This window comes from Lactuca virosa, chromosome 5, assembly GCF_052849685.1.
Source record: "Lactuca virosa cultivar CGN04683 chromosome 5, Lactuca_virosa_CGN04683_v6, whole genome shotgun sequence".
Taxonomy (NCBI): domain Eukaryota; kingdom Viridiplantae; phylum Streptophyta; class Magnoliopsida; order Asterales; family Asteraceae; genus Lactuca; species Lactuca virosa.
Genome location: NC_136430.1, coordinates 220,050,597 through 220,122,685, shown reverse-complemented (window position 1 = coordinate 220,122,685; position 72,089 = coordinate 220,050,597). Strand labels below are relative to the sequence as shown.

At 37.8% G+C, this 72,089-nt stretch overlaps 2 long non-coding RNA genes and 1 pseudogene across 4 annotated transcripts in view; 2 read left to right on the top strand and 1 right to left on the bottom strand.

Annotated features, from left to right (window-relative positions):
• Positions 1-190, bottom strand: part of LOC145116443 (uncharacterized) — a 2,448-nt gene extending 2,258 nt beyond the window's left edge. For both annotated transcript variants that reach the window (XR_013712087.1, XR_013712088.1), the window contains exon 1: positions 1-190. This exon is cut by the window's left edge and continues 399 nt beyond it. This is a non-coding gene — a long non-coding RNA (uncharacterized LOC145116443).
• Positions 191-584: 394 nt separating this feature from the next.
• Positions 585-2,167, top strand: LOC145117624 (uncharacterized). The gene is made up of 2 exons (XR_013712723.1): positions 585-958; positions 1,659-2,167. It is a non-coding gene; the product is annotated as an uncharacterized LOC145117624 (long non-coding RNA).
• An 11,768-nt stretch (positions 2,168-13,935) lies between these two features.
• On the top strand, positions 13,936-16,737 carry LOC145112380 (SUN domain-containing protein 4-like; annotated as a pseudogene). The gene is made up of 4 exons (XR_013710520.1): positions 13,936-14,092; positions 14,598-15,638; positions 15,895-15,980; positions 16,560-16,737. The product of XR_013710520.1 is annotated as an SUN domain-containing protein 4-like (transcript).
• Positions 16,738-72,089: the final 55,352 nt, after the last annotated feature.

Genomic DNA, 72,089 nt, shown 5'->3' with positions numbered 1-72,089 from the left:
GCCGATTAAGAGGCAGGTTGTGTGAAAGTGATGTAGGAGGCATTATAAAATGGAGAACGGGAATAGGTGCATACATTGAGAGCAGATTTCCGGAAAGTAAAATGGATACGACACAACAGAATGAAACGATGGCAATGTCCATCGCGTTGTTTAAGAGAAAGGCGACATGGCATCAAGAGAACCTGCTGAAATTGATGTAGAAGGCAAAAGAAAAAGAGGGATTTTATATATAGTAATGATATATATATATATATATATATATATATATATATATATATATATATATATATATATATATATATATATATATATATATATAGGAGTAAGATCAAATGAGAACACCTAAAAGGTTGAGAACGCGAGAACAGATCTGAACCATTTAAATACTTAGATCTAATGTTATTATTAAATGGACTATTTATGAAAAATTCTAAAACTAATGGTATTAAAGTGTAACTTTGAAATGATCAGAAGGGCATAATAGGAATTGCAATTTTATCTATTTCCTATAATTTCTCACCCTCTCACCTATTTCCTCTCATCTTTCTCATATTCCCCCGTCTCTCTCGTCTCTCTCTCTCTAGGGTTTTATAACAAATCCGCCTCCATCATATACATACTACCATGAAGATTTGTTCAGCATCTTCACCTCACGCCGCAGCCACCATCGTCATACGCATCACCTGTCACCAGAAGTGGCGCCGATGAGAAATAAAATATCCAAAGGTATCAATCGCGAAAATATCTAGAGAAGGCTATAAATACCCCAAAAGTTATTCAGATCATTTTTCTGAAACTTCTGCAAGAAAAGGAAACTTGTTCGCGAATTACATTTAAGTACAGATATCTTCAACTTCTGTTTCTCTTGCTCTTATTTTCTACAAGAACAGATTTCAAAGGCTTCAAGACTGAATCAATCTCTAATTATTTTGTGCAGTATAACTCGATACACAGAGAGGTATGTTTGCGTCTGTTCTTTTTGTTTTTTTGTGTGAAAATCGTTGGATCTGGATTTAACATTTGAAGTTTAGTACACTTATTGTTTTCGGAGACTTGGGACTAGGGTTTTATCTTGGATTTGTGCAATTTGTGCTCTTTGTTATGAATCATAAGTACGCTACCTCTTAATTTTTTGATGGCGTTTTTGGAAGCATTAATCGTACCATGTTTGATTCTCTGGTTTGTTAATAGTCGATATTGGCGGAATTGATTCTATCGATTTGATATTTGAAGCCTGAAAAACTTTAGATATTTGGGCATATTCGACTTGAAATGAATTGTTATCCTATGAGTTTCTATATGGCATCTGTTTTTATAGAACTGTTATTGGTTAGAATGTTGTTTGTATGCGATATCTGTTCGCAGATTAATGAACTGTGATTGTGTAATGTGTAGTTAAGGACTGAATTGAATTGAGTTTCTGGTGTTGTTTCAACTGACATAATTTATCAAGTTAATCTGGATCTTTAATCTCTTTCCTCGGAACCCTAGTTATTTACAATCTGCATGATGTAGATGAGTAACCCTTGAAGATCCAGTATTCTAGTTCTTTCTTCTATGAAACACTTATTCTTTCATCTAAACCTCAACAGGCAACGATTATATCTGGTTGGCTCTTTTCATCTTTTGCTCATTGCTTGATTCTTCTTCATTTACAGAAACACTGAGATGGATATTCTTAGTCAAACTTCCAATACATCTTCTTTTCGAATGGATCATTCAAGAAAGAAGAAAACAAGAAGCAGACGTGATGCACCAAAGAAAGTGGCTGCAACAATTGCCAAGTGGAGGAAGGCAGAAAGAAAACGACAACAGGGGGTGTTTGGGTTTCTTCGTGTGTCGTAAAAGAGTGGGAGAAAACAGAGGGGGCTGCTGCCCTTGGCTCGCCGGAAACCACCAACAAACACCTCTGGTGGGGGTGTTTTTGTTGCACCTCGAAGACAGGAGAAAAAGAAGGGAGTGTGAGAGGAAATGGAAGAATGAAAAATTGTATTTATCTATGAATAGCAGTGTATTCATTTGTGAATAGCAGTGCATTCATGTGTGAATAACAGTGAATGAATAGCAGTGCATTTATGTGTGAATAGTAGTGTATTCATTTGTGAATAACAGTGAATGAATGTATTTATTTATGATTAGAGGTATTCATTTATTCAATTCTGAATAACAGGATACTTATTTCTTAATAGCTATGTATTCATTTGTGAATAACAGTGTAAACATGTGTTAATGAGTATATTTATTTATGATTAGAGGTATTCTTTTTATGAAGAAATGATAATTTTTACACTATTTTTATTTTCAATTGATTAAAAAAAGAAATTGGATTACTTGTAAATTGATGTGTATTTATTTGTGATTGGAGTAGTATCATGTTTTTTCAAAAAAAAAAAAAATCATTTATGAATACAAATGTACTAATTTGGTGTTCGATTTCTATTCATTTTTTTGAACAAAAAAAAAAAAAACCGTGAAATAGGAGAAAAAAAATTGATTTTTGTAAGAATTTTTTTTCAGTTTTAAAATAAGTTTTGGTAAAAATGTTTTTTATATTCCATTAATAAGAAAAATAAAAAATTGAATATTTATTTCTTTTTTGGTAACTGATCCTAAATTTAAGGGAATTTGATTGAATTTTAGTTTATTTTAATTTAATTAAAATATACAATTACTAGTATGCCCTTATATATTGATTGGTCCAGAATTGTTCTCGCGTTCTCAACCTTTTAGGTGTTCTCATTTGATCCTCTCCCTATATATATATATATATATATATATATATATATATATATATATATATATATATATATATATATATATATATATATATATATAAGTTAAAATAAATGTCTACAACGCTATTAGTAATTGTGCCACGAAATGACTATTGGTCGACATATGTAGGACGTGTTCGGCACGGAGCGTTTAGGAGCTTTTTGAGAGCTTCTAGCTTCTAGTGTTTGACAAAACGTTCCGTTTTGAACAGAAAACCTTGTTTGGCACTACAAGCTTATAACGTTTAGTTTAAACAAAACGCTCCAAATCCAAAAGGTACTTCATGTAGCGTTTAACAAAACGCTAAGCTACAAGCTACCCGCTAGAAGCTAATCGCTACCGGCTAGTTTTGCCGAACACGCCCGTAATAAAATATCATGAAGAATAAATTTCATTTTTATGATTTACTTTAAAAATAATACAATTGTTTATCTACAAAAAAAAGTGTTTTTGATATCTACATAACTTTACATGGCACAGAATATTGCAAATAAATTGTGATTCTTATTTTGTTTGAATTTTGTTTCTGTCAGTAATATCTTAGATATTATATGTTTATGACATTAACCAAAGTTTCTATTAAATTAATGTTACATTTTTTAGATAAAAAATATAGATAACGCTAATTTGATATATAGTTCAATCAAAATATTTGGACTAATCATTAAATATCTATACAAACCCTTAAAAGATGTTAAAGTAAATTAAAATATGAATTAAATTACTTTTAACATATAACAATTTGGTTATTAACAACCACAACATAAAAAAAAAAATAATGATTTAAAAAGGTAATTTATTTTTAAATTTGTATTAAATTTTTTTCGTCTGCATTTTCCCTTTTAAATTGTTTAACTGTACACATTCAATCGTTATTATCGGGTATTCAGGTAAACCGAAAAAAACGTCGTATTAAGGTAATATATTTCCTACTTTGTACACATTTAGTCTTTAAAATTTTTCTTGCACATTTAGTCCTTACTAATTTTTTTGTTGCAAAATAATTTTTTGTTGTTTTTTGTACACATTCAGTACTTATGAACGGTTTCTTTAGATTTTTTCAAGGTATTTTACATAGGACAATTATTAATGAGGTGTTCGGGGTTGTTCATGGTTTTGGCCACTGCGGCCTCGATTGCTTAGTGCTTAGGTCTTATGTTCTTAACGTTATAACTTCTTTATATGATCTCAGATTTTAATGGTCTTTATATCTACGCATTCGTAATTAGATTCGTATTGGAGTCTACTAAATGTGTACAAAGTGATATATATATATATATATATATATATATATATATATATATATATATATATATATATATATATATATATATATATATATATATAGGAGTAAGATCAAATGAGAACACCTAAAAGGTTGAGAACGCGAGAACAAATCTGAACCATTTAAAAAACTAAATCTAAGGTTACTATCGAATGAGCCATTTATATAAATTCTTAAAATTAAAGGAATTAAAGTGTAATTTTAAAATTGTCATAAGGGTACAACAGTAATTAAAACTTTAGCTAACTCCTAAAATTTCTCAATTCTCGTCTATTTCCTTTCATATTCCCGTCTTTTTCTTTCTCCCTTGGATACCTAGGGCTTCATGGTTAGTTCCGCCTCCTCATCGGCTCATCCATGCTTCATCTGCTTCGAATCAATCCAACCGACTCACAATCGCTTCTTCCCCATATCTCTACATATCCCGATCAAAGAAAAGTACGTTCGATTTGCTGCTGTTATTCGATTCAATTGCGTGTTTATATTTTGAAATTTGGTTTTTGATCCTGATAATCGACTTTCTATCTCCTGAATTTGCGGTTTGTTAGTCTCGATTGTGGAAATCTCTCTTAGGTTTTTGTCTATAGATTTAAAATCTACATGTGATCAATCACATTGATAAACTGTTCTTTCTGATGCTTTACAAATTGTTGAAGTTTGATTCGAAGAGCGAGATCTCTGTAGATTTTGAACATTCTGTTCGGTCGTTTTTCAGGAATTTTTAAGTATGATTATGTTAAATAGCCTCTTTTACAAGTAGATCATGTTCTTTCCTCTACTGAAGTTGTTAATCGAACATCGTAGCTGTTGTATTTCGTGGTATAACGCTTAAACCACACCAAAACCACAGATGATTTACTGAATTCTGTGATAAGGAAACTGCCCGATTAGTTTCTCACTTCAATAATGATCCCAATGTGATAAATTCGTTCAAAAATCATATGAGAAAATTGCCTAGATTTCATTCGTTGCTAATTGAAATCTTATTATCACAGAGATGGAAACCTTCCTATTCACATCAGAATCCGTGAACGAAGGCCACCCAGACAAGCTCTGCGATCAAGTCTCAGACGCCATTCTAGACGCATGTCTAGAACAAGACCCGGAAAGCAAAGTCGCCTGTGAAACCTGCACCAAAACCAACATGGTCATGGTCTTCGGTGAAATCACCACCAAAGCTAACGTTGATTACGAGAAAATCGTCCATACAACTTGCAGAGAAATCGGATTCACATCTCCCGAAGTCGGACTCGATTTAACTGTTTTATGCATTGCTTCTGCAGGTGAGTTATTTTTTGTTTTCCCTTCACTTCTTCTCAGTTGTTTCTCGAATGAGATAAAAGATTTAGGGGAATCAAACAATTTTAGAACCAAAGGTAATTTATACTATAATATTAATTTATGATTAGAAGTGTATTCATTTTTTGTTAATGATATATATATTCATGTATGAATATAATTACAAGTATGTATTTTATTTTTTGTTCATGTCTCATATTAATTTATGATTAGAAGTGTATTCATATGTGATATATTCATGTATGAATATAATTACAATTATAGGAATTTATATGTATTTTTTATTTTGTTCATGTCTCTTCATTTATAATTTGATGTCATGTGTGTTTTTCTAAATCCTTTTCATTTAATTGATTGTTAATTTTATTTATTTCTTTATTTGACAGTGTGTAGAGGAAATCGAGATACATCTACAAACGGGATGTTGGAGTGCTAATATACAACCAAACAATACAAAGTGGAAAATATATCGCCTTATTCATTTATGATTATATAATAACAGTTAATTATTTTTATTCGAATTTTTGTTTATGTTGTATTCATATGTGATTATAGAAAAATAGATATGTATTACATTGTAACTTTTTGTGTTACTATTATTTATCAATAGATGTATAATCTAGATATATATCCAATATGTTTTTATTTATTTATGATTATAGTTGTATTGTAATTTTTCTCTATAAATTGCGTTATATTCGTTTATTATTACAACTTAATTCATCTATTCATTCATGATTACAGCGGATTCATATATGATTACAAATATGTTTTATTTTTGTATGATTACATATATTTGGTTGAAATGATAAATTCATCAATTTTTTTGATATACCGGTAAAAAAAAAACAAAAAAAAAACGTTTTTTAATCATGGTAAAAAAGTTTTTTTTTTAAATAATCTATTTGATTAAAAATATATTAAATTCATTTATAATATTTAGGTAAAAAATCAATTAATTAGACAACATCCATGATTGTAGGAAATCATTAATTGTCCATATTTAATTACATTGTAAAATTCCTTTTACGCCCTTATGGAATGATTGGTCTACAATTGTTCTCGCGTTCTCAACCTTTTAGGTGTTCTCATTTGATCCTCTCCCTATATATATATATATATATATATATATATATATATATATAAGGCTAGGTTATAATGTGGATTGACAACTATTGTGCGGACGTGTGGACAATGCTATTCTATGAGAATTACTAACAAAAAAAGTTGTTTAGTAATGTGAATACGATCAACCTCACACAAATATCGTCATTTTCATGCATTACCACTAATTCTTATTCATTTTTGTTCTCACGCATCGTTTTTCACTCATTTTTATTCTTACAGAATACGACTCAATCAACATTCTGACAGAATGAGAATAATAATAATAAGTCTATAATAACCTTATAGACGATTTAATTAGTGAGAATGTGTGATAATGACAATAGTTATGTAAGATTGAACGTATTCATATCATCAAACAACATATTTTCTTTGTCATTCTCACATAATAGTATTGTCCACACGTCCGCACAATAGATGTCAATCCACATTTGAACCTATATATATATATATATATATATATATATATATATATATATATTACTCTATTAAGTTTTTTTTTTGGTTTATCTGGAGTAGCCGGTCATAAGGACCGGACGTGTACAGTTAAAAAAATTGAAGGGGCAAATGCGGACGAAAAAAATCTCAGTGATCAAATATGTAAAAATCGAAAAGTATATTATCATTTTAGGTCATTATCCCTTAACAAATACACAATTATGCAAGTGTGTTTTATACACATAAAAAACTTAAAACTAATGGTGACTATTTGACCTGGTTTGGCTTTCTAACATATCAATATACCAAATAAAAACAAGATTTAAAATTATCCTATTTTAATTAACCAAACTATTATTTAAATTCATTGTGCGATTTTAAATTAGATTTTTTAAATTTATTATTTTTTTAATTTAATTTAATTTAATTCTTTTTACAGATATTAGACTTTTACAAGTGAGAACACTCGTAATGACCATTATATGGGGGGTGTTTGAGATTTCTTTTAAAATGACTTTTGAACTTTTAACTTTTCCAAAAAATAAAAAAAAAATCAAAAGATATTTGGCAAATGAAAAAGTTCTTTTAAAACAACTTTTTGTCGCAAACAAAAAAAGTTTTTTTAAAAGTTATGAAATCTCATCTTTTTGTGACTTTTGACTTTTAACTCTTAAAAATTTTAAAAGTCAAGCCAAAAACATTTTAAATATATCATTTTAGAAAAAGTTAGTTTTAAAAAAAGTCGTTTGAGGTCCACAAATAAATAATTTCCATTTTAATCCAATTCTAAATTCTAGATTTCAAATCCCTTTTCTTATCATTTGATTAATTTAGACTGTTGAAGATCGTACTTTTCAACACTCGTTCACCACTATTTAGATCGACGATCTCAACAATTTCATCATCTTGTTGCTCCTTTGCAACAAACCCCCAAATCTCAAGAAACAAAAAGCTAAAACTCAGGTAGCATCGAAACCCACTCAATTACAATTTTAAGCTTTTTATAATCACTGTCTTGATCAATGTGGCTACCCTGTTTAATTCAAACTTTCAACTGTTTTCCTTATGCAATCACCCCAGTTTGAAACACCAATTTCTATTCAATTCAGATGGGTATTCATTTGATCATGAATGAGCTTGTTACTTTCTTCAACTTGTAATTAGGTTTCGATTGCTTCTCTGTGGATTTTGCTGTATTCTGTATTAAATTTATGATGGATATTTGATCTTACATGAACTAGTGAATTGCTTCTACTTGTAATTAGCGTTTAAATAGTTCTTTTTGGAAATTTGTTGAGTATTATATTCAGATTAAGAGGGGTATGTGATGTTTTTTGATATTACATATAGTATATTGTAAACAAAGTGTTCTGTTTTCTACTTTACTTAATTGGAAAGGCTTAGTAGAGGTGTTGGAAAATTTATGAATCCGAGAATCCAATATGAAATTATTCTCTTCATATGAACATAACTTAATCTTGCAAAATTTACAATGGAGAATAAGAATCTTCTTGGATTGACATAAATACCATGTCTTTGTTTTTTGATATTAAAACTATATGTGTCTGGTTTTTGATCGTAATAGTCTTTGGTCATGGACTTTTCTGACTATGCAATGAGATGACTTGTGTAAGTCGATATTTTTTATGGTATAAAGACCATGTTTCACTCAAGCTTGTTATCGTATGTATAGATGATTATATTTAGGCCCTCTTTTGGCCCACTTTGCATAGCCTACAATCCCTTGTAATCTTGTATTGACACATAATAGAAGAAATTAGGCCTGACAATCGTGTCGTTTCGGGTTGGCGTGTCGCGGGTTGGCGAGTTGACGGGTCAAAATATGTCAACCCAAACATGACCCATTTAAATATACTTAAATATACAGGTCACGGGTTGGCGGGTTTGGAACATAAACCCATATATGACCTGTCAACCCATTTATTTATACGGGTTCACAGGTTGACGGGTTTGTGGGTCATATTTGGGTTCGTGGGTTAGATTCCATAAATAAAATTGCGAATTAAACATGAATAAATTCTTGATGGTTGATGCAAACATATCCGAATTTTAGACACTTAAGTCTTAAACATCCAAACAAAAATTAAAAACATTCATAGAAACATGTTCAAACTAAATATTAATACAAACATAGATAATTCACGTGCTAAAGTAATAGCCACAATTCCCATTTTTTTCTCCCAAAAAACAAAGTCAATTCTCCAACACCATTTCGATACCTGATTTCGATCACAGAGTAACAAAGGGGAGAGTGAGACTCTGGGAGACTGGAAGTCTGGAAGAAGGAGATACGCTCATACGAGATTTGATTTTGAGATTATTATTTAGGGCAAATGGGCAAAATGGTTATAGACTTAGCCTTATAGGTTACGACTTACGACCTTAGGCCATCCACCACGAGTCAAAATGTCAAAACAGTCAAATGGTCTATGAATCAATGGTATATATTATATAATACTCATTAAATATTAATACCTGATACATAAATACATTTAAAAAATAAAATAATTTTTTTATTAAAAATATAAACGGGTTGGCGGTTCAACCCGTTTATTTTTTGAGAAATCCATATATGACCCGTTTAATAAACGGGTTGGCGGGTTGAAAAACTTAACCCAAACCCATTTATTTCGTGTCGTGTCGCAGGTCATATCGCAGGTCGTATTGAGAATTGCCAGCCCTAGAAGAAATCAATTCATAGAGAAATTTCAATCTTACATGGTACCCACTACCCAATCTTCTTTCCTAACCCTAATTCCCACTTCTCCTAGAAACATGTGTCCTCAACCATTGTGGTCGAACTCCTCGTGCATGATGATGCCTCCTCATCCTCATTATCTTCTTATACTCTTTCTCTCCAAAAACCTTAGGCAATCACCAATATCTTTATTTCCTTAACCCTTATCAATCTTCGGTGAATTAATTATGATGACCGGAGAGAACACTTAAACACACTGCACTAGGTTTGGTGTTCATGATTACATCGATGGCTCCCACGATGATGAAATAGCCAAATTTGACGAACCAAAAATTTGACGAACCAAACTGCTCAATATCAACTTTACAGTAAAACTATGGATCTACGACACAATATCTTAATCTTCTTCAGATGATCATTAATAGAAACTCCACGACTCGTCAAATATAGATCACTTTCAAGACCTTGTTTCGTGATAATAAAGATGAAAAATCCATTCAACTTGACAACGCATTGAGAAACATCGCGATAATCACGACCTAGCTATCGTACCCGAATCTAAACTATCTCGGACCTTCTTGATACTATTGATTCGCATGTTCTGGGGAAGAATCTTGTTACATATATGATAAATAGATTATCCCCCAAATCAGACTACATCGTGAGTTCCATCCTTCATCAATCGCATCTCTAGACATTCTTGGACTCTTGATCAATGCTATTCCTCAAAAAACAAAGAATGGCCCAAGTTCGCCCTCAACAATCTTCCATTCGGATAACTTGTGATCAGCCACCACAGTTCTTAATTCGTAATAAAGCTACCAAATATGGAGACAAAGTCAAGACAATGGAAGAGGCCACTGTCCGGGCTTCGATCATTAGCCACACTACAACCAACAACCTCCATAGTGGAATCCTTATAGACCTTTCCGCCAATCAGATTGCCATGGGCTATGCCCTGGTCTAGAGAAGTCCCCCAAATAGGTTGCCTACTCATCGCCACCACATTGAGCTCCATCCAGCTACACGGCCTATGCCACATCGGGCTCCATCTAGTAGGATTGGTCTAATTTAGCCGCTCCCCAATAGGCGTCATACACCTTTGGACCAACATGCTCATGTCACACCATTGCCACCTTGAACTTGGTTCTTGAATGACACATCTAATCAAGTCACAACATTACCTAAACTCTTAACACAATGACTCTTAATGACTAAGGTGACAATAGATGGTATATAGATACCGGGACCACATCTAATCTTATCCTTTCTACCACATGTGATAAGCATAATTTTCATTGTGTCCCTGTTGTTAACGAGTATTCTATTCCTATTATACGAACGGGCCATGCCCCATATCAACTTTACTTACATAACATCCTTGTCACCCCCTAATATCATCAAAAACCTAATGTATGTTCATTAGTTTACTTGTACTAATAAATATTATGTCAAATTGAAGAGTTTGGTTTTTCTTTAAATGACTATCAGACCCTTCAAACTCTGCTTTGATGTGACAGTGCTAGAGACCTTAGCTTCTGACATATCCTTCTCCAAAATCTTTTGTCTTCTTGTTCCTCTCTTTGCCATCAATAACTCGATCATCCTTTCCATCAAGTTCTTTAGTCTCTTGTGTCTTGCAGGTTTATTTCGTGTAATAAAGTAAAGACTCATATATGGTTTGTCAATCTTGTCAACTTGACAAACATATTATATTTCTAATGTTTTTCGTTCATTTTCCATTTTATATTGTTCATTAATGTATAGACATCTCTTATTTCTAATTTCTAGTTAGTGGCATAAAATAGTGTTATTTTTATTTGCACTTTGTATGGTATATCCACTTAAACACAAATATGATGTCTTCATTAAATTTCTACATTTTCATGTTTATGTTAAAACTCAGTTTGAATGTAAAATTAAGTCTTTTAAATGTGACAATTGTGGCGAGTACGATAATCAATCCTTTCGCTTTTTTTTTTTTTTTTTTTTTTCATAAAAGTGGTACCCACATTTTGTTTTCTTGTCCTCATACATCTCAAAAAAGTGGTAAACCGGATCACATGTTTCACACCATCAATAATGTCATAAGTACTCTCCTTTTACACCCATCTACCACCCACTTATTGGGTTGAGGAACTCGACATGGCTAACCACCTGTTAAACATTTACCCTCCACCTCCATAATTAACGAAACCTCATTTATCGCCTTTTTTTTTTTTGCAAACACCCATCATACTCTCACCTACGCATCTTTGGATGCTTATGTTATCCTCATTTTATTACAACTCGTACTTCTCTGTGGATTTTTCTCGGATATCCATCCTAACACAGTGGTTTCCGATGCCTTGATATTTCCACCGAAAAGATCATCATCTTGTGTCATGTTGTCTTTGGTGAGTCTATCCTTCCCTTCGGTTCCATGACTCCGTCTCAACCCCCTCATATAACTTTCTTGATGATTACTCCACCCCGTCTTCAATATCTCATTATTTTCTGGAGTATAACCCACATGCTCCAAGCCCAATCTCATTTGTCCCAAAACAAAACCCACCACCCTAAGGCCGATACAACCACACAAGTTGCCCTCTTTTAGCCCAACTAAACTCGTCGACCACCTGTCCTTCGACACAACCTCTCATGTTGATCGAAAAAAAGGCCCGCCCAACTCCGGCCCAACTAACCTCATCGTCATACCACATAGCCGACTCACCATATCGTATACTATTACCACCATCACCGAACCTCCTATGACCACTCACCCGTTCAAAATACGACATCGTCAAACCCATACGACGATTTAACCTACATACGACCGCCTTTTCCCTAACCCTCATTATTACAAGCATTAAAGGACCATAACCTACAGAAGGCTATGAATGAAGAGTTTCACGCTCTTATCTCTAATGGCAAAAGTCAGCGACCCAATGAGACTTTCGTCCCAGTTGTTTAAACAACCACCATTTACAATGTTCATAGTCTCGAAGTTTTCGAAATTGGTCGAGTTACCAAATATCGGAGTTGCCAATGTGGTGATGTGGTTGCTGAAACTTGTTGGCTTTGCAATCTCCTTTGTGAGTTATACTTCATACCACCCAAAACAACAATTGTATATTGTGACAATTCTAGTGCGTTTACGTATCTTCTAATTTGGTTTAACATCAATGTACGAAACATGCTGAGGTTGGCATCCACTTTGTTCGCGACATGGTTCCCGTGCGACAATATGCCGATAGCTTCTAAAAGAGATTGCTCTCTATTTTACGAGTTTAGGTCCAATTTAAACGTTTGGACAACTCCACACAATATAACTATAGGAGGATGTTAGCGTATGTATAGATAGGCCCTTTTGGGTCCACTTTTGATAGCCCACAAATCCCTTGTAATTTGACGTTTAGTGCAATACTTTAAAAACCGGTTTGAACCGGCCGGTCGAACCGGGAATCGGGGAAGGGAGCGGTTCAACTATGACCGGTTTTATGTCTATTTCTAAACCGGATCGAACCGGCCGGTTTTTACAAAAATCTGGTTGAACCGGTTCAATTAAACCGGTTGAACCGGTTAAATTGAATAAAAACACATGAAATTAAAACCTTTTGCATAATAAACTTTGGTAGTTTTTTCACATTTATTAAAAATTTTCTGAATAAAAACACATGATAAATGTTATGAAGTTTTTTGATGTGTTTATATTCATCTAGGACTTTATTTTCTTTTTAATGCATGTGGATTGATGTAAAACTTATGGTTATAAGTTATTTTAATGTATTTAGATTGATCTACAACTTGTTTTCATGTGTATTTTAATGTTTGAACTTGTGGACATCAAATTCGTGATTTGTATATGTATATATGTGTAGGAAAATATGAAAAAAAATATGAAAATTATAGAAACCGGTTTACTCGGCGGTCGAACCTGTTGAACCGGAAACCGGTCACCATATCGGTTCAACTAAAAAACCGGTTTTTAAAACATTGGTTTAGTGGAAGATATCAATTCAAGGAGAAATTAGTCAAATTACAATCTTACAAAACTATCTTCTATTTTTGGTCAAAATACAGAATACAACGTAGTTTCTCCATTTTATCAATTTAATATTATTTTCAATTATAATAGTTTAGTGTCTAAATAGAGAAAATGGTGAAAGTATGTTGTACATTCTGGTATTTGTTCGCGGTATTATAATTGGGTAACTGGGAAAATGGTTTTTTAATGGTCACAGTCTATTTTGTCAACGGCCGATTGAAAATTATATTATGTGGTTGCAGAAAGGCTTTCGCTTCTTAATATACAATGCAAAGATCACGTAAATCTCTTCTTACTATAAGAGAATTGTGGAAGACTAATAGGAAGAACTTATTTTATAAGGTGTTCTTGCCACTTGTCGTCTTTATGTGGGGACTTCTCTTCCTTCTATATATACGGATTGGCCATGATGATGGCTACAGAGGTGAGTTACATGTTGTTTCTTTTACTTAGTATATTTATAGGGGTATATGAATTAATTGGTGAAGTTGTATACGAGTGTTTTTTTTACTGAATGTAGAACAAAACTACTTAACAGATAAATTCAAGGAAACAAAGCTTTCCCCGTCCTAACCTTTTTCAAATTTACCCTTATTTGTTCTTATCCTTTTTGTTTTCCAATATGCGGTGATTTTCTCAAAATATTAAAGGAAACAAAGCTTTCCCCATTAAGTCCTACCGTTGCTTCACCTTTTTGGTGAGATAAAATATTGCAATTTTTGTTCCATAGTCACAATCATCATAGCATATTGTCTATTTGTCGTGACTTTTCCTGCTTCATAAATGGGGAAAGTCTATCACTTATATATGTTCACTATTTGTCGTGACTTTTCCTGCTTCATAAATGGGGAAAGTCTATCACTTATATATGTTCGCAGTTTATTTGTGCATATCTTTTCTTACAAACTCATTTTTGTTTATTCATATAGATGGTCAGATAGATTTTCCAAAAGATTCCTACACTTATCAAACCGAAATCGAATCCAAGACTATCCAAAACCATTCTGATCTCATTAACAAAACACAACAAATTCATTTCTCATTCCCAAACGAGCAACCAAAAGAGACAAAAACCGAAAGATTTTCAGTACAAGATCTTGATGAATTCAAGAACAAGGCTTTTGGTGGTGCAAAAATCCATCCATCAAACCCTAATCCAGAAAACATAATTCACCGGCTTGAACCTAGCGGTGTGAAATACAACTATGCCTCATCATCAAAGGGTGCAAAGGTTTTGGCTCATAACAAGGAAGCCAAGGGTGCACCCAACATCTTAAACACAGACCAAAATCAGTACCTTCGAAACCCATGTTCATCCGAGGACAAGTTTGTCATTTTAGAACTATAAGAAGTAACCCTAATTGATACTATCGAAATCGCTAATTTTGAACACCATTCATCAAATCTAAAGGGGTTCGAGGTGTTTGGGAGTTCAGTATATCCTACCGAATCTTGGGTAAAACTCGGAGTTTATACAGTAGTAAATGTGAAAAACTCACAAAGATTCGTTCTCTGTGATCCGAAATGGATGCGATATGTAAAGTTGAATCTACAGTCATTATGGAACAGCGTTTTATTGTACGTTGAGTGATGTTCGGGATTATGGTGTGGATGCGGTTGAAATGATGCTTGAGGATTTTGTTTTTGCTCGAAATAATGAGTTTTTGTCTAACGAACATGAAGGTGATGGAAAACCAGAGCCGGAAGGTGAACCGTGGTTAGAGGAAAGAGCTAATGTGCCTGATCCACATGTGGGAAGGTTGCCTGGGGACAGTGTTCTTAGGTTATTGATGCAAAAAGTTCGATTGTTGGATATAAATTTAACGGTTTTGGAGAGGTTTTTAGATGAATTGAACTCGAGATATGGTTATATTTTTAGAGAAATAGATGCGGAAATTGGAGAAAGAGATGTTGTGGTGGAAAAAGTACGCATGGATTTGAGAGATTTGCATGAGAGCAAGGATGTTGTGGTATGTTTTGGTGTTTGTTTATGATCATTAGGCGACGTTTTTTATGGAATACAAGAGATGACATAAATTATACTGTGTTTTGCGTGCATTACACTGGGATTGATATTGACATGACAAAAATGCAATTTTTTTCCAACCCAAAAAGATGGAACAAAGGTGATTGCTCATCTGTCCAAAAGACGTGAATGCGTTTTTTTGGTCGGCCTTTGTTGTTGATTTGAACCTTGGTGAGTTATGTTTTTTGTTATTTTTGCAGAAAGAACATGTCGATGAGCTGGAATCATGGAAATCTCTTGTGTCCATTCAACTGGATATCATGACGATGGACAATGCATTCCTCCAGTTAGATTTTTACATTCAGAATGAGTCCAAGTTCGACTTTTGCATGGCTAATGATTTATCTCTTAATTCCATAATCGATAATGATTATAATCTATGTATAGAAAAACTTTATAGCTACGAAAACAATATAAATGTATTATATAATAGAGATATTCCAGATGTATAACGAAAAAAGAAAACCATGTCAAATTTGAAGCTGAAATGTACTTGAGTTGACTCTTAAAAGTAAAAAAAACGAGACTCTATGTAACCCAATTGGCCTCAAATCCATAGTGACTCGTTACTAATATAGTAAATAATCAGTGTCTATATTATTCTAAGATTTTGTTTCTTTTTTTGACTTAATGAACTTAACAGTTATGACTTAATCAGGTAAGCTATATAAGAGTGTTTACTTTTAAGTAAATGCCCACAATTAATAGAGAAAGTCAGGAAAAAGACTTGCCCATTGACTCCTAACCTTTTACAAATTTCTCCTCACTCATTGTTTCCTTCCATATCTCCATTATGTCATTAATTTCTCAAATATTTATTAAAACATTTATCCTAACAACACCTAATGTATGAATGTGAATGCAGATCAGAGGTTGTAAAGTTGAGAGTCAATCAAGAACGTATGGAGGATACAGGAGTTGTTATATTTTTGGTATCTTTGACATTTGGATTGTTAGCTATAGCTAATATATTTCTCAATAAACTTTTGTTTATTTATTATAGAGATGACAGAACTCAAAAAAGTATAGTTGATTTCGGCTGAGGGACTATTCTTCGGGTTTTGTCTTATTGAGTTTTACTATTATATATCTTCATAATCACCTCGTTTTGAGGATCACATATATATATATATATATATATATATATATATATATATATATATATATATATATATATATATATATATATATATATATATATATATATATATATATATATAGGGAGATGTTCAAATGAGAACCAAAAAATGTTAAGAACTTTAAGAACAATTTTTAAATTTTTTTTCATTATGGTCATTTTAGACAAATGAAACATTAATATTATATTAAGCATATTTTTTTCATTTCCTAGTTTCCAAGTAGTTGTTACTTGTCGTTTGAACGCAAGTCAGACCACCCGTCGGACTGTCGCTGGACTAACACCAAAGTCACTGGCATTCGTTTTCACAGCTTAATAGAAAAAAAAAATTTAGTCCTAATTTCTTTGGTAATACTTTTAAACACGTATCATTACATTTATTAGCCAAATATACAAAATTTAATAAAAATAAATAAATATTTATGCATTGACAAATTCAATTTTTTCTTTTCTAAATTGTAGATTTATTTAAAACATACATTGTGTAGAAGACTGTCACACCCCAGAACCGGGATGGCGGAAACGTCCTGGGGTGGAGGACGTCATGCGTAGTATCACAACAATTGTATAGCAAACATAGTAAACACAACCAAACATTGAATACAATCATGAAAATTGTTTACATCAGTTTGAAACTTGTCTTAAATACATCAAAAGTGTAATATATAGAAAACATAACTCTTATTACTCCGGCTACTCTAAATCCCCGATGTATCTGACTACTGATTCCCTGAGAATACAAGCAGTTTGAAAGAATATCAGCATAAAGCTGGTGAGTTCATAAGCATTTAGTTTTGGTGGAAAAGTGTTCTTTGAATCCTTTTTGAAAAGTGTTCCTCAAGAAAATCCTATATTTTCTTATGAAAAGCGTGTTTGAAAAATCCATTCCTTCCATGACTTTCAGATGCATACAAGATATGTACAATCCAAGGTGTCGTGGAAGGAATATGAATATCCATTGATTACATGTTAAACCATCTGTTTTTGAATAACCGGGTTATCTCGGGAAAATCCTATATTTTCCCTAAAAGTTGATTATTGATTATCCGTTCTGAACCGAGGTGGACAAGTGTCTACCATACTCGTATTGATAAAAGCAGTTTCCTTTTAAAAACCCTGGTTACACCCAGAGAGGTATATTAGCCTTATTACATAAATAAAACTAAATAAAAGAAAACCGTGATGAACTATGTCCTGAAGGTATTATTAATACCCTCCAGTAATCTATCGGATATTACTTTGAGATTAGTTCATTTGATTCATTATTACAAAAGTAAATTCCTGCTATCTTCGTTGCGAGGGTCATGACCATACATTAACTTGATATGGCACATGCTGGAGCCAATATCCTTTATGACTTTGTCACCCGTAGACCTGCCGGTCCCACTGTAGCTAGCAGCGAGGTGCGGGATAGTCAGTCCTGTATAGATCTATACACAACAATCACGCTCTCCCTACAAGAGATTCTGGTCACAAGTACTAGTCCTACACTCTGATTCTGTGGGAGTGTTACCAAGGACGTGCCTCCAACTTAGACTAACAAACTTACAAGTAATAATACTGGAGATCCTTTTTGTGGTTTGCATGAATCTTTTATAAAATGCTACATTTTACTATATGATTCAAAAGTTCGTTACCCTAGTTTGGAAAACTGATTCTACGTGTTAATTTCTTAATCGGTTGGTAAATCTGTTTTCCTTGTTAAAAAGCATGCTGAAAATATAATTATCTTAAACAAAATAAAATATTTTGAGCACAAGTTTCCTTATGCTTTTGCTTGTATTCTCCACCCTGAAAATGTTAAAAACACGGAAAAATGTAGGGGTATGTGCAGTGAGTAGTTTGGATGAAAGAGTGGTATAGGACGCTAGATGCCAAGTGGAGACTTGAGCACACACACGGATCCTAATAAGCATACCAGGACACATATGTGAATGTAATTAGTGTTTGCACAAGTAATCAAGTGAGTGAAACACATTAGGGACTAGGAAACACTTACACAGAAGTGTTATAACCACAAGGGATTGCATTTAAGGAGTTTAAGGCCACACCATTGTGTTTATGGCCAGGTGTTCACGGCCACCAGGTGTTCACAGCCACTAGGGTTTACGACCAGGTGTTCACGGCCACCAGGGTTTACGGCCAGGTGTTCACAGCCACCAGGTGTTCACGGCCACCAGGGTTTACGGCCAGGTGTTCACGGCCACCGGGTGTTCACGACCACCAGGTGTTCACGGCCACAAGGGTTTACGGCCGTAAACTCATGATGATTTGTGCTCAAAAGGGTGTTTTAAGGTCTTACAGTCCACAAGGAAGTGTTCTAGCCTTAAGTCAAAGCCTTAGGAAGAGTTATGACCCCATTTGCACCTCTAATAAGGGTTTACGGCCAAGGGAGATGCTCTTGGTCGTAAACTCACTTTGATCAAGGATTTTGGATGAAATCAGGGTGCAAATCATGAGTTCTTACTAGATATCAAGTATAAGGAAGTCATACTTACGATTTGAAGGCAAAGAAGGGTGTTTGCGGCCCAAAACACCTAAGTGTTCTTGATGTTCTTGAGAATCTTTGAAGATCTAGACTCAAAGATGAAATCCATGGATGAAATCAATGATGATTCATGGATAAGAGAAGTATTAACACTTAGATGGAAGGATTTACTTACATTATGAGAGTTTTTGAAGCAAAATCCTTTGATTCTTGAGTGAGTTTTCGAGTTCCAAGCCTTAGGAGAGGAAAGAGTGAAGAAAATGGATCAAGCATCCTACTTATAGGCTGGAGTTTACGGCCATTATGTGTTTACGACCATCATGAGTTTACGGCCGTAAACTCATGGGTCCTGGCCGTAAACTCCTCACTTGAGGGTTTATGGCCCGATTGATGGTTTGGAACTTTAGTTGACCCATTCTAACTCTTGGTCCCTTGATGTACTAAGCTTAGAACGCTCAAACAGACTCTAAACAGTGTAAGAAATCTATAAAACAAGCTTAGCATTGATAGAGTTGACTAAGTGTACAAGGTATAAGTTTTGGGTTGTCACATCATCCCCCCGTTAGAGGGAATTTCGTCCCGAAATTCAAGGATAGAGTACAATCATGAACTTGGAAAGAGGTGAGGGTACTTTTGTTTCATTGAATCCTCGTGCTCCCAAGTGAATTCAGGACCTCGCTTGGCATTCCAGCGAACCTTCACTATCGGGATGCGACTCTGCTTCGTACGCTTGACTTCCCGGTCCATGATTTCAACAGGTTCCTCCACAAAGTGTAGACTCTCGTCCAATTCGATCTCGTCGAGAGGAATCACAAGTGTCTCATCGGACAAACATTTCTTTAGGTTCGACATGTGAAAGACAGGATGGATGTTGCTGAGCTCTCGTGGTAACTGGAGTTTGTATGCCACGGGACCGATCCTAGCAAGGATCTCGAACGGTCCAATGTACCTTGGGTTTAGTTTTCCACGTTTTCCGAAACGTATCATGCCTTTCCAGGGTGAAACCTTCAGAAGGACGCGGTCACCAACCTGGAATTCCAAGGGTTTTCGCCTCTTATCGGCGTAGCTCTTTTGTCTATCTCGTGAGGCTTTCAGTCGTTCCCGTATTTGTACGATCTTTTCAGTTGTCTCTCGAATGATCTCAGGACCAGTGAGAGTACTGTTGGGGACTGGACCCCTGGCTAGCTGCGTGTCACCCACCTCAGCCCAACACAGAGGGGATATGCACTTACGGCCATAGAGGGCTTCAAACGGTGCAGCCTTAATGTTGGTATGGTAGCTGTTGTTGTAGGAAAACTCGACAAGAGGAAGATGAGCGTCCCATTATGTGCCGAAGTCAATAACACAGGCTCTCAACATATCTTCCAATGTCTGGATTGATCTCTCACTCTGTCCATCTGTCTGTGGATGATAAGCCGTGCTCATATCCAACTTAGTTCCAAGAGCCTTCTGTAGCGATTTCCAAAATCTTGAGGTGAACCTGCTATCTCGGTCGGAGATAATGGATACGGGTACCCCATGAAGGCGAACTATTTCTCGGATGTAGATCTGCGTGAGTCTCTCCATTTTGAAGTTTTCCTTGATTGGCAGGAAGTGGGCGGATTTTGTCAACCGATCGACAATTACCCAAATGGCGTCGTGCCCACTTGGAGATCTGGGTAACTTAGTGATAAAATCCAGGGTTATCCTTTCCCACTTCCACTCAGGTATTTCCGGCTGCTGAAGTAAACCTGAGGGCTTTTGATACTCTACCTTCACCTTGGCGCAAGTCAAACACTTACCCACGAAGGTAGCGATTTCTGCTTTCATGTTTTGCCACCAATAGAGTTGTTTGAGATCCAGATACATCTTATCTGAACCTGGGTGAACGGAGTATTTAGTCTTATGAGCTTAATGCATGACAACCTCTCTGTACCCGCTGAACTTTGGGGTCCAGATCCGGTTCATAAAATAGTACACTCTGTCTCTCTTGATCTCCAAGTTCTTGTCCATTCCCCGCAAGGCTTCATCCACCACTTTCTCTGGTTTCAAGGCTTCCAGCTGAGCCTCTCTGATTTGCGCGGATAAATGGGAATGAATAGTCATCGTTAATGCTTTCACCCTTCGCCCTGAATGCTCCTTTCGACTGAGGGCATCTGCTACTACGTTGGCCTTGTCGGGATGGTAGCGAATTTCACACTCGTAGTCACTGAGTAACTCTATCCATTGTCGTTGCCTCATGTTTAGCTCCTTCTAATCGAAGATGTGCTGCAAGCTCTTATGGTCGGTGAAAATAGTGCACTTGGTTCCATAGAGATAGTGTCTCCAGATCTTCAATGCAAAGACCACTGCTCCCAACTCTAGATCGTGAGTTGTGTAATTGACCTCGTGCGTTTTCAACTTCCTAGAGGCATAGGCGATAACCTTTCCTCGTTGCATGAGCACACATCCTAGGCCCTGATTGGATGCATCACAGTAGACAACGAAATCCCCCGTCCCTTCGGGCAGGGACAAGATAGGTGCGCTGCACATGGCCTGCTTCAATGTTTGAAATGCAGTGTCAGGGTAGTTAAGGGCTTAGCGATTCTGGAGAAGTTCTGGATGAACCTGCGATAATAGCCCGCGAGACCCAAGAATTACCGAATTTCTGTGGGTGTCTTCGGTGCAGGCCAATTCTCAATCGCTTTGATCTTGGAAGGGTCCACATGTATTCCTTCCTTGCTAATCACGTGACCAAGGAAATTTACCTTCCTGATCCAGAACTCACACTTCGAAAATTTCGCGTATAGCTTTTCTGCCCTTAATGTTTCCAACACCTGCCTCAAGTGCTGTTTATGATCATCCTCACTCCGCGAATAGACAAGTATATTGTCGATGAACACGATCACAAACTTGTCTAGGAAAGGGCGACATACCAGATTCATCAGGTCCATGAATACTGCCGGTGCGTTGGTAAGACCAAAGGGCATTACTACAAACTCATAGTGTCCATAGCGAGTTCGGAATGCTGTTTTGGGCACATCATCCTCGTGAACCCGCAACTGATGGTACCCTGATCTTAGATCTATCTTCAAAAAATAGCTGGCTCCCTGAAGTTGGTCAAAGAGATCGTCGATTCTGGGCAAAGGGTAACGGTTCTTGATGGTTAGCTTATTCAGCTCTCGGTAGTCAATGCACATCCGAAAGGATCCATCTTTCTTTTTACGAATAAGATCGGAGCTCCCCAGGGTGAAGAAATCGGCCTTATAAATCCTTTGCTGATCAGCTCATTGAGCTGACTAGATAACTCTTGCATTTCTGCCGGCGCTAGACAATAAGGGGATCTAGCTATAGGAGTAGCTCCGGGGATCAAGTCGATACGAAACTCGAATTGGCGCTCGGGAGGAATTCCTGGAAGATCTTCGGGAAAGACATCAGGAAAGTTTTAGACTTCGGGGAGACTCTCTAGGTGTTTAACTTTTTGCGTCTTATCAACGACGCGAGCTAGGAATGCATGGCATTCCTTCCGCAGATACTTTTGGGCCTTGATGCATGAAATAATACGAAGGTTCGAGCTAGGCTTATCTCCGTAAATCATGAGGGCTTCACCAAAGGGAAGATTGAGACGAATAGCTTTCTCGAAGCAAAAAATATCAGCACGATTGGAGCTCAACCAGTCCATGCCGATAATGACATCAAATCTCTTGATAGATATAGGCATAAGATCGATGGGAAAGGAATGATTGCCTAGGGTAAGAGTACAGCCTATGAATATGTCGTTCGTGCTCTCTTTCTTTCCGTTAGCCATCTCGACGATGAATGTTTCGGTTAAAGGTTGGGATTTACATTTGATTAGGTGTTTGAATGCATGACTAACAAAGCTCTTTTCCACGCCAGAATCGAAAAGAATACATGCATAAGAGTTGTAAAGGAGGAACGTACCCGTAACAACGGTAGGATCAGCGACTGCTTCCTCCTATCCCATCGCCAGTACCCTCCCTTCTTTGCCACCTGTTGCTGCTTTGGGGCAGTTTCTTTTGAAGTGCCCGACCTCTCCACATCCATAACAGGCCTGACCAACACCCGCTCCGGGGGCCTGATTGGTAGGTTGGACCGTCCCTCTGCAGAACCGAGCTGTGTGTCCCTTCTTGCCACAGCTGGTGCACGACATCTCCCGGCACTGCCCCTGATGATGATAGTTGCACTTGTTGCACAGAGGTAGCTTCCCAGCGTAACCACCGGTAGGAGCTTGGGTGGTTGGAACGGCAGCTGGAGTAGCAGCAGGAGTAGTAGCAGCATGAACCTCCACTGTTTGTTGTTTCTTGGAGGGCTCCTGCGAATACTGCCCCTTCCGTTTGTTCCAGAATTTCTTCTTCCCACCACTTTCCTTTTGTGACTCAGGGACAGCTGCTACCTCATCCAGATCGACTCCATGATCGATCAGAGTCTGCGCCAGGCACTTGGCGCTATCAAATGTAGTCAGTCTAGCAGCCAAGACATTCCCTTTGGTTGGGGCCGTCAGCCCCTAGATGTACCTCTCAATCTTTTTGCTTTCCGGGGTGACCATTCCCGGACAGAGAAGCGCCAGATCACAGAATATAGCAGTGTAGGTAGCGATGTCAGATCCCTTCATCTTCAGATTCCAAAGTTCGTGCTCCAACTTTTGCACCTCGCCCCTCGGGCAGTATTCAGCAAGCATGAGTTCCTTCAGCCTTTCCCAACCCATGACATTAGCCACTGGCAGGGTTAGGGATTTGACTTGACCATTCCACCAGGTCAAGGCTCGGTCGGTGAAGGTGCAGGCGGCGAACTTCACCTTGTTGGTCTCTGAACAGGCGCAAATTTCGAAGATGGATTCGATCTTCACGAACCATCGAGTCAGAGCGATGACTCCTCCATTCCCGTCGAAGGACTTGGGCTTTGCAGTCATGAAGTCCTTATAGGAACACTCCTTTTGTTGTCCCTGACTTTCGTCTTTCCTTTGAGGGTCGGTTCCACCTCCAGCCACACCAGAGTTCACTTGTGCCATTGCTGCAGTCATGGCGGCTGTAACTGCTGCCTGGAACATGACGGGGTCAAACTGAGGTGGTGGTGGTGGTGCGTCGTCGTTTCTCCTGTCGGATCTTCGGCGGGGAGGCATCTTGTTCTAGAAACAACCAGGAAGAAGAAGATGGTAAGTCCTCAAGATATATGAAACAAAATATATCTCATCCTGATAATAAAGTGTTCTACCAAGCGATAAGCAAAGAAAGGTTACTAATGCAAGTAAGTTATCGCTATGAAACAAATAGGTAGCAACACCAGGAATGAATCTCCTCACTGAATTTTGCTCTAGCAAAATACCCCTATAGTATTTTTTGATGAATGTCTTTGGTAAGTTTTAGGCCTCCTGGCCGTAAACTCCTCACTTGAGGGTTTATGGCCCGATTGATGGTTTGGAACTTTAGTTGACCCATTCTAACTCTTGGTCCCTTGATGTACTAAGCTTAGAACGCTAAAACAGACTCTAAATAGTGCAAGAAATCAATAAAACAAGCTTAGCATTGATAGAGTTGACTAAGTGTACAAGGTAGAAGTTTCGGGTTGTCACAAAGACATATTCACACTTTAAAATATCATATTCACAATTTAATAAACATATTAATCTACTAATACTCAGTTTAATATTTTTATACATAACTTCATTCATATTTTAACACAACATTTATATAAAATATACAATTTGAAACAATCCATTTTATTTTATTACATAAAATTTACAAAATCATATAATCCATTATAAACTAATTCACATATTTAAAGAAGTCGAACATAAACTCTACCACCACCCACACCACCCCCAACAACTACAACACACCACCACCAACCACTTGTGTCACCGTCGCAATCATCATTCCTTCTAAATTAGACGTGTATGTGAAAATCATTAATGAACAACTTAAATATTATATTCACAATTTAATAAACCAATTGATTCACTTATTCAGAGTTTAATGTAAAATATTTATAAAAACTAATACAATTTTACATATTTATACAACATAAAAAATAAATATATTCACAACAGATTAATTCCAAAAAATCATACATAAATCATTCATATTTTAACACAAAATTCATAAAACAAAATCACAACTTAATGCAATCAATTCACAATTTAATACAATCTGTTCACAGTTCAATACACAAAATTCATAGCGTAATATAATAAATTCATAATTCAATACACAAAATTTATACATTCAGATCCATATTCTCAACTTAAAACCTATAATTATACGTTCATAAATTGAAATATCCCAAAAATACGGTCCAAAATTTTCATTTTTAAATCATTAATAAAACCATAATTATCCAAACATCATATAAAAACCATAGATCATGTATCTCAAATATCATAAAAATCTGTCTAACATATCAAAGAAAAAACATCCCAGGCTAAACAAATGGTGGATGCACCGCGATCATCCCGAACTCTTCCCCTTGCTACTGGAAGTACCTGAAACCAAAACTGAAAACTGTAAGCACGAAGCTTAGTGAGTCTCCCCAAACTACCACATACCATACACATATAACATGCAAGTAGGAGATACGGGCCCCGCCCACACTCAATGAGATACGGGCCCCACCCACACTCAGCTACTGTGAGATACGGGCCCCGCCCACACTCAACTACAATGAGATATGGGCACTTCCCACACTCAACTACTAGGAGATACGGGCCCCACCCACACTTAGCTACTAGGAGATACGAGACCCCCCACACTCCGCTACTAGGAGATACGGGCCCCGCCCACACTCAGCTAGTCATGCAAATAACATACAAGTATCACATAGACAACACGTATAACTAAGCATATAAATGTTGGATTAGGTGTCTAATCTCATAACTATTTTGGTATGTACTTGACCCGATTATGAGCATGGTCCTTTTGGGTTGCCTTCACCGTAGCAATTGATAGGATGAATTATAGAGAAAGAGGATTAATTATGATTTATTAATCTATTATAAGAATAATATATTAATTGAGAAATCGTATTATTTAATTCGTATTGATCAGAACTTAATTTGGAATTAATTTAGTGATCAAAAGAGACTGATTAAATAAATGGGGATTGATTATGTAAATCAGTAATAGTTGTAGTTTGGGCTCATGGACCCCATTGGTATAGGGTAGACGAAATCTCTATGAGAGTCCATAAAGATTTCGTCCAAGGCTTGTTCAATGGAAGCCCATATGTTGCTTAGGGCCTAAGCAAAGGGAATTACGGTTTCCATGTTCAAAACCATAGAAGCCTCAATTATAAAAGGACCCCATTAGCTCCCAAAAACGTGACCAAGAGTTCTAAGAGAACCCTAGATGTTTTTGAAGCCTCCTCCTCTCTCTCTTGTTCTTCCTTGTTGCTAGTGGTGTTTGTGACTCCATTAGAGGTGCAACACTTGGGGCACTAAGCTTTCAAGAGTCAAGTACTTTGTGGATTGTTCTTGTTATTGCTACATAACAAGTAAGGTAAGATTCCAAACCCTTATTTACATATGAATTTCGTTCTTAGACATGTTAGATTAGGGTTTATGCTTTGCAAGATTGTTTGCATGTATAACTTGAGAAAAACCTAGATCCAAAGCATTAGGGTTGCATGTACACAGTAGGAATGATGTTATGCTCAAAACCCATCAGCGGTATCAGAGCCTGGGGTATTTTTTTCTGTTATATGATACAAAAGTTAAGTTTTCAAAGCTGAAAAATTGCAAATTTCGAATTTGGACCAGACTCATGAGGTGAACATAGTGTGTTAACGAGGTGAACATAGTCTGACAGCAGAATTTCGAAATTTTGCCCTAATTTTATTTGGATAATTACCATAAATTGTTTTTTCAAATTGAAAATCAGATTTTCTGTTATGGTAATTGATATCCTAATCAAATTAATGGATAATTGTCAGTTTAAGATAATTACTTGTTTTATAAGATAAAGATTAATTATTTGTATTTTGATTTGAATTATCTTGTAAGTAAAATAGATTAGGTCAAATTATGTGATAATTATTAATTATATGATATTTAATTATTTTTCAAATTTGATCTAAAAGATATTTTGAAAAGTTTCAAAATTTGCCCTCAAGTTTTGGAATTTAAAATTTGATTAAAAAGTTTTAATTTTGAAATATTAAATTCTAAAACCCTCGTATTTTGAATAGTTCAAATCACCCTCTTATGGGTTTATTAAATTAATTAAGTGTTTAATTAAAAGACAAAATTAATGAATCCATAATAATATGGTTTAAGATTAATCAAATTAAAATTCTAATTTATTAATAGATTAAACCACCTAGTATGTTAAAAGTATAAAATACACCCTTATACTATATAGAATTAAAAGTTTAATATTATATATGTATAAGTAAATGTCAGTCTTACCGTTAGTAGGCCTCATTCACGAAGCTGGTCTATAAGAGGTGTTTAAGGAAGCGGCCTGTAAAAAGACCGCCATTGGGTATATACTCTTACCCGCCGCACCCTTGACTAGTGGAGGGTCGTTAGCCGAACGGGTAGGATAGGACACAACCTTCCATTACAAGTATAATGAAATACGAAGTAACTAAACACTTTTATAAATTCCCAATTCTTAGTTACTTTAGTAAAAATGTGGAGTTGGTGCTAATCCATGAAATTGCACATTGCACATTGTTGGTCGTTAGTGGAGCGTGTGTGGTTAACTGACACACTAATATGGGACCGATGAAGGATGGAAATGGGTAGCTCGTAGATTATCATAGATCAATGGAGCGTGTGTGGTTAACCGGCACATTGATTGGGTGATATACATCTTCGAGAGTACCAAGCTAATTTGCATGGTTATCCACACCTTGTTTGTGATCCTCGGTATCCCAGTCACAAACTTGAAGGGCATAATCGAGATTAAGCATGCCATTGAAAATTTCAATGAATCTCAAAAGATCTAGGAGTTTCAATTTATTTAAAACCTAATTTTCTTTTTCGTTTTTCATGGTGGAAATTGGTAAATCGTCATTTACCTACCTTCAAATATTCTACAACTGGATTACGGCATCCCTCTTCCAAGTTGTAGAACATTGTGTTGGATCCTAGCCTTGATATTTGATTTGGGTGTCATATTAAGGACTATTATCAACAAACTTGATTTTTCTCCCGTTTTGTAGATGTCAAGTAACTATGGTCTTCTCGAATCCTTTGGAAAAAGCTTTCCACATGAAGATGATGGTCCACGATTGGATCGTGGAAATGGAAATCATACTTCACTTCCTCCACCTCCTCCAATAATTCTCCCTGACCCACGTGTTCGAAGACTTGAAAAGTTCAAGGTCACTCAAGCCCTTTTGGCAAGCAAACACGAAGATGGAAAGTCTATATTTGCTCACGTCCTAGGGATGAAGTTGCACATTGACAAGTAGGGGATGTTGGGTGTCGATGTTTCAAGGAAGTTGGCTATTGACTTGGTTCTTCAATCACTTCCTGACTCATATAGTGAGTTCGTTAAAGATTACTATATGATGGACCATGACGTGACCCTTATCGATCTCACCTATTTGCTAATTGCTGCTGAATCAGAAATGATTTGGCGCACTGGTAAAGCGAATTTGACAGGTAGGTCAACCTCCCAAACTTCCATGGACATTGACAATGGCAACGTTGGAAGTCCAGAAAAGTCTTCTCTTCCCAATGGAAAGGGATTGGCTAAGGTCAAACCGTTTGACCGGATGGTAAAGAGAAAGCCTGAATCTGAGATTGTCCCATGTGCTGTTCCAAAAAAGTCTAATTGTTACTACTGCCAAGAGAAGGGGCATTGGTTACGAAGCTGCCCTATTTATGTGAGAGATCGCAAAGATGGGAGAGTCAAGATGTATGGCTCTGGTTCAGGTAAAGTCCACTATCTAACTCTATTAAGTTCCTATTTGTAGATTCTTAATACATGATGTGATAAGATCGCATTTTGATGTTTTGTAGGACCGAAGAAAAGAAAGGAAGCTTAAAGGAAGAAGCATGTTGAGTCTGATCGCGAAGAAATGGATTTCGATCGCATGGCTCGATGATCGGATTTTTGAGCAGCTACTTAGGAGTTATGATAGTTTGCTTAGGAATATTTAGTAACATAGTTTTCATTTGTAATTGCATTGTAAGGACAAGTTTTTCCGTGTTTTCATGAATACAATTAATTTTGATTTTTATCTTATTTATATTTCCTTGCAATGGCACTTGTGAAAATTGATGTTTGTATGTTTCTATTATTTGCAATATTGAAATTGATGTGATTATTTATTATGTTATTTGTGATAGTGTCGGAAATTTACTAAATAAGGAAAGATTCTCATCGCCCAAGTTTCAATTGGACAGAAACTTGGAATCATACAACTTGTTAAGTGTAATTCTGAATCATTGGAAAAGTTTCAATGTATAGCAGAACGAATAAGAAGAATCAATTAGGAAGAAAGATAAAAGTTTCTCCAATCTGAAAAGAAGAGAGAGTACTTAAGTATCGTGTTTTATGATTAACTTAGTGATTATGAAACTGTGTCACAATTGATCCTCTAAAGACACCTTAGTGCACTTGTATGGCTAAGTAGAGGAATCAGGAATTGTTGAAATGGTTAAGTCAAGAAGACGAATCATACTTCATTCCAAAAGGTCAAGTCTTAGAGTCATACTCCAAGATTGTGTATTGAGTGACATGTCTTAAGTAAGTAACACATTTTGAAATTGGTAAGTTGTGATGTCTTGGATAAGACAAAGACCAACTAAAGACCAATTGTGTGTTGTGTTTTGTCTTGATAAGAATCCGCACTAACTCTTGAATATTTGTTTATCGAGAAGTGTCTCTTGACAAGAGAATGTTATATGTCAAGAGGTCAGTGGGAGGCTTAATGATTTTGAAAGGTTTCAAGAACTAATCAAGAATAAACCTATTGCTAATCACTAGCACACGACTTGAGGTTTATAACCTATCGTATTGGCATATTCTTGTTTCTGTGCCTATTCCAGACCATGCATGTGAGTTCTATGAGTTCTCATTTGATTGCATAAGGCAAAGCACCTTGATTGATGAAAGTTCATTAATCTGTATGGGTGCGCTGCTTGACTACTTGGAAGACATGGTAGGCCCTTGTGCTGCCAGGTGGCAAGAAATTAAGATTAGACAAGTTTTGTCCGTATGGTTTTGGATTTGTCACAAACACTGTCTTATGATTATGGTTATGACAAATTCACATGGATATGAATGCATACACCATAAAATCTAAGTGATAAGGTTTCTCTCCGCTTCATGAAAATGATTGTGAGGAAACGCTTTCACTAAGAAGATTTTAAGGAGATAGCAATTGTGTAAATTGCATTGTCAAATTCGTTTATGATTACGGCATCCCTCTTTATAGTTCGAATTGTGAGTTTTGGCAATTAGTTTGAACATTTGGGACTTGTTGATATAAGTTCTGAAATAATTTAGACACACATATGAGCTTTCTAAAAAGGTGTATGATCTTAGATAAAAGCTTATCGAAACGTATCGTATCAAAAATATGAACTTTGGTTAAGAAAGTCAATAAGTATTGATTTCTAGAAGTCCAACTGTGTTCTGAGTACATGTCAAAGCTAGCGGGAGCAGAAGTGTTATGCTGGTAAAGATATAATCATCATGTTAGTGGGAGCATAATTATTATGTTGCGAGTTAGCAATATTAATTATAGAAAACAAAAGTTTCATTTTGTAAAGTTGCAGAGGTTGAAAAGTTGTTTTCTATAATTAAGGGAGAGGAACTTATACTTCATTTCAAAATCTAAATGCTTAGATCGAGAAATTTTAATCATATTTAGTCAAAGGACATATATGAATGTTATGTTGAAAAGGTTCAACATAAGGAAATTCTATATATGGCAACATTATAGCAGGAGACTGGTAAAGTATCATGTTTGTATGTAGGACATTATGTATCGTATTCCATACGCTTCGGGTATAGGATCGATTGCATATGCTGTAATATTTAACCATTCTCTCTATTCAAAATGCCTAGGGTGTTAAGAGGGAAAAGGACAAGAATCAGATTTGACTAAAGTAAATTAAACAACTGTCAAGTACAATCTAAGGTTCACCAAGGATTGGTCACTTGTGGGCAGTTGGAAGTATAGTATTGGATGGAACATATCGACATTATTATGAATAGATAGGATTCTATTTAGAATGAATTGTCATATGGCAAATATTGAAATGTTTCCATAATGGGAGTTGGATATTAAGAATCTATGTAGATTAGAAACTTTTATGCAAGAAGGATGTTCAAAGGAATGTACTTTGAATATGAGACTTCATATCTATGTAGTTGTCTTGTAACTATCTCCAATAGAGCACTTTGTAATATCATTGGCAAAGTGTTTGTGACTTTGGTGTTATGTCATTACAAAAGGATCATTGCGTAGAATGTTAGAATCTAACACATTCCAATAGTGGCAATAATTTAGTATTCTTACACTTTTGATAAGAATTGGGAATTGTGAAATGAGCATCATTGGAAATGTGTTCAATTGATCTATTTCACAAAGTAAGGACCATAGGTAAACATAGTGTGCATGCTTGGAGCATGGGATAACTATTGTTTCAATTCAAGTATTAAGTTGATTATCTGAAACATCATACAATGAATAATGTGTAATCACTATGGTGATTAAATAATAAGTGTTTTATTTATACTCAAAAATCTTGAGGCCATATTGTATTCGATTATTCTTGTGTTTCACTTCGCATGTTTTGACTTCCAGAATAACTAGGTTATTCAAACATCCACAGTCAATCATACTTTGGAAGTAGGTAATGAGGTAAGACTATCATGAATCTGACTGTAGATTGTCTAACGTTTTAAACATAGTAAAAGTCTGCTGCAGTGTTCATGAGTGCTCCTGAAATAAGATTTGAGTATTGGATTAAACCCACGCTCACGTGAATCACTTCATGGATTTTATCACGAGTGATTGTGAGACGATAATATCTTATATTCTTGAAATGGAGACATGTGAGTTGTAATTTGCAATTCGGTTGCACATTGACATATGTAAATGCACCAGTAACTTGGTGTTATAAAACATATTGTTGTGTGTGATTTGATGAGTAAGTACAAGCAAGCATTTGAGTCGAAGTTTATCCGTTCCTTTTACCCTAAGAGGGATAAAAGCGATATATGTGGGCCCCTCGATTATTTAATGATGACACCCCAAAGCGCTTGGCCAATCCTGGACTAAGTTGATGCGTTCAATTGTAGTCTGTTGTCAGTCGTTATAAATCGGAAATCGGGAAACAACACATAGAAAGAGAGAATGATTAAAACCCATGTCTCATGTCTATACGATATCTAGAATGGAGGAATATATGATCCCTTATCTAAAGGACACATTGCTGATAAGATCAGAGTTTGACAGCGGATTTTGAAAGCTACGATTGCTAATTAGGTTTTGAAGTCGTACTTGCAAAATAGTTATTAGACTTATCCAAGTGGGAGACTGTTGGATTAGGTGTCTAAGCCCATAACTATTTTGGTATGTATTTGACCCGATTATGAGCATGGTCCTTTTGGGTTGCCTTCACCGTAGCAATTGATAGGATGAATTATGGAGAAAGAGGATTAATTATGATTTATTAATCTATTATAAGAATAATATATTAATTGAGAAATCATATTATTTAATTCGTATTGATCAGAAATTAATTTGGAATTAATTAAGTGATCAAAAGAGACTGATTAAATAAATGTGGACTGATTATGTAAATCAGTAATAGTTTTAGTTTGGGCTCATGAACCCCATTGGTATAGGGTGGACGGAATCTCTATGAGAGTCCATAAAGATTTCGTCCAAGGCTTATTCAATGGAAGCCCATATGTTGCTTAAGGCCTAAGCAAAGGGAATTAGGGTTTCCATGTTTAAAACCCTAGAAGCCTCAACTATAAAAGGACCCCATTAGCTCCTAAAAACGTGACCAAGAGTTCTAAGAGAACCCTAGACATTTTTGAAGCCTCCTCTCTCTCTCTCTCTCTCTCTCTTGTTCTTCCTTGTTGCTAGTGGTGTTTGTGACTCCATTAGAGGTGCAACACTTGGGGAAATAAGCTTTCAAGAGTCAAGGACTTTGTGGATTGTTCTTGTTATTGCTACATAACAAGTAAGGTAAGATTCTAAACCCTTATTTACATATGAATTTCATTCTTAGACATGTTAGATTAGGGTTTATGCTTTGGAAGATTGTTTATAACTTGAGAAAAACCTAGATCCAAAGCATTAGGGTTGCATGTACACCATAGGAATGATGTTATGCTCAAAACCCATCTCGAGTGAGGAATCTCTAACAGCTGCTCCAACGACTCCCCGACTTTTATTATCACAATAACACTTAGTCAAAATCTAATAATCCTCCTTAGGGTAAAATAACCATTTTGGTCAAAGTCAAAGTCAACCATCTGATCTGACTCAACTCGTCGAGTCATCCTCCTGACTCGCCGAGTTCTATAACTCCAGAAATCCTGAAATCGTGATCCAACTCGTCGAGTCCCTTAGCAGACTCGCCGAATTCTACCTTGTACATAATCGGGACGGAACGACATCAACTCGTCGAGTCCCTCTCTGGACTCGCCGAGTTCCTTAGTCTGTTTGGGTCAACTTAAAGGATTAATCCCCTACTCTTCAGATCCAAACTCCATACCTTTTCTACATACTGGAAATGCATTTTTAAGGGTAAAGTTTCCAACTTTACCCGTTATTAATCCTTCTTAATGAGTTTAGCTCAAACCCTAGATCTTTAGGACATAGATCTTTGTCCAAAAGCCTTATCACTCCAAACCAAAACATGAAAACCCAAATCTAGGTCCTAGACACCATAAAAACACGTAAAGCCTTAGATTTTCCTTCCATGCATGGCCTTTTGGGGCTTAAAAGGCCATAACAACACCTTAGAGCTTGCATGGGGGCTTCAATGGCATAATCTTTGCACCTTTATGCCTTAACAACCCTTAATGATCCCAGGTCTGAAAGGATCCTTGCTTGGGACGTCCAAATCCCAAGGGTCAAGCTTCTTGAACCAAAACCCTCAAAAAGTGAAAATAAGGAGATCTAATGAACAAATGATCAAGTTAGAGACTTGATTACCAGAAAGTGAAGGGAATGAGATGTTGCTTCTGGATCTACAATCTTCTCTTAGAGTCCTCTAGCTTCTTCTTCTTCTACAAGCTTCAAATCACACAAGATCACTAAAAAATGGCTTACAGACTCACCCAATGCTCCAGGATTTCGTGGATTAGGGTTTGGGACTAGGAGGCTGGAAATGAGGCCATGAGGTGGGGATTAAGTTGCTTAAATAGGGTGCAAACCCCCGAAATTAGGGTTTCACTCTGGTAGACCTACTCACCGAGTCGAGGGCTCTCGACTCGTCGAGTAGATAGCTTAAATCCCGTGTCCAAAGCTCGTTTCTAGTCGACGAGTCTGGGGCTCCTAACTTGTCGAGTAGCTCTACTAAAATGAATATATTATAAAAAAATACGTTCCAGAACCAGGCGTTACATAAATGGAGGCTAGTGCTTCTTTCAAAGTTTGTTTACACAATATCACAACTTAAATTTCACATATTTTATTCAAAATTAGATAAAAATCAGATCTATGTATAATGCTTATTTCATCATATATTTCAGAAGCAAACAAAAATTTTATAAAATATAAAATCGCATCGTAATACCAGTCAATTCACAGCTTAATACAACTAATTCACAGTTTAATAAACAAAATTTACAGCTTAATATATTTTCAATTCACACCTAATTCCATTCACAATTTAAAACACAAAAATGGCAACTTAATACACAAAATATACAACTTAGTACAATAACATCACAGTTTAATTCACAAAAGTATGCAACAAATATGTATTATCAACTTAACACTCTTAATACAGTTAATTCATAATTTAATACACAAAATTCACAGCTCAATAAAACAAATTCATAATTTATTAATAAAAAAATTCACAATTTAATATGGTAAATTTATATTTTAAACATAAAATCTTCAGCTTAATGCAGTTAATTCACAACTTAAAACACAAAAATAAAATTCACAACTCAATAGAAAAAAAATCACAGTTTAATACACCAAAAATCAAGAACATAACACGACCACTATAGTTAGGGGGTCGAAACAAAGATTTAGTTAAATAATTTGTAGATTAAATAAGTTTTTTTCTTTGAATTTTTACAAATTATATTGATTATTTTAGAACTGAAATTATTATTAAGTGGAAATTTGTTTTACACAATATTTGAAATATATATAATGAAAAAACTAAATCAAATACAACTTATTAGCTCATTTATTTTTGTTTACTACTTAAAAAATAATAATGTTCACATATACCAAAAAGTTAATTATATTATATTAGTTTCATAATATGTATTATAATAGGTTGAGGTTGTCGACAAAGTATCATAATTAAAATATTTATGAATATTGAAATGTCAATATAAAATATAAAATTATCTTAAAAGATTAAAACACTTTTACCTTTTGTTATTATATTCAAAAAATCTATACCGATATGTATTATCTCTATAAATTTCATTTTTTTAATTGAAAATAAAGTAAAGTAAAAACATATACTGCTGTATTGGGAAGAAGCTTTCTCTTCTTTTCCTTTAAACACTTTTCGAAGTTATCAAGGAAAAAAATGAATAAATATTCTATATTTCATTATTTTGAAGTGAACTTTTTTAAAGAGACTAAAAAGCAAAATGACTTCAGAGATGTGAAGAAATGTCTCTGATGTTTTTCAGATATATGAAGAAATGTCTCAAATGTTTCTTTTATTTGCTTTTTATTTTTTAAAGATATCTTCTTATATTTTGCTAAAGTATGAATTCACAGCCTTATTAACAAAAGTAAACAACAAATAAGAGATTTACACATCAAATTCACAACTTAATAGAAGAGAAAACAATCAAAGCAAAAATCACATACCTAATGCATATCTGGTGGTGTTTCACCGGACATCAAAGAGAAGGAGAGGGAGAGGAGTTGCCGATGTTTTACCGGAGCGGCAAGGCAGCAACGACGGTGGTGGTTGACGGCAGTCTCTGATTTGGTCTGTCAATCTCGCCGGAGTTCGTATATTTGGAAGCATAAATCATAGATCTAAAGTCGAAAATCATAGTGCATCACATGGAGCACTTCAGATCTAAGAGACTCGTTGATAGAGTCGTATGTCTAGGGTTTTTCCTAGGGTTTTGGAACGGGAGGTAGTGGAAGGAAAACTGTTCAGGTTCTTCGTTGAAGAAAGTGATGTCGTTGGAGAAGGAAACAGAGGTGAGAAGTGGTGAGGGTGGGGCAACGATCATCAGTTTCACTTCCTCGTAGGCATCAGTGGTCATTTTTAGTGGAGGTTCATGGTAGTGATTTCTAGATTTGGATCTGATTCATGGTGGTGGTTTCTAGATCACGATCTGATTGTTAGAACAATAATGAATAGATCGATAGATTCTAAACTAGAATATGAATCAAAACAATAAAAGCAATGATCGAAGTTGTACTGAATGATTAAAATCAATGCCTTAGAAGAGCTCGATAAAGAACTTTTCTGTAAAGGCACGGTAGGGCAAAAATACAATCAATCCCCTAATAAGGTGCATGCATGCACTTAAATAGTCTAAACCTAGAATCATTAAAAACCGGGTGGACAGGCCCAACCCAATACGAAATGACTATTCTAGCATACATTACTATTGACACAACACAAAAAATCCCAACAAAATCCCCCTTTGTGTCAATAAGGAAGGAAGATTCTTCACTGTTGAATGCGCTTTTGAACCTTGAAAAGTTTTGTCATTAAGCCGAGCAAGGTTTTGGGAACAGTGATGTACCACCTAATCATGTCTGCGAAGCATTTCTTGTCAGCAACATTATTTTCCTTGCAAGCTTCGGACAACCCCAAAACATATTCTAGGCATGAAGTAGAATAAAGGTGCTTGTCAGGAAAAAAGAAACAACATCTTTGAACATTCGCACCAGCCCGGTCTCGTTGTTGGTACATCATACTCCAATTGTCCTTCAGAAATTTTCCTTTCTGCATCTTTTCAAGATCTTTCGAAGTTTCTTTAGGCTGCACAGTGGGTTTCTTTTTATGAACCACAATAATTTCCACATCCATTTTTGCAATCTCAAGAATGTAGGAGACTACATTCTTTTCAAATGCTCCAAAATCGGCTCAAATTTCTGTGCATCCATCGACAAAAGAGAAAACAGGGAAATCCAATCATATGGATTTAGACAAGGTAAGTCAGCGAGTGCGAACTCAAAGACTGAATTCCTTGATCCTCGAATTGCCTTGAAACGAACATTCACAAAACTATCAGTTTCAATAGGACCAATAACCTTAACAACAAAAATTTTCTTTGAACTCCAGGTTTGGTACTGAGGCTTTCCATGTTTGAAATAAAAAGATATGAGCAAGAGATTGCAACTGTTGTCTGAATCTGGAGCATTTACAACCTTGTCAAAACAGCGAAACAAAAACGCCTTCGGAGTAATAGGAAAAGCAAGTTGCGACTCTGAAGTGTTCTCCAGTTCGAACGAAGTAACTGGTTCCAACTAGTATACATTTGGATTATCAATGGCTTCATTTAAAATACACTCCCTGGACCAAGAAGGGAAGAGAGCTTTCTGAGTTTCCAGATTAAGTTGAGCATCACGAGCCTCTCTTTCCCGAGCTTCAGCTTCTCTTGCCACTCATAGATTTTCATCGAGCTCTTGGTCACGTTTCTTTCTCTTGAATTGAGCTTCTTCGGATAGATCTTCTTCCTCCTCATCATCATCATCAATTAACTTTCCTTTTCCTATGGATCCCGAAGCTACATTAACCCTCAGATCTTTTGACTTGGGTGGAGACTTCGTTGTTTCATTTTCATCAGAACCACCAGCAGTTGGTTTCTGGACTTCTCCCCCTTGTTTCGGAAGTGAGCCAGACTCCGAAACACCTTTTAGTTGGTTGAGCATTGAAAACACAGGCTTAAGTTTCTCAGCCAGATGCTGTCGGACAGAGACTGTGAGCAAAGTGTCACGAGTCTCAATGAGAGTCTGCAGGTATTGATTCGCATATGCAACACAACGTTTCATAGCAGTCCTCTCGGATTTCAACTCATCAATTTGGGAATTTTCATGAGATAGATGTGCTGAAAGTACTTTAATCTTTTCAGTCTTAACTGCGAGTTTGTCCATGAGGTCAGTCTCAATGGCAAGATCAGCTTGAAGTTTCTCAATCTTTGAAACAACAGAAGCCGTCATCTCTGCATCATCACTTTGCAAACCTGAACGGACTTTGGAAAGAGCTTCTTTTTCTACTTGAAGAATTAAGCCAATATTTGTAATCACTTTATTAGCAGAAGCAGTGTTGTTCTCAGACGAACCACGAAACTCTTCCATAAACCGAGTCACATTTTCCAGTAGTTTTTGGACTTTCTCGGTTGTTTCTCGAACAATCTTGTCAGAGTTTTCAACTTCCTTCATAGACGCTGAAAGAGTGTTGGCGTGCTCAATGGTGAAAGTTTGGATTAAATCTTTGACGAACTCAAAGGAGTATTCGGTGCTTAAAGAAGTTTTGGAAGACTCAAGGAGAGTATCCAACTTCTCATTAAGAGCCTTGAATTGCCCTTTCGTAACTGGGGCATCATCATCACTTTCTTCTTGAACGTTGAAAGGACTGAAGGTAAAGTCTTGGAAATACTCCCTATCATCACTGGAAACTGTATCTGTATCATCTTGCCTTAAAGGCGAAACAGTAGAAGAACCAAAACCAAGAGTAACACCAAAAGCTCCTGTCGCCGTATCAGATACGTTGACAATCACTGGAGGTGAACTGGTAGTAGTGGTAGCTGTTGTCGTTGATTCGGTATATAAGGGAGTATGTGACATCCCCAATTTCACGACCAGAAATGTAACATCCCAATCTTCAGGTATGGATTTAAAGCTTTATATTTTTAGGGCAACTCGACGAGTCAGTAGATGCACTCGACGAGTTGGGTCAACATGGGCTATTGACCTTGACTGTTGACTTTGACATTGACCATGGTTGACCAAGTTTGACCTTGAGGGTATTCAGATATTTTGGGATTTTGATGAGGTTAGTCACTTGGTGATTGTAGGCAGTTGAGTTGGAGCTGTGAGTTGGGATTGATATTACCAGTTCAACACTACTTGTGAGGAGAGTTTTCCTCACTATACTAACAGGGTCGAAGGCACCAAGGTCGGTCCTTTTGAATTATTATTCTGGTTATCATATGATGCTATGTTTAGTGATCTGTTAAATTTGTATCCTAGTTTATAGGATGATTCTATGATTGATGATATGTTAGGCCTGTATGATTATTGTATGTGCTAGCTTGCGTTTGATATCTATATGATGATGTGATTGTAGGTGGGTTGAGACGGTCCTGCTTTGTGCTCTAGACAAACAGACCCATGGCGGCCCGGATAGACTGAAGGCCCATTCGGGCGTACCAGTCAGGCCGAAGGCCTGGAGAACGGTCCAGACAGGCTGAAGGCCTGGTGAGGCGGTCCAGACATGCTGTAGGTTCTGAGAGTGGTTCAGATAGACTGAAGGCCGGTGAGGCGGTCCAGTCATACTGAAGACTCTATATGCATACTGTTTGTTTATGATATTGTTATGTTATATGACATTGGTATTTTGGGGGAACTCACTAAGCTTCGGGCTTACAGTTGTGGATTTTGTTTTAGGTACATCGAATGATCGCAGGAAGGCGAAGGCTTGATTGCGCACCTCCTCATATTTTATGTTATGATGTCTTGGATTTCTCTGATGTTAAACTATTTTGAAAACAATTTGTAAACAATGGATGGTTTTGGAATGTTTAAAAAGTTTACATTTTTCATGAACTTTATGTATGTTACAAGTTGGTATCAGAGCCTTGGATTGAGTGAATTGGAGGAACACTCGTGTGAATCCAGTCTTAAACTAAGAAAAAGATTTTTTTAAAATGATTTTCAAATGGTTTTCAAAATACTAAAGGAGGATGCGAAGTGTACGATCAGCCGGAGCCAGTAAGTAGACCCCAAAATACCATGTTATTATTTGATATTGTGATATGTTAGAACAGTATTCTAGTAATAGGCTAGGGATCTTCAGGAATTGCATAATAGAATTGCCCGATTATATGATGCCTTATAGCCTAGGGTTTTCCTTATATGAAATTGACATCATTACTATATTTTCTTAGTGTATGCATCACGACTATATATAACTAAGATCTTATAGCCTGAGAATTTTTGGTTTGGCCTTATTTCCTGTTCTTGTTTGATGAAGGGCTTAGTGTAGGATCGGATATTCGAATGTATATAGGGTCCAGTTTTATGTATGGCTAGCATACACGAGTGCTGTAGGGTTGGTGGAAGTTTCATGGATTATGTGGGGGTAGCACCCGGTTCCTGGTACGTATTTTAAATTTAAAGATTGTATGTTTTTACTCAGGGACTCGACGAGTTGGAGGCCCAACTCGTCGAGTAGACAAGACTTTGGACGCGGGTTTTAAGTAACCTACTCCACGAGTCGGGATCCCGACTCGGCGAGTAGGACTGTCTGGATGAAACCCTAATATTAGGGTTTGCACCCTATATAAGCAACTTATCTTTCCTCAACCCAGCCCCCATCGTCCCTCTCACTTCCAGGAAGCCTTATCTCGAAACCCTAGAGTTTGTTGAGTGTTATTGAGCCATTTTTGAGTATTTAGAGTTGTTTGAAGCTTGTAGGAAGAAGTGGAAGCTTAGGGGTTCTTGAAGAAGCAAGTGGATCCAGATATTTTGCTCCATTTCCAGTTCATTCAAGGTAAAAAGCTTGAACCTTGACTTATCATTTGATAGATCTTCTTTAAGACTTGGATCTTGCCATTTTTGGGACATTTCTAAGCCACCTTTGGGTTTGGATCATTTTGAGGAGTGCTAGCTTCAGATTTGGAACCATTGAGGGTTCCCATGGCATAAAGGTGCCAACTTTATGGCCATGGGAAGCCCATGCATCTTATAAACCCCATTTTATAGCCTTTTGAGCCAAAAAACCCATGCATGGACATCAAGTTCGTAGCTTTACGTATAAAATGGACCCTAGGAGGTCAGATCTATGATTTGGATGCATTAAGACCCACTGAGATTGACTGTATAGTTTTGGACAAAGAGGGACTCGGCGAGTCGAGTCATATTTCCTAACAAATCCTTCTGTTGATGGACCAGATTCTAAGATAGAAGAACATTCAGTTTTCTAGGCTCATTATGGACCTGGAAATCATGGAACTCGGCGAGTGTATGAGCGGACTCGGCGAGTTCAAGGCAATGTCCCAACCACATGATGACAGACTCGACGAGTTCAAGGATGAACTCAACGAGTCAGTTGAAGGAGGTCATGATGTTTTGTTGAAGGAGAACTCGTCGAGCTCTTGCTAGACTCTACGAGTAGGGACGAGGTTGTAGCATTTTGTGGACGTGGGGACTCGACGAGTTGGTAGACCAACTCGGTGAGTCAAGTCAACCAGATGTTGACTTTGACCAAAGTTGACTTTGACTAGGGTTTTGACCTTGACTTCGACTTGGAATTGAGTTGACCCTTGTAAGGGTTATGAGTATGAAATGGTAATTTAGAAAGTATGTTGTGTAGGGATTGAGGAGTTGAGAAGAGTTGATTTCCATACCGAGGAGAGTTCGGACACTACACGACATGGAGGTGAGTTACCTTCCAGTAGAAGTGGGTCTACGGCCGCAATGACGACCACTAGTAGGGATTGTTTGTCAAGTAGCTGTCTTTGTGATAATTACTTGGGTTTACCACTATCTAATATGTTCTATATGCTAGTATGATATGATATTAGGTGATAGTGGTAGTAGGGGGAATAGTCCCCATGTTACGGTCGTAAGGACCGAAGGGGTAGGTTTGTCACGCCGGTATGCCTGACAATATGATTATGTTATATATGTATGATGTGGTAGTAGTGGGGGTGAAATAGTCCCCATAACCGGTTGAGAAAAACCGGAGGGGTAGGTCGGACACCCCAGTATGTCTGACAGGGGTAGGTTAGGCACCCCAGTATGCCTAGCAGGGTAGGTCGGGCACCCATATATGCCTGATAGTATGTTATTGTATGGTATGTGGTATGATGGGGGAACTCACTAAGCTTTGTACTTACAGTTTATAGTTTTGTTTCAGGTACCTCCTCATCGAAGGGGAAGGAGCCGGCACGGTAGTAGCGCATCGCACACACTCGATTTCCGCACCATGACGTTCTTGGGATTGTACTCTGACATATTCATTATTTCATGACATATTTTTAAGACATTTGTCTCATGGGTTATGAGTTGTTATGATATTGATGTTGCTTTTCAGTAAACAGTTTTAATAAATTACTTAATCAAAAACGAAATTTTTGGTATGGTCTTGAAAACCGGGATGTTATAAGTTGGTATCAGAGCCTTGGTTTGAGGGATTCGGACACACCTTCGGGGGTGTCTGGACTCAAATCGAGGGTTTGAAAGATTTTTATAACGAAATAATTTTTCCAAGATTTAAAATAAGGAGTTTTGAGAAAGAACAAGGTGTGTGATGCGTGCGACCAGCCGAGCTCAAGTAAGTTTTTCCCAAGATACCCATACATGTTATGCTATGATGTGATATGATTATGAGAATCGCATGATAGATTAGGGCTAAGGATCTAGGAATGAAGCCTTATATGCTTGTTTCCCTTGTATGTGAACTACATGCTAGATTAGGGCTAAGGATCTAAGAAGATGCCTTATGTTCATGCTATATGTGCCTATTGAATTATATGCTAGAGCTCATTAATCAGTAATATGATGGCCTGAATAGGATATGATTAGTATGGTTACTCAATGCTCGAATGCTGCTTGCTTTGTGCTTTTAGGAGTTCTAGTTATCTTTAGCTAACTAGTAAACGAATACGCTAAGTTACATATTGCGAGGATGAAATAATTTCAGAAGGTTAGGTCTAGCCCTACTGCGCAGCTCTTGTTTGAGTCCAACCGTTCTAGGGTAGGACCTCTCATTTGAAGAATTATTTGGTCTTAGTAATATGTAATGGTATTCGCAAGCTAGTTAGGTAAAGGTAGCAGGGGTTCCTTATGCAGCTGATGGCGGAGAGTAGGTCGGAGAATTACCCTAGGGTAAGCCTAGGATGAGATTAGTGCAGAGAGCAGTAGTAGTGGAAGGGACTTGGTAAAGTCAAGGCAATCCTTGAGGAAAGTACGGATAGATGTGGAAGGTAGTATGGGCCCGTACTGCTGAAAGCAGAGGATCCGTACTCGAGTCGAGGAAGGCCGAGATGGAACCAAAGAACTTGTAGAGTGTGAGATCTCTCAAGGTTATGTATGACCCTGAAAATTATGTGTTTTGTTTCAGAATGGTGATGATTACACGACATGGAGGAGGAGGTCCAGGGACAAGATCAAGCTCAGGATCAGGTTCGGGATCAGGAGCCGAGCCAGTCGATGAGGGACTACGTGAGTTCATTGCTTCTGAGATCACTAGAGGCATCCTTGATTCGACCCCAGTGATTTTCGGGTCAATCAAGGAGGGGATTATTGAGCTGATGGAGGATCGCCTCAGGGCGTTTAGGAGTGACTGGGCAGCTAGCCAGTCAGGGTCGCACACACTGTCCTTTAAGGTCTTCAGGGGATGCGGTGCGCCCACTACTAGAAAAACAGCCTTTTACGACGCGCAATTCGTGTCGTAAAACGCTCAGACAACACGCAAATGCGTCTCAAGAAAGGCCCCGTCATAACGAGACACGACACGCTTTTGCGTGTCGTAACCTTACGACACGCATTTACGACGCGCAATGCGTGTCAAGGAAGACCCTGTCATAAAGAAGATGACACACATTCGCGTGTCATATAACGACGCACATTTACGACTTGCATTGCGTATCATTAAAGCTCATGTCATAAAGAAATACGACACACATTTTTGCGTGTCATAAAGTTTAAATGTTTAAAAATCATATATATTTTTTTGTAAATTTACTAATTTTCAAATTACATCACATTTAATGTCTCATAATATAAAATAAAATTTCATACACAAAAAATAAAATAAATTGCACAAATTATAATGTCATACAAATAATCATTCAAATGTTAAACAAAAATAATACATTACTAACATGGGTTATACATTCCTATAAAACTAACAACCCTCGGTGACCTTGATCTAGATCGAGGTCGACTTGGATCGATGGCGACGATTGGATTTTAGATACACAACATGATTACTGACCTAAGACCTTGTGTAACCACCACACATTTTAGTGTCTCAAGGGCTAGTATACTTCCTCCTTGCCATCCAATAGCTTTCATTAACAATGGTAAAAAAACTCACATGGGCAGTGGGATGGCTCATTCTATCCAGTAACTCCTGGAGTAACTTATGATGGCATTCTTAGAGGCGAGACTTCTATAGTTCTATCAAAGCAGCAGAAAGGAAAGACTTTGTGTTTTCTTGTAAATCTGACTGACTCTCTACAAGAATCAAGAATCACAAAAGTGTGAGATGAGTGAAAAGTTAATGGACACAAGAAGTTATCTAATATTGAAAAAAAAATAAGAATAATAATTTAAGATGCTAAACTCACCAACAACTACTTTTGTCAAACCAGGAAGATCGACCAGGGGTAAGTTCACAACTGTCAACATCATACATTATCAAGTGAGTTAACTGTTAATAAGTAAATAACTTAAAGTTAATAATACTATATTTAAGTAAAAATTCAAATATCTCACCATTAGGAGAATAGATACTGAGATATATAGGAACTGATGAAATCTGTTTGCTTCGTCCTGTCTCACGATCAGTCTCATCAGAGATTTCCTTCCTCACAGTAGCTGCACAAGAAAAACAATGAAAATATGTTTATTGATTATACGAATCTTCAAGAATGTATGCCCTGAGAAAGCAGTGACATGAGTTCTTGCAGTTTGACCAAACTACGGGGATTTACATATACTTACTAGTGCCTAAAATCGAAAGCAACGCCATATGAGGAAAAATTTGAGCCATATGAAGTTTAGGACCTGTATCGGAAGTAACGCCATACTCCCAACATGACTTGAAGGATTGAGGTTCTGTTTGTTTGTTGTTCCAAAAAAATCCTTTATTCTTAATAGGAGTAATTCAAACGAGACTTCTGATGTAGCCTGTTTGAGAAATGAGAATAACATCGATTAGGATGTATAATAAGGGTATTTTTGTCTTTTAATGTTTCACCAAGATAAATTCTTACCAGGATCATCAAACACGAGGAGATGAATATGGACTCCGCATGTTCAACAAAAGAGCTCCAAAGGTGAGCTGAAGATCTGCTAGGGCCTTTTGTCTAGACTGCAGAACAGAAAACTATAATTAGCTTGTTAAAACTTACAAATTATAAAAAATCGTATAAAAGTCAAGATTTTTTTATATAAATAGAAACAATATTATATGTTATAACAATAATAATGTAAGCTTATGGATTGGTTTGTAGCCTATCTTTCATAATAATGAGTGTATCTTTCTAAAGAGTTTTTAGCCATCTCTCTTCGTTTCTCCGTGTCATCATACTGCAGACAACAAAATACACAATAGTTATTATTTAATAACTTCAAATGTGTAAAAGATTTATTAAATGATATATATAAATCTTAATTTATCACCACTCCCTCTTGTTTTGCTGCCTCATAACGGTTGCATGCATAAAAACCACCTGTTCTTTCACCATGATCAGACAACGCACCAAGACAAAGCATGAAAAAAAACATATTTCACAAGATTTTATGAAAAATATATTGGAAAATAAATAATAAACTTACGAGCAGAATTCAAATTTGCAAGGCGGAGTACATGTAATATGCATACAGCCTTGGTTCTTTTCAATTGGTCGCTTGCATTTGACACATGGTTTTGAATTAGCTAATATCGTAAAAAATTAACTGTTAATATGAGTTAAAAGTGTCACAGTCAACCGTCTGTGAGCCTCCTCAGTACACTGTTAATATGAGTCAAAAGTAATGAATATTTATTTTGTTTTTCATTTAAAAAATAAAAATAATGAAGCTTACATTCCAGCAAAAGCTATATGAGCAACCACAGGTAACATCAAATGTTCCACCACCAACATTGAAGTCCACAACATAGTCACAACACCATTTTGTCTAAAATGAAAAGAAACAAGGATAATATATTAGTGAATAAAGGGGGTAATAATAATTAATAATATGTGATGATGCTTAATTATAATAATTTATATTACTATTACCTTTCTATTGTCTTCCACAAAGGATAATATATTAGTGAATAAAGGGGGTAATAACATTTCAGTCAACATGAAGTATGTGATATCCTTCACGGATCTATAATCACCTTTTGAAACCGAACTAGCAATCAACGCCTAAAACAAAACAAAAAAAATGGTTAAGTCAACTATCTGTCAAATAGTCAAACATTTTCCTTAAACTATTTGTTAAGTCAACATTTGGTTAATTTATACCTGACCAGATGCTGCCAATGCATCTATAATAAGAGAAACAAACAACCAAACTTGCAAACATATCTGATGAGCAGCCATGACTATAGGACCTTGTCTAGCAACCATTCATGTTGCTAAGGTTGTTTTTGTAAGTACTGCAAAATAAATAAATAAATGCAAATTCAAAAGTGAAAAATAATAAAACAAACAATTTACTCACCAGATTTCATATATCAATTGAAATTTAGTGCTCCTGGGAAAAGCAATCCCCAAACCTACACTGAGGGTAACTCAAATAAGCCAGATTCTGGCTTCCAAGATGATGGGACTAGAGCAGTAGATGCCACTTGTTGGCTGTTTGGAGCAGAATAAGCATTGTCAACAACAGGAACAGGAGACACCAGATTGGGTGCACTTGTATAATATACATTTTTTGTCCCAGGAGCACATGTGACTTCAGTTTGGCTATAATAATTTGTCCATTGTTTATTATAATCTTGTTGATATTGTACAGATGCCACAGGAGTATTATTTTTAGCAGTATAAGCAACATTAGAATTTGTAGTGTAGTTTGGACATTGATGAACATAACCTATTGAGGGTATGATTGATTTGGCTGCTGTTGCTGATAGCTACTACTAGAGTAACCTGCATATCCTATGTTTCTATATCCATATGAATCATTGTTCGGGTATCTAGCAGTTGCAGTTGGAGTTGCATAGTTAGCATAGTCTAAATTAGCTGCTCCAGAACTTGAAACAGTGCCAGCAAATGCCGCACTCAATCCATCTTGAAGGTTTCTTGATTGAGGTTCTGAATGGTGATCATGGCTAAAGATGGCACTGGGATCAGTTTTGTTCCCTGTGGAATCGCTAACAGCTCCATACATGATCCATGATGCAGATTCAGGGGCGGAAGATGAGGCATAATATGATTCTGCTTGTCCATGGCTTGAATCAACATTGTGATGCTTAAAAATCGAAAGAATCAAAAATGGTTTTAGTTGAAATGCACCATTATTAAAAACCAATGAATGACTAGCAAAAGAATTTGAATATCATCAATAGGCATTGATTAGTGTTATGTAAACATGCTAAAGTATTGTTTCTGTAGGTGTCTTAATGCCTACCTCAAGTGAATTCGGGTCCAGGGTGGTTATGGTGTCCGTAACTCCTTGATTCATCATAGCATCAAAAGCGTCCTCATGTTAAAGAAAAAAACAAATATTAGCTTAAAGCCTTAAACCTGGAATTTTCATGAATCTACAAATGAACCCAAGAGATACACTTATAATCAACAATAACCAATAAAAGCAAAAACCCTAACTAATTCACTGGAAACAACAAATCAACCTTACGAATATCTAGAGTCAATCGCGAGCTTGTAATGCAAAACACCTTGTTGCCGACGTCTGTGTTGATTCGAGTAGATGATTATAAACAAAAACAATAAATTTTAAACGGGTATTATAGAGATTTGTATGTTCGTAGAGATTTAAGAATTAAGGAAAGATCGAAGAGAGAGAGAGATAAAGGGGGATTAGTGAGGAGATTCAACCGGGTGTCTACGTTAGGTCCAACTTAGGGTTCCCGAATGCTGTGTGGAAGTGGGTTAAATTCAGAGGTTTGGTTGCAACGAGTAATTTCTTTTTTCAATTATTCTAGAGATACTTATTTAGGCAAGGAGGTTATAATAAGAACCTGTTTGTTTTCAACCTTAGTTCTAGAAATTGTCGATTTCTTGTCCCTGTGAGCGCAAAGGCTTTAATTTCTAGTGAGAAATGGAGGATGTGGATTTTCTTCGCTGCCATTACTGGCTGAGTTTTTCCATTGAAGTTGTTGTTGCATGCTTTTGGTAAGGGTGAGTAGAGAAAATTATATACATAAATCCAGCGATGGCGTGCCTGTTGTGTTGATCGATGTCAACGAATGGCGAGGAATCGGTGGCGGCGGTCGGAGTGCAAGGGAAAGAAGCAAGCAACACTCAATGTAGGGAGGCAGAGGAAGAGCGGCGAAGATTTTTGTGGTAAAATAACACACCCAGACCTAAAGAGGGGAAACAAGGAAGGAAGGCGGGTTTCCTAATTTTTTTGATTTCCTTTTTCCCGCTGATAGTTGCTGAAGAGCGCGTTTGTAAAATTATAAAGCGACAATTCTAGACGATACGCGTTTAACATAAGCGCCCTCCGTGTTTTTTTTGTGAGACACTAATTTTAGGGCACGCAAAAATGCGTGTCCTAAATTCTTCAAATTTCTAAAGATCTGACATTATTTTTAGGGCACGCCCTTTTGCGTATCATTAATCAGAGCGTGTCGTAAAAAGCGCGTCATTAAAGGTCTTTTTTCTAGTAGTGGCCAGACTTCCACGGGGTGAAGGACCGCATTGTTTCTAGGAGATGGATTGCAGACATGGAGTCTGCTCAGTTGACTAGCTCCTGTCTGGAGGGGTTGAAGGTCCGGTATGCTGCTGGATGTTTGAGGGACAGGGCTAGGGATTGGTGGGAGTCAGTTGGTGATTCTTTGGGAGCCTCAACTGTTGAGGCGATGACCTGGTCGGACTTTGTGACTAGGTTTAGGGATGAGTTTGTACCGGCCGTGGAGCTTCAGCAGCTGGCCAGGGAGTTTCTTGATATGAGACAGACGACAGAGACGGTGGCGGAGATTACCGCCAAGTTCAGAGAGAGGGCTTTACCGGTGCCCCAGTATGCAAGATATGAGGATATGCGGAGGATCCTCTATCATGATATGTTGAGGGCTGATATCCGGGAGCATGTCAGCTACTCATCATGCCCGGCCCTGGATTCTATGATTGCCAGGGAAAGGGAGAGGGAGATCGACTTGGAGCACATCAGGAAAAGGAAGGAACAGGAGGGACATGTGACTGGGGTTTCGGGGAAGAAACCCAAGGGATTCAACTCTAAGTCGAAGGGCCGTCAGGGTCGGAGCCGCTGTGGGAAGCGCAACAAGCCGCATGAGGGGGCTTGCAGATTGGGATTATCAGGCTGCTATAAGTGCGGCAAGACGGGGCACTACATCAAGGATTATACAGCCCCTACCCCCATCATTTCAACATCTGAGTTGCTGTGTTTTCACTGCAACCAACGAGGTCATAAAAAGGCCAACTGCCCGAGATTGACAGCAACAGCAGCGCCAGTGGCGGCGCCAGCTCCAGCGACCCTGCGGATCACTGATGGCCGGCAGGGAAAGTTGGAGGATCCAGTGGTGAGGAGCCGAGCCTTCCAGTTGACTACCGAGGAGGCACGCGCCGCACCCGATGTGGTGACGGGCATGTTTTCTTCTCCCTAGCTTTTATTATATGATGTCTATGATGTTTATGTGTTATGTTATGTGTTTTGTTTAGGATCGTTCCATGTCAACGGTATTCCAGTCCAGGTGTTGTTCGATTTGGGTGCTACCCGATCATTTGTCTCTCTTGCGCTTAGCATGAAGTTTCCTGAGTCTTCGGGCATGTTGGATTGCCCACTAGAGGTCGAGATTGCTGACGACCGATCAGTTCGAGCATCAGAGGTTTTCATAGATTGTGTGTTGAGATTGTTCGAGGAGCGCTATCTGGTAGACTTGGTTCCCATACCATTGCGTGGGAACAAGGTCATCATCGATATGGATTGGTTGAGCCCTAGTGGGGCTGTGATTGACTGCACGCAGCAGTTGGTACGTGTCAGGACCCAAAGTGGGGGAGAGCTGGTGATTCAGGGCGAGAGGCCACATCATGGACCAGCTTTATGCTCAGCAGCGAGGGCTAGGCACTACCTTCAGCAGGGTTGCGCCGGATATGTCGCCTACGTCATGGATACCCGAGAGGAGGGTAAGGCGACTGTGAGTGATGTGTCGGTGGTGCGAGAGTACCCGGATGTGTTTCCAGAGGAGTTGCCTGGGATACCTCTAGAGAGACATGTGGAGTTTAGGATCGACCAGGTTCCTGGTGCGGTTCCGATAGCCAAGACACAGTATCGGTTGGCTCCTCCCGAGATGCAGGATTTGTCTACACAGCTGCAGGAGATGTTAGACAAGGGATTCATCAAACCAAATAATTCACCCTGGGGAGCCGTGATCCTGTTCGTGAAGAAGAAGGACGGGTCGCATCAGATGTGTATAGATTACCGGGAGCTGAACAAGGTAACAGTGAAGAACCATTACCCACTCCTGATGATTGATGATCTCTTTGACCAGCTACAGGGGGCATCTTGGTTTTTCAATATAGATTTACGTTCAGGCTACCATTAGGTGAGGGTCAAAGACGAGGATGTACAGAAGACTGCGTTCCGGACTCGCTATGGCCACTACGAGTTCGTGGTGATGCCCTTTGGGCTCACCAATGCTCCTGCCGCGTTCATGGACCTCATGAACTGCGTATGCAGGTCGATGCTAGATTGGTCTGTGATAGTTTTCATCGAAGACATATTGGTTTATTCTAAGACGCAGGAGCAGCACAAGGAGCACTTGCGAGAGGTGTTGGATACCTTGAGGAGGGAGAGCTTGTACGCCAAGTTCTCTAAGTGTGAGTTCTGGTTGCGCGAGGTGCAGTTTCTTAGGCACCTTGTCAACCAGAATGGTATTTTGGTTGACCCGACCAAAGTAGAGGCCGTGATGAGATGGGAGGTTCCGAAGTCTCCATCTGAGATTCGGAGTTTCCTGGGATTGGCGGGCTATTATCGGAGATTTATTCAGGATTTCTCCAAGATATCCGTACCCCTGACCTGGCTGACGAAGAAAGCTGTTGTTTTTTGCTGGGGGCCCGAGCAGCAGGAAACGTTTGAGACATTGAGATAGAAGGTATGTGAGGCGCCGATCCTCTCCCTGCCCGAGGGCGTGGAGGATTTTGTGGTATATTGCGATGCGTCCATCTCAGGGTTGGGCGCGGTATTGATGCATAGAGGACATGTTATCGCTTACGCATCGAGGCAGCTGAAGCCTCATGAGGCGAACTACCCGACGTACGATGTGGAGTTGGGGGCGGTTGTCTTCGCCCTCAAGATTTGGCAACATTACCTCTATGGGGTCCGTTGTACCATTTACACGGATCACAAGAGTCTGAGATACCTCATGGACCAACCGAATTTGAACATGAGGCAATGTCGGTGGCTTGATGTGGTGAAGGATTACGATTGTGAGATCGTCTACCACCCAGGGAAGGCCAATGTGGTGGCCAATGCTCTTAGCCGCAAGGCTACCCCAATCAGAGATGTTTGCTTGCGGATGACAGTGGTGACTCCGCTTCCAGAGCAGATTCAAGAGGCCCAGCAGGAGGCTATGAAGGAGGAACATCGGAAGAGCGAGCGTATTATGGGACAGGTTTCCTCCTTCGACTACGATAGCCGCGGGTTGTTGACGCTACATCGTAGGGTGTGGGTTCCCTATCATTGGGGTGTGCGCCAGGTTCTTATGGAGGAGGCGTACAAATCTAGGTTTTCTATTCATCCCGGGGCGACGAAGATGTATAGAGATCTTCGCCCTGATTACTGGTGGCCCTGCATGAAGCAGGATGTAGCATGGTATGTAGAGTGTTGCTTGACCTGCAGGAAGGTCAAGGCCGAGCACTAGAGGCCACACGACAAGATGCAGCCGCTAGATATTCCCATGTGGAAATGGGAAGATATTACCATGGATTTCATCACCAAACTTCCCAGGACCGTGCGGGGAGTGGATTCCATATGGGTAATCATGGATCGGTTGACCAAGAGTGCCCATTTCATACCGATCCAGGAGAGCATTTCAGCCGAGAAGCTGGCTGATATTTACACCCGAGAGGTAGGAGCCCGACACGGAGTGCCAGTCTCCGTGATTTCCGACAGAGATGTGCGGTTCACTTCCAGATTCTGGAAGGAATTCCACGACGAGTTGGGTACTCGTCTACACTTTAGCACCGCTTTTCACCCACATACGGATGGTCAGAGTGAGCAGACCATCCAAACTTTGGAGGATATGTTGTGGGCATGTGTCTTAGACTTTGGTAGTAGCTAGGATACCTATCTTCCATTAGCTGAGTTCTCCTACAACAACAGTTACCACACGAGTAGTGATCGTCCTCCCTTTGAGATGTTATACGGGAGGAAGTGTAGGACCCCGATTTGTTGGGGTGAGGTTGGGTAGAGAGTCATGGGGTGTACCGAAGTGGTACTCAATACTACAGAGAGGATCCAACAGGTCAGGAGCAGGCTTCAGATAGCTCAGAGTCAGCAAAAACGTTATGCCGACAAGCGTCGCTCGGACCTGGAGTTCCAGGTCGGGGATATGGTCCTCCTGAAGGTGTCACCTTGGAAAGGTGTCATCCGGTTCAGGAAGAGGGGTAAGTTGGGCCCCAGGTACATCGATCCTTTCAGGGTTGTAGCCCGGGTGGGCAAGGTGGCATATACGCTGGATTAGCCAGCCGAACTCATTCAGATTCACAGTACTTTTCACGTCTCCCAGTTGCGGAAGTGCCTGGTGGACGACTCGGCAGTGGTGCCTTTGGAGGATATTCAGGTGGATGACAGCTTGAACTACATCGAGCGACCAGTAGCTATCCTCGACAGGAAGTCGAGGGATCTGAGAAACAAGAGGGTCGAGCTGGTGAAGGTGCAATGGCAGCACCGTAAGGGCTCAGAATGGACGTGGGAGTCGGAGGACGAGATGTGGGAGCACTACCCCGAGCTTTTTCCGGATTCAGCAGCAAACTTCGAGGACAAAGTCTAAAATAAGTGGGGGAGATTTGTAGCACCCGGTTCCTGGTACGTATTTTAAATTTAAAGATTGTATGTTTTTACTCAGGGACTCGACGAGTTGGAGGCCCAACTCGTCGAGTAGACAAGACTTTGGACGCGGGTTTTAAGTAACCTACTCGACGAGTCGGGATCCCGAATCGACGATTAGGACTGTCTGGATGAAACCCTAATATTAGGGTTTGCACCCCATATAAGCAACTTATCTTGCCTCAACCCATTCCCCATCGTCCCTCTCACTTCCAAAAAGCCTTATCTCGAAACACTAGAGCTTGTTGAGTGTTCTTGAGCCATTTTTTAATATTTAGAGTTGTTTGAAGCTTGTAGGAAGAAGTGGAGGCTTGGGGGTTCTTGAAGAAGCAAGTAGATGCAGAGATTTTGCTCCATTTCTAGTTCATTCAATATAAAAAGCTTGAACCTTGACTTATCATTTGATAGATCTTCTTTAAGACTTGGATCTTGCCATTTTTGGGACATTTCTAAGCCACCTTTGGGTTTGGATCATTTTGAGGAGTGTTAGCTTTAGATCCGGAACCATTGAGGGTTCCCATGGCATAAAGGTGCCAACTTTATGGCCATGGGAAGCCCATGCATCTTATAAACCCCATTTTATATCCTTTTGAGCCAAAACCCCATGCATGGACATCAAGTTCGTAGCTTTACGTATAAAATGGACCCTAGGAGGTCAGATCTATGATTTGGATACATTAAGACCCACTGAGATTGACTGTATAGTTTTGGACAAAGAGGGACTCGACGAGTCGAGTCATATTTCCCATCAAATCCTTTTGTTGATGGACCAGATGCTAAGATAGAAGAACATTCATTTTTCTAGGCTCATTAGGGACCTAGAAATCATGGAACTCGGCGAGTGTATGAGCGGACTCGGCGAGTTCAAGGCAATTTCCCAACCACATGAGGACGGACTCGACGAGTTCAAGGAGAACTCGGCGAGTCCGTTGAAGGAGGTCCAGATGTTTTATTGAAGGAGAACTCGTCAAGCTCTTGCTAGACTCGACGAGTACGGACGAGGTTGTAGCATTTTGTGGACGTGGGGACTCGACGAGTTGGTAGACCAACTAGGTGTGTACATTACCATCCATGTCAGTCTTCTTCTAGAAGATCCATTTGCACCCGTCTGTCTTGCGACCTGGTACATTGTCAACCAAGTTCCAAACTTGATTGTCATACATGGACTGTATCTCGTTGTCCATAGCTTCTTTCCATTTAGCAGCCTCAGGGCCTGCCATGGCTTCCGTGTAGCTGTTAGGTTTATCCAGACTTACCAGTGTGCTATCACTGATAAGTGTATCACCTTCCGCAGTAATATGGAAACCATAGTAATACTCAGGTGCATTCCTAACTCTCGTGGAACGCCTCAGAGGTACAGACTCTTTTGTCGGATCAACAGGAGTTTCCTCCTCAGGTTGATTGCTAGGGTTTGAGGTTCCTTCACCACTTGACTCTTGAATTTCTTCAAGGTCAATTTTCCTCCCACTCTTTCCTTGGATTATGAATTCACTCTTGAAAGACTCCTCTCCTTGCTACAAAGACCACATTATCACTGGGTCTGTAGAAGAGGTAACCAAAGGATCTCTGTGGGTAGCCGATGAAAATACACCTCTCACTTCGAGGTTCGATCTTATCATGAGTCTCACGCCTCACGAAAGCCTCACAAACCCAAATCTTGATGTGGTCCAGATTGGGAACTTTTCCAGTCTACATCTCATGAGGTGTTTTGGTAACCTTTTTGGTAGGGACTAGATTAAGGATATGGGCGGCAGTCTCTAAGGCATACCCCCAAAATGAGATTGGTAGCGAAGCTCGACTCATCATGGAACGAACCATATCCAACAAGGTTCGATTGCTCCTCTCAGCCACACCATTAAGCTGTGGTGTCCTAGGAGGTGTCAATTGCGAGACAATCCCACATTCCTTAAGATAGTCAAGGAACTCTGTACTAAGATACTCACCACCTTGATTGGATTGAAGCATCTTAATGTTCCTGCCCAACTGATTCTCCACTTCCTGTTTAAACTCTTTGAACTTTTCAAAGGTCTCTGACTTATGCTTGATTAAGTAGACATATCCATATCTACTAAAATCATCAGTAAAAGTCACATAGAAGCGGTTAGCATCCCTTGTGGCGGTTCTGAAGGGTCCACACACATCAGTATGTACAAGATCCAACAAAACTTCACCCCTAGCACAGTTACCAGTGAAGGGTGACTTTGTCATTTTCCCAAGTAAACAAGATTCACAACTATCATTTGACTTTAGGTCAAATGACTCCAAGACTCCATCCTTTTGGAGTTGGCCTATGCGTTTCTTGCTTACATGTCCAAGACGACAATGCCATAATGATGCTTTATCCAAACTAGTGGAAGAATCGATACACAATACATTGTTTCCTAGGTTATCTACAACCGACACAGTTTCATCACCATCACAAGGTAATGCTTTAAAATAAAGAACATTATTAAAGAAAGCATTAATACCACCACTATCATTATCAAATGAAAAAGTAAAACCTTGTTTGTACAAACCATGAAAGGAAATAATATTTCTTGCCATTTCAGGCGAATAACAACATTTATTCAAATCTAATGTTAACTCACTACTTAGCAATAAAGAATAAACTCCAATCTTGGTGACAGGTGTAACTTTCCTATTTCCCATGATCAAGTTTATCTTCCCATGCTCCACATTCTCACTTCTTCTTAGTCCCTGCAAATCACAACATATGTGAATACCACAACCTGTATCAAGGACCCAAGAATTAGAATAGGGTGAGTTTTTAGACAATATAGTGCAAATACCTGCACGGTTGGGTTTTACTTTCCCATCCTTAACATCTTGCTGTTACTTTGGGCAGTTTCGCTTCCAGTGTGACTTTTCATGGCAATAGAAGCATTCAGCCTCTTTAGGGTTAGCAGAAGGAGTGACGAAACCTTTCTTGGTTCCACTTGAAGAGGATCCATCAAGAGACTTTCACTTGGTACCCTTCGAAGGGCTCTTCCTCTTCTTTCCTTTGCCTTGCCCGATTGCCAAGACAGGGGCCGCGCTAGGAGTAGGAGTAGTAACAACCGACTAACCTTTAAGACCATTTTCTGCAGTCTTCAAAAGTCCTTGAAGTTTGCTGAGTGTAACTTCCTCCTTGTTCATGTGGTATGTCATGCGGAATTGATCATAACACGAAGGTATGGAGTGCAAAATGATATCAATTGCCAACTCCTCTGGGAAGTTCACATTCAGTTTCAGCAAACGGTCCACATACCTTTGCATTTTCTGCATGTGGCCCGTGATGGGTTCACCATCCTTCATCCTGGTTGTTATCATGGAGGAGATGATTTCATATCGCTCTTGACGAGCACTCTGATGGTAGCGGTCCATCAAATTCTGGTGCATCTCAAAAGGATAGTAGTCCTCATAGGACTTTTAGAGCTCGACTGTCATAGTAGCTAACATGGTACATGACACTTTGGTAGCATCTCTCTCATGTGTCTGGTATTCAGCGATCTCCTCAGGAGTAGCAGATGACTCATCAAGTTCCTCAAGCTCCTTGTCGAGGACATATTCCTTGTCTTCATACCGAGTGACCATCCTGATGTTCCTGATCCAATCTATAAAGTTGGATCCATCAAATATGACTCTCCCACAAAGGTTCATGAGAGAGAAGGAGCCAGTAGGGTTTGAGCCAGAAGCAGCATTGTTGGAAGACATCAGAAAAGAAGAAAGACAAGTTTATATTAGATATAAAAATAGTCCTTAATAAGACACCCAAATGTAATATTAAGGCTAGGACCCAACACAATATTTTATAACTTAGAAGAGGGATGCCGTAATCCGAGCTATAAAATATTTGAAGGTAGGTGAATGACGATTCACCAATTTCCACCATGAAAAACGAAATAAATTATTAGGTTTTAATTGGTTAATTTTGAAACTCCTAGATTCTTTGAGATTCATTGAACTTTGAGATTCATTGAACTTTTCAATGCCGTAATCCGAGCTATAAAATAGGCAACAACCTTATACCCCCCCTTATAGATCGATTTCGTGAATGAGGCCTACTAACGGTAAAACGACTTGTTCTTATACTATATATAATTATTATTAAACTTATAATAATATAAAGTATAATGGTTGAATTTTAACTTTTAAAATTCTAGGGGTTGGAACCAAATTTTTTAAAGTGTCTTTACATGTTCTAAAACTTGAGGGCAAGTTTTGTAACTTTCAAAACTTTTCATCTTTCATAACTTATGAGTTAATGGATTAATAAAATGAGAGACTTTTCATTTTATGTAACCTATGTGTTTAATAATAGACTTTAAAAGGATGACTTTTGGTAATCCATAGCTTGAGGACAAATTATGGATTCCATTAAAACACATCAAGATCAAGAATTAAACTAACAAGAAAGTTACAAATAATTCCTATGATCTTCTAAACTCATAAGTTCATGAATGTTCATATCAACAATTTCAAGAATCATAAATAAACCATATAAAACTTGAAATTTTGATAATGGCCATTGAGAATGGATTAGCATAACCATTACACCATCTAAAACAAGTTTTATAACACCAAAACAGTTTAGGGTAATGTTTCTAGTCCATTTCCAGCAGCAAAACTCGAAAATCTGCATTCAGGGGCTCCTACTCGTCGAGTGCACGAACCTACTCGACGAGTAGGATGAATTTACTCATGGATTCGTCGAGTCCCCCCATGGACTCGGCGAGTTCATGCTGTAGAATGCAGAAAACTGAGTTTTTTCAACAAGTTTGCATCAAGTATCAAATAACAAGCCTAGTCTCTGATACCACTGAAGGGTTTTGAGCATTCTAACACTCCTATGGTGTACATGCAACCCTAGAAACCTTGGATCTATGTTTTACTATGATACATGAAAATTTGATTTTCCAAGGTTCTTAACCTATCTAGCATATCATGGGGAACTTTTAAACATAAATGCTAGAAGCAGAACATACCTTTTGTAGTTTGGATTCCTTGAGACCCTTGTGAGCCTAGCACCTCAAGTGTGATGCTTCAAATGTCTCACACAACACTACAACACTTGGAATAACCTTGAGAGAAGTTTCACTAAACCTCAAAATCGGATTGCCCTCTATCTTGTACAAGTAGTGCCGATTTTGCTAGACTAGGGGCCTTTATATAGTTGTGGCACAAGTAGGGTTACACCATGTAAACCCTAATTGTCATGGCTTTCCATATTCCATGATCCATGGGTTTGTAACCACTATGGACTATCCATGGAGCACCTTATGGGTTTTAACCCAATCCATACAAACCATGGATCATTAGCCCACTATACAAGAATAGATGATTTACACAATCAACCCCATATATTTAATTAGTCTCTTTTTGATCATTTAATTAATTCCAAATTAATTCTTTGATCAATACTAATTAAATAATATTATTAATATATTAGAACTTATAATATTAATAACCTTAAGTGTCCTTTATCTTAATTTGGTCAATCCAAGTATTGTAATGCCATGCAACTCAAATGGAGCATGCCAGGTCGGGTCAAGTACATACCAGATACAGTTATGGACTTAGACACTATATCCAACAACTCCATGGAGGTTAAAACCCATGGATCATGAGGAATGTGGAAAGTCATGAGTTACATGGTGTAACCCTAATGTGCACACTATATAAGAAACCCCAAGGCTCATGAAATTGGACTAGTGGAAACACAAGAGGGCAAGCCGATTTTATGTGTGCAAGTGTTCTCCTCTCAAGTTATTCCAATTATTAGTGGTGTTGTGGGATTCCGTTTGAGGTGCAACACTTGGGGCACTAAGTTCTTAAAGGTCCAAGGCTTCCAAATACAAGAAAAGGTATGTCATCTAACTTATTTTATTACCCAAGTATCAATGTTTTGTATGCTAGTTAGGGTAATACCTTGGAAAGTTCAAGTTTGCATGTATAATAGAGAGAACATAGATCCAAGGTATTTAGGGTTGCATGTACACCTTAGGAGTGTTAGAATGCTCAAAACCCAACAGTGGTATCAGAGCCTAGGCTTGTTTTCAATTATACTTGATGCTTATTGTTTATTAAAGCAAGAAAAATTGTTTTTTTGGAATCTGCATGATCACCACGAGGTGGTAAAAATTACCACGAGGTGGTGACTGTTCAGTGAAAAAAAATCGAGTTTTTTTGGCCAAATTGGATTAGGATCATTACCCTAAACTGTTTTTTGAACCTAGAAACCTGTTTTTCAAGAGGGTAATGTTTATCCTTGTCCAATTAAAAGATAATTGTCAAAGTTTCATGTTTTATATTAGTTTATATGATTCTTGAAAATTGTTGATTTGAATTATCCATGCTTATGAGTTTTTGGTAGATCATATTATTTGACACTTACTTGTTAGTTTAATTGTTGATCTAAATGCCTTTTAATGGACTCCATAACTTGTCCTCAAGTTATGGAATTCCAAAAGTTTTTCCATTTATATGAATTAGTAGAAGTCATAGGTTATAGAAAAATGAAGAGTCTCATTTTAAAAGACCATTAAACTCATAGGTTATGAAGTTGAAAGGTTTTGAATAGTTTCAAAACTTGCCCTCAAGTTTTGGAATTTGTAAATGTGAAAGTCTAACTTTTGAAACATTTAATTCCAAACCCTAGAATTTTAAAGTTTAAAATTCTACCCTTATACTATTATAATATTATAGGTTTAATATATATATATATATATATATATATATATATATATATATATATATATATATATATATATATATATATATATATATATATATATATATAGAAGAACAAAGTCAGTCTTACCGTTAGTAGGCCTTATTCGCGAAGCCGGTCTATAAGGGTGGTATAAGGTTACTGCCTATAAAATGACAGTTTAATGGGTGTCCACTCTCACCCACCGTTTCCTTGACTGGTGGAGGGTCGTTAGCTTCGGACGAGCCTCACCACCGATGACTAAGCTGCTTCGGACACAGGGTGCACACGGGTCGAATGTGCGAGGGCCGAGACTTAGGTCGAATCAGGAAGTGACACGCGACTACCAGCTGCTCGGATGACTCAGCCATTTCGGACACGTGGCACATTTTGGGCGAGGGTGACGTGGCCGAAGCCACCTATGCGAAATTTCTCGATTTTTGTGCAAAAACTTCTAAAATCCATAGCTTTCTCATACAAGCTCCGTTTTTGACGTTCTCTATATGCACGCGTTGGTAAAAGTACGCTCTACAACTTTCGTTTAGACTTCATCGGCTAATTTTGACTTTAATTTTTATATTATTATTTTTAACAGATCGGGACAGGAAATCCGTTAAAAATTCATAACTTGTTCATTCGACGTCCGTTTTCGTCTGTCTTTTTACCGTTGTGCTACTATTTACGAGACCTTCGATTCTCGTTTAGGTTGTGTCGGCTAAAAATCACTCGATCTAAAATTCGAGTTTTTAGCTGTCTGCTACTAAGCTAAAACTTCGAAAAATCATAACTTCCTCATACGAAGTCAGATTTGGATGTTCTTTTTATACCTACTCTCAGTTTAACGGTCACTACGACTTTCGTTTAGATCACGAAGGCTAAAAAGTAGTTTATCAAAAACTCACTTTTTACGACATTCGGCACCATGCCGGTTTTGTCGCAAAACTTCGACAGGTCATAACTTCTTCGTTATAACTCGGATTTCGGTATTCTTTATATATCCGTAATCCTTGTCACGACCACTACAACTTTATTAATAGATATCGGATTTATCTAATATTTAATTTCGACGCTCATTTTTATTCTTAATTAATTAAACCCTAATAATTAAGCATAAAACACATAAAACACATAATATTCACATAATTCCTTTTCATTTCTCCAAAATGAGTCACAAAGGTTAACCTAGACTATCATGTCAATATTAATGCTTAGCTTAGAAACACGGGCATTACACTTAGACACTATATCCAACAGTCTCCCACTTGGATAAGTCTAACAACTATAACTGCAAGTATGACTTCAGGAACCGATCAAAAATTGTAGCTCTTTCAAGGTCTCGCAGAACTGAGATGATGATACGCCATTTAAGATAAGTGATCATATAATCTTCTGTTCTAGATATCAGTCGGACAAATACATGGAACAATGTCTTACTTATTGTCCAGCAGTTTGTTTCCCGATTTCCGATTTGTTTGACATAGAACTTAATTGAACACATCAACTTAATTCTGACCGGGCCCGGTACATGGGTCAAAACAAAATCATCGAGGGGCCCATATATCGCTTCTAATCCAAGAAGGAACAGATAAACTTTGACTCATATGCTTGTTCTACTACTTGTTGGATTATACACAAAGGCACGTTTTATAACATCGAGTTACCAATGCGTTTTCGTACAATCAATGTATAACCAACTCATAGGCAACAAGTCATATGTCTAGGTTTGAAGACTTATATGATATTAGCGTCTCGTGATCACTCGAGATAAATTCCATGAAGTGATACCAGCGAGCGTTGGTTGAATCCAATACCCAGAACTTATGAGCACTCATGAGTGTTCTAGCAACACTTTGCTATGTCCAGTACCTTGGACATCTACAAGCCAACTCATGACAGCCTTGATTCATATCTACTTCCTACATATGACCGACTGTGGAGAATTTGAATAATATGAGATACAATAACATAATTATTCTGGAAGTCAAAACAGGCAAAATGAAACGATAGTAAACGATTGACAAAAGATAGCAACACTTTACTCATAAATAAACACAACTTTTATTCATCATCAAATGTCAATTACACTTTACACATTTCAAAGCTATCTAACTACTAAAACTAATATCATCCTTCAGCCCTATGCGCCTTGCATGCTGGAGATGTTTAACCCTACTCAGTCCCTTCGTGAAAGGATCTTCCGGGTTCTCATCCAATGATACCCTCTTTGCCACGAGGAGTCCTTTTTCTATTTGATGTCTGATGAAATGGTATTTTTTGTCGATGTGTCTGGATCTCACGTGATCCCTTGGTTCCTTGGCTAAGGCAACTGCACTTTCAATATCATAGAAAATCTCAATAGGCTCCTTTATAGCTGGTACTACTACAAGGTTTCCAATGAAGTTCTTTAGCCATATAGCCTCCTTTGCTGCCTCGCTTGTCGCTATATACTCTGATTCGCAAGTTGAATCAGCCACTGTCTCCTATTTAGAACTTTGCCAAGAAATTTCTCCTCTGTTTAAGGTAAAGACCCAGCATGACTGAGAGCGGAAATTATCCCTATCAGTCTGAAAGATAGCATCACTATACCCTAATACTCTCAAGTCATCACTCCCACTGAGGGTAAGGACCCAGTCCTTAGTCCTCCGCAAGTATTTAAGAATGTTCTTTACCGCAGTCCAGTGAGCCTTGCCAGGGTTCCCCTGATATCTGTTGACCATGCTCAATGCAAAGGCCACATCAGGATGAGTACAAGTCATAGCATACATGATCGAGCCTACAGCGGAAGCATAAGGTACTCGACTCATCTTAGCTATCTCAGCCTCTGTACTCGGGCTCTGAGTCTTACTCAATCTGGCGTTACTCTGGATCGGTAACTCTCCTTTCTTGGAATTCTGCATGTTGAACCTATTCAGCACCTTATCCAAGTAGGTACTCTGACTAAGTCCAATTAGTCTTTTACTCCTGTCTCTCAAAATCCTTATCCCTAGGATATACGCAGCTTCACCATGGTCCTTGATAGCGAAACACTTCCCAAGCCAGGACTTCACTTCCTGCAGAGTTGGGATGTCATTTCCTATGAGTAGTATGTTATCCACATACAACACCAAAAAGCTGACTATACTCCCACTAGCCCTGACATATACACAAGACTCATCTTCACTCCTCGAAAAGCCAAACTCTTTGACTTTCTCATCGAAACAAAGATTCCATCTGCGAGGTGCTTGTTTCAATCCATAAATGGATTTCTCAAGCTTACACACTCTATTAGGATACTCTGCACTGACAAAACCCTCTGGCTGACTCATGTAAACATCCTCAGCCAACTTTCCATTTAGGAAAGCAGTTTTGACATCCATTTGCCATATTTCATAGTCATGAAATGCAGCAATGGCTAGCATAACCCTAATAGACTTAATCTTTGCTACTGGTGAAAAGGTCTCATCATAATCAACTCCCGGAGTTTGAGAAAAGCCCTTTGCAACCAGTCATGCCTTATAAGTGTGTACATTACCATCCATGTCAGTCTTCTTCTAGAAGATCCATTTGCACCCGTCTGTCTTGCGACCTGGTACATTGTCAACCAAGTTCCAAACTTGATTGTCATACATGGACTGTATCTCGCTGTCCATAGCTTCTTTCCATTTAGCAGCCTCAGGGCCTGCCATGGCTTCCGTGTAGCTGTTAGGTTTATCCAGACTTACCAGTGTGCTATCACTGATAAGTGTATCACCTTCCGCAGTAATATGGAAACCATAGTAATACTCAGGTGCATTCCTAACTCTCGTGGAACGCCTCAGAGGTACAGACTCTTTTGTCGGATCAACAGGAGTTTCCTCCTCAGGTTGATTGCTAGGGTTTGAGGTTCCTTCACCACTTGACTCTTGAATTTCTTCAAGGTCAATTTTCCTCCCACTGTTTCCTTGGATTATGAATTCACTCTTGAAAGACTCCTCTCCTTGCTACAAAGACCACATTATCACTGGGTCTGTAGAAGAGGTCACCAAAGGATATCTGTGGGTAGCCGATGAAAATACACCTCTCACTTCGAGGTTCGATCTTATCATGAGTCTCACGCCTCACGAAAGCCTCGCAAACCCAAATCTTGATGTGGTCCAGATTGGGAACTTTTCCAGTCTACATCTCATGAGGTGTTTTGGTAACCTTTTTGGTAGGGACTAGATTAAGGATATGGGCGGCAGTCTCTAAGGCATACCCCCAAAATGAGATTGGTAGCAAAGCTCGACTCATCATGGAACGAACCATATCCAACAAGGTTCGATTGCTCCTCTCAGCCACACCATTAAGCTGTGGTGTCCTAGGAGGTGTCAATTGCGAGACAATCCCACATTCCTTAAGATAGTCAAGGAACTCTGTACTAAGATACTCACCACCTTGATTGGATCGAAGCATCTTAATGTTCCTGCCCAACTGATTCTCCACTTCCTGTTTAAACTCTTTGAACTTTTCAGAGGTCTCTGACTTATGCTTGATTAAGTAGACATATCCATATCTACTAAAATCATCAGTAAAAGTCACATAGAAGCGGTTAGCATCCCTTGTGGCGGTTCTGAAGGGTCCACACACATCAGTGTGTACAAGATCCAACAAAACTTCACCCCTAGCACAGTTACCAGTGAAGGGTGACTTTGTCATTTTCCCAAGTAAACAAGATTCACAACTATCATTTGACTTTAGGTCAAATGACTCCAAGACTCCATCCTTTTGGAGTTGGCCTATGCGTTTCTTGCTTACATGTCCAAGACGACAATGCCATAATGATGCTTTATCCAAACTAGTGGAAGAATCGATACACAATACATTGTTTCCTAGGTTATCTACAACCGACACAGTTTCATCACCATCACAAGGTAATGCTTTAAAATAAAGAACATTATTAAAGAAAGCATTAATACCACCACTATCATTATCAAATGAAAAGGTAAAACCTTGTTTGTACAAACCATGAAAGGAAATAATATTTCTTGCCATTTCAGGCGAATAACAACATTTATTCAAATCTAATGTTAACTCACTACTTAGCAATAAAGAATAAACTCCAATCTTGGTGACATGTGTAACTTTCCTATTTCCCATGATCAAGTTTATCTTCCCATGCTCCACATTCTCACTTCTTCTTAGTCCCTGCAAATCATAACATATGTGAATACCACAACCTGTATCAAGGACCCAAGAATTAGAATAGGGTGAGTTTTTAGACAATATAGTGCAAATACCTGCACGGTTGGGTTTTACTTTCCCATCCTTAACATCTTGCTGTTACTTTGGGCAGTTTCGCTTCCAGTGTGACTTTTCATGGCAATAGAAGCATTCAGCCTCTTTAGGGTTAGCAGAAGGAGTGACGAAACCTTTCTTGGTTCCACTTGAAGAGGATCCATCAAGAGACTTTCACTTGGTACCCTTCGAAGGGCTCTTCCTCTTCTTTCCTTTGCCTTGCCCGATTGCCAAGACAGGGGCCGCGCTAGGAGTAGGAGTAGTAACAACCGACTAACCTTTAAGACCATTTTCTGCAGTCTTCAAAAGTCCTTGAAGTTTGCTGAGTGTAACTTCCTCCTTGTTCATGTGGTATGTCATGCGGAATTGATCATAACACGAAGGTATGGAGTGCAAAATGATATCAATTGCCAACTCCTCTGGGAAGTTCACATTCAGTTTCAGCAAACGGTCCACATACCTTTGCATTTTCTGCATGTGGCCCGTGATGGGTTCACCATCCTTCATCCTGGTTGTTATCATGGAGGAGATGATTTCATATCGCTCTTGACGAGCACTCTGATGGTAGCGGTCCATCAAATTCTGGTGCATCTCAAAAGGATAGTAGTCCTCATAGGACTTTTAGAGCTCGACTGTCATAGTAGCTAACATGGTACATGACACTTTGGTAGCATCTCCCTCATGTGTCTGGTATTCAGCGATCTCCTCAGGAGTAGCAGATGACTCATCAAGTTCCTTAAGCTCCTTGTCGAGGACATATTCCTTGTCTTCATACCGAGTGACCATCCTGATGTTCCTGATCCAATCTATAAAGTTGGATCCATCAAATATGACTCTCCCACAAAGGTTCATGAGAGAGAAGGAGCCAGTAGGGTTTGAGCCAGAAGCAGCATTGTTGGAAGACATCAGAAAAGAAGAAAGACAAGTTTATATTAGATATAAAAATAGTCCTTAATAAGACACCCAAATGTAATATTAAGGCTAGGACCCAACACAATATTTTATAACTTAGAAGAGGGATGCCGTAATCCGAGCTATAAAATATTTGAAGGTAGGTGAATGACGATTCACCAATTTCCACCATGAAAAACGAAATAAATTATTAGGTTTTAATTGGTTAATTTTGAAACTCCTAGATTCTTTGAGATTCATTGAACTTTTCAATGGCATGTTTCAATCTCGAGTGTGCCCTTTAGGTTTTGTGATTGGGATGCCGAGGATCACAAAACAAGGTGTGAAGTAACCATGCAAATTACTTGGTACCCTTAATATTTACCCCTCAATCGATGCCGGTTAACCACACGCGCTCCATCGATACTATGATAAACATTAAGTTACCCTTTGCCTACCTTTTTAAGTCCAGGTTAGTGTGTCGGTTAACCACACACGCTCCACTAACAACTTAAACAAGGTGCAAAGTGTAATTTCATGGGATAGCACCTTATTGACATTTTCCTAAAGTAACTAAGATTGGGAATTTTATAAAACATTTAGTTACTTTATATTCCATCATACTTTTAATGAGGATTTAAAGTCCTTGTCCTATCCATTCAGCTAACGACCCTCTACCAGTCAAGGAAGGGGTGGGTGAGAGTGGACACCCATTAAGCTGCCATTTTATAGGCAACAACCTTATACCCCCCCTTATAGATCGATTTCGTGAATGAGGCCTACTAACGGTAAAACGACTTGTTCTTATACTATATATAATTATTATTAAACTTATAATAATATAAAGTATAATGGTTGAATTTTAACTTTTAAAATTCTAGGGGTTGGAACCAAATTTTTTAAAGTGTCTTTACATGTTCCAAAACTTGAGGGCAAGTTTTGTAACTTTCAAAACTTTTCATCTTTCATAACTTATGAGTTAATGGATTAATAAAATGAGAGACTTTTCATTTTATGTAACCTATGTGTTTAATAATAGACTTTAAAAGGATGACTTTTGGTAATCCATAGCTTGAGGACAAATTATGGATTCCATTAAAACACATCAAGATCAAGAATTAAACTAACAAGAAAGTTACAAATAATTCCTATGATCTTCTAAACTCATAAGTTCATGAATGTTCATATCAACAATTTCAAGAATCATAAATAAACCATATAAAACTTGAAATTTTGATAATGGCCATTGAAAATGGATTAGCATAACCATTACACCATCTAAAACAAGTTTTATAACACCAAAACAGTTTAGGGTAATGTTTCTAGTCCATTTCCAACAGCAAAACTCGAAAATCTGCATTCAGGGGCTCCTACTCGTCGAGTGCACGAACCTACTCGACGAGTAGGATGAATTTACTCATGGATTCGTCGAGTCCCCCCATGGACTCGGCGAGTTCATGCTGTAGAATGCAGAAAACTGAGTTTTTTCAACAAGTTTGCATCAAGTATCAAATAACAAGCCTAGTCTCTGATACCACTGAAGGGTTTTGAGCATTCTAACACTCCTATGGTGTACATGCAACCCTAGAAACCTTGGATCTATGTTTTACTATGATACATGAAAATTTGATTTTCCAAGGTTCTTAACCTATCTAGCATATCATGGGGAACTTTTAAACATAAATGCTAGAAGCAGAACATACCTTTTGTAGTTTGGATTCCTTGAGACCCTTGTGAGCCTAGCACCTCAAGTGTGATGCTTCAAATGTCTCACACAACACTACAACACTTGGAATAACCTTGAGAGAAGTTTCACTAAACCTCAAAATCGGATTGCCCTCTATCTTGTACAAGTAGTGCCGATTTTGCTAGACTAGGGGCCTTTATATAGTTGTGGCACAAGTAGGGTTACACCATGTAAACCCTAATTGTCATGGCTTTCCATATTCCATGATCCATGGGTTTGTAACCTCTATGGACTATCCATGGAGCACCTTATGGGTTTTAACCCAATCCATACAAACCATGGATCATTAGCCCACTATACAAGAATAGATGATTTACACAATCAACCCCATATATTTAATTAGTCTCTTTTTGATCATTTAATTAATTCCAAATTAATTCTTTGATCAATACTAATTAAATAATATTATTAATATATTAGAACTTATAATATTAATAACCTTAAGTGTCCTTTCTCTTAATTTGGTCAATCCAAGTATTGCAATGCCATGCAACTCAAATGGAGCATGCCAGGTCGGGTCAAGTACATACCAGATACAGTTATGGACTTAGACACTATATCCAACAACTCCATGGAGGTTAAAACCCATGGATCATGAGGAATGTGGAAAGTCATGAGTTACATGGTGTAACCCTAATGTGCACACTATATAAGAAACCCCAAGGCTCATGAAATTGGACTAGTGGAAACACAAGAGGGCAAGCCGATTTTATGTGTGCAAGTGTTCTCCTCTCAAGTTATTCCAATTGTTAGTGGTGTTGTGGGATTCCGTTTGAGGTGCAACACTTGGGGCACTAAGTTCTTAAAGGTCCAAGGCTTCCAACTACAAGAAAAGGTATGTCATCTAACTTATTTTATTACCCAAGTATCAATGTTTTGTATGCTAGTTAGGGTAATACCTTGGAAAGTTCAAGTTTGCATGTATAATAGAGAGAACATAGATCCAAGGTATTTAGGGTTGCATGTACACCTTAGGAGTGTTAGAATGCTCAAAACCCAACAGTGGTATCAGAGCCTAGGCTTGTTTTCAATTATACTTGATGCTTATTGTTTATTAAAGCAAGAAAAATCGTTTTTTTGGAATCTGCATGATCACCACGAGGTGGTAAAAATTACCACGAGGTGGTGACTGTTCAGTGAAAAAAAATCGAGTTTTTTTGGCCAAATTGGATTAGGATCATTACCCTAAACTGTTTTTTGAACCTAGAAACCTGTTTTTCAAGAGGGTAATGTTCATCCTTGTCCAATTAAAAGATAATTGTCAAAGTTTCAAGTTTTATATTAGTTTATATGATTCTTGAAAATTGTTGATTTGAATTATCCATGCTTATGAGTTTTTGGTAGATCATATTATTTGACACTTACTTGTTAGTTTAATTGTTGATCTAAATGCCTTTTAATGGACTCCATAACTTGTCCTCAAGTTATGGAATTCCAAAAGTTTTTCCATTTATATGAATTATTAGAAGTCATAGGTTATAGAAAAATGAAGAGTCTCATTTTAAAAGACCATTAAACTCATAGGTTATGAAGTTGAAAGGTTTTGAATAGTTTCAAAACTTGCCCTCAAGTTTTGGAATTTGTAAATGTGAAAGTCTAACTTTTGAAACATTTAATTCCAAACCCTAGAATTTTAAAGTTTAAAATTCTACCCTTATACTATTATAATATTATAGGTTTAATATATATATATATATATATATATATATATATATATATATATATATATATATATATATATATATATATATATATATATATATATATATATATATATATATATATATATATATATATATATATATACGAACAAAGTCAGTCTTACCGTTAGTAGGCCTTATTCGCGAAGCCGGTCTATAAGGGTGGTATAAGGTTACTGCCTATAAAATGACAGTTTAATGGGTGTCCACTCTCACCCACCGCTTCCTTGACTGGTGGAGGGTCGTTAGCCGAACGGGTAGGACATGACTCTAATTCTCCCTTCATTAAAAGTATAATGATAAATATAAAGTAACGAAACACTTATAAATTCCCAATCTTAGTTACTTAGGAAAATATGAATATGGTGCTAACCCATGAAATTGCACTTTGTACGTTGTTAAGCCGTTAGTGGAGCGTGTGTGGTTAACCGACACACTAATCTGGACTAACAGTGCGTGGAAAAGGGTAGCTTGATGTTAATCATAGATCAATGGAGTGTGTGTGGCACATTGATTAGGTGGTTGTAACATTGGGTGTACCAAGCTAATTTTCATGGTTATTCATACCTTGTTTGTGATCCTCGGCATCCCAGTCACAAGCTTGAAGGGCACAATCGAGATTTAAACATGCCGTTGAATTGTTCAATGAATCTCAAAGGATCTAGGAATTTCAATTCACTTAAAACCTATAATTCTTTTTCGTTTTTTGTGGTGGAAATTGGTAAATCGTCATTTACCTACCTTCAAATATTTTGCAGTTTGGATTACGACATCCCTCTTCCAAATTATAAAATATTTTGTTGAGTCCTAGCCTTAATATTTCATTTTGGTGTTATATTAAGGACTTAAATCAACTAAACTTGAATTTCTCCCATTGTAGATGTCTAGTTCAAACAACTATGGTCTTCCCAAATCCTTTGGAACAAGCTTTCCTCTTGAAGATGATGTCCCGTGGTTGGATCGTGGAAGTCATACTTCACTTCCTCCACCTCCTCCAATAATTCTCCCTAACCCACAAATTCAAAGACTTGAAAAATTCAAGGTCACTCAAGCCCTACTTGCAATGAAACATGAAGATGGAAGGCCTGTGTGTACTCACGTCTTGGAGATGAAGTCACATATTGACAGGCTGAGAGTATTGGGTGTAGTTGTCTCAAGGAAGTTGGCCGTTGACTGGTTTCTTCAGTCACTTCATGAATCATATAGTGAGTTCATTAAGGACTACTATGTGACAGATCACGACATGACCCTTGTTGATCTTACCTATTTGCTTGTTGTTGTTGAATCAGCAATGATGTGGCGCACTGGAAAAGCAAATTTGATGGGAAGATTTACTCCCCAAACTTCAATGGACATTGACAATGGAAACATTGGAAGTCCAGAAAAGATTTCTCTTTCCAAGGGTAAGAGAAAGGCTAAGTCTGAGATTGTCCTGTGTGCCATTCCCAAAGAGTCCATATGTTTCTGTTGCCAAGAGAAGGGGCATTGGTTGCGAAGCTGCCCTGACTACCTGAAAGATCTGAGAAAAGGTAGAATCAAAAAGTTTGACTCTGCTTCAGGTAAGTCTACTATCTAACACTGTTAAGTTCCTAATTGTTGATTCTTAATACATGATGTAACAAGGTTGCATTTTGATGTTTTGTAGGATCATGCGAAGGGAAGGAAGCTTAAAGGAAGAGTATGTTGAATCTGATCGCGAAGATGGATTTCAATCGCATGGTTCGAAGATCAGATTTGTGAGCTGCTTCTTAGGAGTTATGATAGATTGCTAGGAAATATGTAATAACATAGTTTTCATTTGCAATTGCATTGTAAGGAAACGTTTTTCCGCATTTTATAAATAAATAAAATTTTGTGTATTTTTTATTATATCTCCTTGCAATGGCATTTGTGAAAATTAATGTTTCTATGTTTCTATGTTAGCAATATGAATTTGATTCTTTCGTTTGTGGTAGTGTCGAGTATTTGCCAAATAAGGAAAGATTCTCATCACCCAAGTTTCAATTGGACAAAAACTTGGAATCATGCAATAACATATTGTATGATGAATGAGAATTTTCATCTTTGGTAAATTAAGACCAATTCCTTGTTCACATGTATATGTGAGTCAAGTGAAGGACTAGGGGATCGGGTACACTGGGTGTGCGCTGGTCAAGATCCACCACAAAGATCAATAATACAGTTCATCATGATTTACTAAAGTTTAGTAAACATGGTTATGCTTACAAGGTTAAGTATAATTCTGAAA